Source organism: Ambystoma mexicanum, chromosome 6q, assembly GCF_040938575.1.
Source record: "Ambystoma mexicanum isolate Mex_15411 chromosome 6q, UKY_AmexF1_1, whole genome shotgun sequence".
Lineage (NCBI taxonomy): Eukaryota > Metazoa > Chordata > Amphibia > Caudata > Ambystomatidae > Ambystoma > Ambystoma mexicanum.
The window spans coordinates 158,037,701-158,109,789 of NC_090937.1; the positions used below are offsets into that span (position 1 = coordinate 158,037,701).

Below are 72,089 nucleotides of genomic sequence, written 5' to 3' on the forward strand. Positions count from 1 at the left end.
ATACGCATGTCAACTCACTTCCGGTGCTCTACCAAGTGTAAAATGTGCTCCACAACCATTCTTTTAAGGTCACCACCCTCTTAGAGATATAGTGTGAAAACTGCATGGCTGCAGTGGGTGTGGCAAAGGCCTACGCTCTTGGGTGCATGGCCTGCGGCCTACGACCTGTGGCCATGCACCCAGAGTCTAGGCCTTCGCCATACCCACCGCAACATAATGCAGCCATGCATGCGAAGCTGTGAGCAAGTACCACAATCCAGAAATGTACCACAACCACCGGCACTCCTACCCAACCTCTGCACAGTCACACACTTAATTTTATATCTGTATGCATATGGGATATATATAATGTTATAAAAGACACAGATTAGACTAAAGGTCTGATTATTAACTTGTATCTAAAGAGCATATTTAAAAGTTAACTTTTTATTTTTTGATAGAGTGAATGCTACATTTTATATTAGATTTTTTATCATGGTGTTTTATAGTTACAGAGTACTTTTCTCTCTTTAAAAACATACATATTGAGCAGTTACATAATGAAGCAACCATTACACCAGTGTACATGTGGCTTCCGTATACTGTATCAAAGCTACGCTCAGCCCATTGCCCCGTCCCATTACCATTTCCCCAATAATCTCAGTCTCCTGAACCTACCGAGAGGACATATTGAATCTTAACTCATCCAGTTTAGAACATTCAATGTAAAGTTGATTTAAAGTTTCAACCAGCTCTTTTTTACAATATCTCCAGGGTCTTAGTTGCCACAGTATGTTTCAGATATTATATTTTGTTAATGATTTTGTAAACCAATAGAACAGAAATTAAAAACAAAACAGCAGGTGACATATAAAACTAATTCCAAAGGTGCAGTCATTCCAGAATTGTTTAAGTTTGACTTTGGATGAGCTGCCTATTGTACGAAAAATAATAGTGGGTTATCAGGGTTATGTTGCTCTGCAGGATTTATCCGGAAAGTTGATGCCAGTGAAAGAATGCAAGCTTAATGAAGCTGGATGAGAACTGTTAAAATGGCCGCCAGAATGGTATCAAGTTAATATAGTGTTCCTTGTCAGATTCATCATTCTTGTAAGTGGTGTCATGGTATGTTTTTCTATTACCCAGTTTAATGGTACTCCGCGTATTGGCCTCAGAAGCATGACAGGTTAAGTCAGCCCTTCTGGAATTTGATTGCAGGCTTCCCACGATCTCTGAAATAAGGGATTTAATCACTAAGCTATTTTACTGACTTAGTATGATAGCAGGGTAAGGTGAACAGCAGTGTTCTCTAATATTTGAACAAGGAAGGTATGGAGAGATAACTAAAGAGGACATTGCAGTACTCAAGATAAGCAGATAAACAGACATGCAGAAATATCACTGACAGACCAGGCGATATATTAGGCAGGAATTGAAACAGAGAAAATTATCAGGCTTAATTCATAAAAACCTAACTTCTTACTTCCATAGGCAGGATATTTAATATGATCGTTGTGCCAGTTATGGTCTTAAATGGACAGCTTTTAAGAACTGTTTGATGCTCTAATCTAAGATGAGTTTTAGGGCTGTTGTGTGTCCCGTTGATCACATACATAGCATGGGTTCAGGTACCTAGAAAATGATGCCGATCTGTTAAACCCTTGATAGGATTTTGGTGGCATCCTTATAGAGGTCAGACCCCAGTCTAGAGACTCCCAATGGTGGAACAGTTTAGGGGTGTCACCGTTAAAAGGCACCTGTGAGAGGGTGGCCACGAGGCAAGGTGTACGGTTTGGGGAGCAGAGAATCTGTGCAAGGTAACGTGGCAGGGTCTGTCAAAGAGATTTTCCACAAGTTGAGGAAGGAATCAAAGGTCATGGTAATTGAATTTAGGTGGCTAATGAAACTGGTGGGTTCCAAGCACTGGATATGGCCAACGTCTACAGTAGCATCTGGACATCATAGTCATTTTTATGCCGCGTAGGCAGAAGGTCAGTGGTAGTTGAGATGATGATGTGAGTTTATTGACAACCTGAAGTTTAATGCTTCATTTAAGCTGCAGTATCTCTGTGCTCACAATGCTGTTTCTCCATAGCATTTTAACAGCGTTGAAGAAAAGTTTACCTCTGTATAACATTGCTTTTATGAGCAGGGACCTGGGAGGGGCACAACCCTTGGAACATATGTTCCTCCGGTGGAGGATGTTACATCTGCATTAAAGTGTAGTGTTAGAATGTGAGAGGTGAAGTTGAACATCAAGTCTAGACCTTTCAGTGAGAAGTCCTGTGCAAAGGAAGAACATTGTATTACACAGCACAAACATATTCTCATCTAGTCACTTCGGCAGACTATTTAAATGTTTAATTTGTGTATCATTAGTGTGAACTGTTATGGTTACAAACCATTGATATGGGCCAGTAGAACCGAAACATGACATTTTCATTTTATACACTCATCACTGATTTTAGGACGGAAGCAGTCAGAATAAACTTTGAGAAAATTCTACCACCTGAAAGTACACAACAATGTCCTTTAGTGATAATGAAAACTGAAAAATGCCAAACCAGCTGTCTAGCAAGCTTGATTGACTTACAAAATATGCTCTGACTGTTTCTTTATTCGTTGTGCATTTCTGTAGTGTCATTACATCACAGATCCATTCACAACTTTTTTAATTGAGTATAGTTGTATTGTATTGTATTAGTTATTTATAAAGTGCTCTTCCCCCATTTGTATGGCCTCAATGCACTTTGTGGTTGGAACACAGTCAATGTGTAGGAGGTTCTAAGAGTTTAGAATAGGACTTAGGTGGCTGGCTAGGCTCCAGTAATCAGCCCAGAGGTCAGGCACGTGGGTAGGCGCTGTTGTTGTTTTAGGATAGAGCACTATTGCTGAAGATTCGATGTGTTTTGGTAGTCGCTGTATGCTAGTGGCAAAGGTGTTGAGGCACATCAGGGGTTTCAGTGTGGACGGCCATGTGCGCTGCTAGACCAGAATGGTATACACATAGCTGCATTCTGTGGTGCATGGATGGATGGCCGTGCCTGCGGCCTGTGTCCACAGACATCGTCTAAGTGATACGTACTGTATTGTATGATGTAGTTCGGCTGCATCGTTCTTTTTCTTTGTCCAGTGTGAACGGCATGGTCTTGTTATTTGTGGTCTCTCTGGTGCGAAAGTCAAGCAGCGCAGTGAGTCTCGCAAGGGGGGGAGGAGGACGATAGGGGAGAGGGGGGACAACTGTGAGGGTGAAAGTTTGTTGTTGAGTGCTTTTGCAAAAGCTGCCGGCATTTGTGAGATATTTAGTGGATAGAAGTATTGTTTTCTTCGGAGCAGTAAGGTTTATTGCGGTGTGCCTCAATGAATTCTGCTGGCTTCCCTTCTGTATTGATGGGTAGGAGTGTTGTTTTGCATGCAATTCTGTCTAGATGTGACACAAGTTAGTATTACAGTTGTGTGGATGTGACGCAATGCTAGTCTTTATAATTCTGTCTAGATGTTACACAATACTAGCCTTCACAATTCTGTCTAGATGTGACGCAATGTTAATCTTCACAATTTTGGCCAGATGTGACGCAAGCTAGTATTACAGTTGTCTAGATGTGAGGCAATGCTAGTCTTTACAAATCTGTCTAGATGTGACGCAATGCTAACCTTCACAATTCTGTCAAGATGTGACGCAAGCTAGTATTACAGGTGTCTGGATGGGACGCAATGCTAATCTTCACAATTCTGTCTAGATGTGACGCATGCTAGTATTACAGGTGTCTGGATGGGACGCAATGCTAATCTTCACAATTCTGTCTAGATGTGACGCAAGCTAAAAGTGGACATGTGAAAGTGCATATTAACTGATCGAACAAACCATTCTGAATTGCAGAATTCGCCAGACTTTATAGGGCGCGTGCACTTTACACAGTCACAAATATGCCTTGTGGACAGGCCTTACAATAAAGGGACACCTGGAGGCGGACCCTGATACATACAACAGAAACACATGTCATGTGTCGGCACAACAGATCAATGTAGGTCCTATTTGATACAAGTCCGTAGACCACCGTTTCACCTTATGACATCTAATGGTTCCTTGGGAAATTTGGAAGCATCCATTTTACAAAATGGAGGCTTAGATGATATCCTGTAAGGTCATGGGAGAAAGCTTCTGAAAATCAAAACAGACACACTTTTTTTTTTTACAATAAATCGTTTTTATAAAAAAAAATCTTTTCATTAGCACACAGAATAAAAGACCTGCATTATTCCCTTTCTATGCTTTTTCAATGGCAATCTTGCTTTCTTATTTACTGCCATTTTCTGCACATTTCTTTGAAGGCGTATGGCACTACGCTTCTCTCTTTCGATGGACATGCCACTGCGTGATCTCTGACTTTCCGCTCTTCCAGGGCAAGTGTGTTTTAGGCACGCCTCTTCTTGTGCTTCCTCAAAGGCTTGCCCTCATGGGATACCATTGGCAAGTGATGATCTCCCCTGACCTGACTGTCGAACCTTTGATTGTGTGGCCTGAATGAATGTTGGTGCCTTCCATCTCCTGAAGATGGGGAGGTATCAGTTGCTAGCGCAGTCGGTTCAACAAACATGAAGTCAGTCACACTGTCCGTAGGGAACTGCTTTAAGCCAGCTGGCGGTGTGTAGGTTTGCAAGAGACCACCCTTGCCTGCGCCTTGCAGGCCAACTTCAGTCACTCCATTTCTCATGCCTGCCGGCACAGTCACTGCAACTATTTCTTGCGTGTCTTGTGCTTGAGTGACGCCGGCTGCAGGGCTCGCGGACTGCCCCTGGTTGTTAGCGTTTGCTCCTGCTTGACCCATTGGAACAGCCTCCTGTTCATCCAGGCTGGCGCCTGCCTGGCCTGCAGGAAGTATTGCCCCTTGTAAAAGTGGTGGCAGTACTGGTAACCCTGGCAATGCGGGTAAACCAGGTAACACTGGGAATCCAGGTACTGCAGGCCCAAATGGTGGCATAATCATCCCAGTAAAGATTTGTGGCACAAGTTGCTATGTGAGAAAAACATATATGGGTTAGCAAAACTGTACACACAAGAAAACACATACAAAATGTTGCCTCTAAAATGTCTAAGGAAATGCACATATGTTTGCTTCCCATGTAACTAATATATACATCTTGACAAATGGAACATTCATGTAGGTCATATTTACCATTCTCTTCCTGATACTCCAGATACAATGTAAAGGTATACATTACAAATGAACAGGTGCACGTTGGGGATCCCTGCGCTATTTCTTTGCTAAAATATTTGTTAGGGTGCTGTTGTTTTGGTATAAGATGGCTGCTTGGAGAATGAGCCACAAAAAACCAGCCAAGTCTTTGGTTTGGAATAAACATATATTTGATGATATGATAGGTTATTTATAATGTGCTTAATACCCAGAGGTTTCTAAGCGCAGACCCGGGAATCAAACCTATATTGCTCCATGTTGTCTTGCTTTCAAGGCAAGCACGTTGCCCTTGAGCTATCCTCCCGAGTGGATACCTTAGTACACACATATTCACCAGAATCCAGATTACAGTAACTTTGCACCGTTGCAAGTGCAAGGTTTGCACAGTATTAGCAGTAGGGTAAAGTGTGCCCTATTTTTAAAAACACTGGGACACATTAAAAAACCATTGCACCTCGACAAGTGCAGTTTGGCATATTGAAAGCACCGGGGCCACTGGGGAGGCGCAAACACACTTGACCCAATTTGCAGACACTCGTGAGGGCAGAATTTAGAGGTACTTTGCTCTCTGGTCTTGGAATTCGGAAAGGGCACTTTCATAGAATATTTGCTGTACTGTAAACATAGTTACCATTTCTTCAGAACTTATCGGCATACCCTGAAAGAAAAACAGGACACATATTATGTTTATGTTTATTGAGTTTATATAGCGCTTTAAGCCAAAGCGCTTTACAGTATAACAACAGGTACAATAGTGAGAGAAACATATTTACAAACATGAAACAAGTCATTAGAACAATAGGTAGAACAATTTACTAAAATGAGGGGGAGTGTGGGGAAAGGGGAGGGGAGAGGGAGTAGGTGATGGGGGTTACAATGTCTGTTTTGTGGTCAGGGGAGTGGGAGGGAGGAGGAATGGTGAAGGGGAAAGGGAAGGGGGAGTGATCTGGTGACCTCCAATGCCCCTAAGTGGTTTCAGTGACCAATTTGAGGTCATTAGGGAAGGGGGAAGGAGGAAGGGGAAGGAAGGGGCAAGGGGTTAGAAGAGGAGAGGGGTAGGGAAGGGGAGTCGGGGTGGGAGTGAAGAAGAAGGGCTTTCAGGGAGGAGCAGAAGGATGAGTAGGTAGGGGTGGGGCGGATGGAGATCGGTAGGGAGTTCCACTGTAGGGGGGCCAAGAGTTGGAAGGAGGGTAGCGTGAGGATATGAGTTTTTAAGTATCTGGGCCCACATTACACACATTTTGCACTGGTGCAAGTATATAGCCTTTTAGTGTCGGCAGTGCAAATTCACTTTTCAGCAGTGCAAAGTCACTTTGAACCGTGCAACTAATTCCATGAATCGGGCCCTAAAAGGCTAGATACTTGCACAAGTACAACATTTGTGTTTTTATTATTTATATTACTATGGTATTTATTGAGTGCGGACCGAGCGTCGGGAAGCAGCGGAGTACTTTACAATCATAGGGGGAAGAACACAGAGAGGGAAGCAGAGACAAAAAGAAGGAGCAGCTTACACTGGCGGGGGAGGGTGGGCAATTGGCAGCAAGGGATCTACAAGCCACCAGGGGAGGAGACAGTGGGGAGCAGATCACCCAGTCTCAGGTGGAGTGGGCAGCGCATTTGTCTGGACTGTGCACATATTTGTGTTAAATTACTTGTCACTGGTGCAGAATTGCCTGTCAACTGCCAATTTATGTGATATGGCCCCAATTCTCTACAGATATTCCAATGTTATGATGTGCTACTCCCTTTTCACTGAATTGACAACTTTTTACTCAAATGTGTCACAGTCACGTGTTGCTCTAGAGCACTACTATGATTCACTCTAGAACCTCGCCGGAAATGTTCTGTTTGCAGCAATCACAACCAAACTAAATGATCATATTCCAAACGATTCTATAGCCCTTCATCGGCACATTTGCTTAAACATTCAAACACAACTTAGAATGTCAATGCAGAAAAGGCTTTAGGACTGAATTCAGAACTGGGAATACTGCCACATATTTATACTGTTACCATATGCAGGGACTGGAAGTTCAGGCCGGAACGCTTACTAACCTCTAAATCTAGAGGCAGGAAGCAGTACCAGTTGGCTACACCATGCGAAGAGATTGCTCAAGACCACCCTAGGTAACACCCACCCAGTAAAAAGCAGAGTAAAAAGACATCTCTGTTAGTGGCTCTTCAACACCACTGCTGTGCTCTTACAGGACTAGACTGTTTCCCAAGTCATTACACACAGAAATGAAAAGTGGACTAAAGAACCAAGCTTTATTTAAAAAATCTAATTGCTAAAATACAAGTATGTAGTTGCTCATTATAAAAAATATAGTATGTATGAGAAATATAACAATCTGTATTAATTAATGTTATTTGCTCTTTAAACTGGACCTCCCAAAAAGTGTATTAGTCAATAGTGACATCCTAAAATGTCTTATTTTCCTGGCAACATTGACAAAACATCTAATGCTTGGTTTAGGTGGCAATTTTTGTCCTACTGAATATGCAATGGTACCATCCTAAGTGCACAGATTGGTGGTCCCCTCCATGCAGTCAACCCTTTAAAGAATAATACCCCATTAAAGCTTTCATAAATTGCAATTTGCAGACGTTTTCATTCACACCCCCTCCTTCCCTATACATTACTACAGGAGTTTAATTTTCTTGAAGGACTATCTCACCTGTTGTCCCATCTGTGTTATGATTATTGGGAAAAGCTGCAAAAAAATATAAATGTTGGTTAATCCATAAGTAAAAGCAGTGGTTATGTAGTGCACGCTCTTGAATTCAAAGGCATTGAAAACACAATATTCAACACAAATAAAATCAGTAAATATATCATGACTACACTTTTGAGTCTGGTGAAAAATAATTCTGTGTAACACACAGGCCCATTTGACTATGCCATTGCCATATCCCGCTATTATATGCATTCAATTATTTATTATGTTGCACTTGCAGATTTTGTGATTTACACCCTTGCACGCATATTGTGGAGCATTGTTTCCAACCCCTTAGAAAACAATGGAGAGGTTTAGGGCAGTGGTCCTCAAACGTTTTTCTCTCCAGGTGTTTTGTACTATGACTCCCATGACCCCTCACCATTGACTCTGCTGGCTAGGGCTCAATTCAACTGTAGTCCAAAACATCTGTAGAGCTAAACGTTGCAGACACCTATTTTTAGGCTGTCCTATTTTGTGGAATAATACCTCTTAATATGGTGTGTGGAAAACTAAGAAGTTGTCTTATTTATGCTTGTTTGAATTCAGGTTCCATTGGACTACCCTTTTTTAGATGTCATAACTTTATCTGAACTTTCCGAATATGTCAGGAAATTATTCAAAAACCGTCCACAACTGTATTTCTTTAGACACTTGCACATCTCTTCGTGTGCTTTCTGGGGTATCCATGTTTCCACCTGCATGGCCGTTCTCAGGGATATCACTCATGCATGTTTGTCCTGGCAAGACCTCTTGGGCTTTCTGCACTGCCTTATCACAAACTTTGGAAATTTGAGGATTGTCAGAAAAGATTACCTGGAGATCCCTTTCCTGTTTAATTGTCTGTGGTAGCAGGAACTTATTTGGAGTACTAAGGAGCTCAATTTGTAAAAAATAGTAATTGCCCAAGGGGGAGGGGGGCGCCGATTATGTTTGCACTTATGTGCAAACAGGTCACCTCTGGCCAATTGTTGTCATTTTCATGGTGGAATGCAAATGAGAAGTGTAAACAGATGACAGTTGCAAATAAAACGCGGCCTACCATGTACTCATGGCAGACATCATTTACAATGATTTCCTAATCTTTGATTCCATAGGAAATCCCTGACATTTCGCCAGTATGAAAATCTCATGCTGGCATAAAACCAAGTTATTTTTTGAAGGCAGAGGGCAAACGGGGGGATGGAAACTTAACTGCAGTTCTGTCCCTGTCCTCTGCCTTCAAAAACAATGAAAATCCCCCAGGGCGTGAAGGGAGGCATTAAAACAGGCATAACACCATTACACCTCTCTTTAGCGCTTCCATTTAGGCTATGCAGGACTCAAAAATGAGTCCCTTATTGTTACTCTAAGAAATTGTGATCCAGTCTTAAGACCCTACTCCATCTGCAAGAAGAAAATGCCATGGAGCACAGCAGCATGTGTTAAGCCAGGCATAATGGTTTAATGCTGACTTTTAACATCTATTTGTGCCCTTGAGGGGCCAAAGCAATCACCCTCCTAGTAACCAGTTGATGATGGCCCAAAGGGAGGTCTCTCCAGGGTACCCTGGTTCTTGAGGTGGTGCACCATGGACCCGAGGCTTGCTGCTGGTGCCCAGCACCGTCTCTGCTCAGTCATTCAGGAATGTTCAACTAACTGTACATAAAGCAGGGGAAACACAATGGTTTAGAATTTTAGGATGTCTGCTGATTGAGAGTACTATTAAGAACTAAGAAACTTAAAAAAAAACATTTATTTACAGTCATGACAAAAGAGCAGAAGATAACATAATGCAGAACCTTCGCCCCCAAAACATTCTTACGTGATGGGGATGGGGAAACATTGGCTGATGGACCGTCATTTCACCCACATTCATCGGAAGGACCTGTGGGTATGGCATGAATCCAGGTGGTTGGTTACCCTGCAACACATACAAAACACATAAGTTAAGGACATTTAAATTAAATCACAAGGAATATACTCCATTCTTTGCATCATTCACCCACTATTTTCTTACTTTCTTCAGCCTATTTATTTAACTATACAGATGTAAAACCCCAGAAATTCCACCTTAGGGTATATGTTGATAAAGTGTCTTATTGTAGGCCTAATGACTGAAGGCCATTTGCAGATGTTTCTGCTCCTTTTCAGGAGCCTTTGCCAGGAACAGTAACCAGAATGCAACAGGCTCTAGGATAATGCATACAATTATTCATAAAGGAGGGTCATTTTCTTGATTGAAACAGGTGTGGGGACCCCAATAAGCAAACAAAGACATTGGGCCTCATTACGACCCAGGCGGTAAGTTACCGCCTGGGTCGTACCTTTACCACCATGGCGTAAACTATGTTTACGCCATGGTGGTTGGCGGACTTATCGCCCCATTCCGAGGTGAGTGGGGCGGTAAGTCCCCATTAACCCATTTACCCTTCCCCATTCCCATTTTTGCCCCATAGGGCATAATGGGAGTGGGGAAGGCGTTAATTACGCCACCGTAAATTACGGTGGCGTAATTAACAACAAGGTCCCTTAGCGCCATGGATTTTAACACCTGCTAAAAGCAGGTGTTAAAACCTCCATGGCGCTAAGGGACCTCGGAATCAGGCGGTAAGGGTCGGCGCTGTTTACGCCACCGTAAACCCCTTACCGCCTGGGTCCTAATGAGGCCCTTTGCAGGCATCCTTACCACAGTAACTGGTGCGTTGTTTGAGTTCTGCAAGAGTTTCAGCTTTGGCACAGAGGGGAAATTTCACGGGAGGGTCAGAGTTTGTGAGTTTTAACAGCAATCGCTATTTGTCCACCGAGTAGCTGCTCTGGGAGAATGTCACCAGTGTGAGAAAGAAAACTGGGTTTCTTAACATAATTATTGGGTAGGGCACTCAAATAATTGGGTGGATTGTGGGTTCAATCGTATGGAAAAAATGAGATAGTTGACATGGTGAACTTCTGATGCAACCTAAAGAGGGATCATTTGTGACTCCTGGATTCACCAAGATATCATACATATATCCCTGGACATTTCTTCAATTTTTGTTCCAGTAGGCTTTATTATAGGCTTGGCATATGTCAGCAGATATGTGTAAACAAGTGAGCACTAAGGCTAATCTGATCGCAGAGACACCAAGATCACAAATCAGTCATCGTCCTTTTGCTCCTATGTATTGATAGTACAAGAAAGGTTTGGAGATTGAGCTCCACTTATTGGAGGTGTGTTCGCTTACATGTCTTGTATTGTTGGCCCTACAGACAGGACTGGCTCAGTGGACATATATAAGAAGATACTTCTCATACTGTCCGCCCCACAGACAGGCTGCAGTCCAATAACAATGGTCATATTTGCTCAATTTATAAATAAAATGGGGGCAGCTGCCATATTAAAGCTGAAAGCCATTCCGACCATTATTTTCCAGTTCAGTTAGAAATATGTAGCCTACTAATGCAAACAGTAGAAGTCAAAATTGTGTAGACTAGTCCCCCAAATCTAGTTCTCACCATCTAAAAAGATTCAAGTGGCTGTAGAAGGTGTTTGGAAGAATGTCCCTCAAACCACATTTCGCGTTTACAGGCAGCCAAGAGTACTAATGGCTGCACTAAGCCATGACATGTAGATAATGACTGCTGCAGAGGGCAGAGATTTTTCCTTTCCAACTGGTCTACAAAATGTGAAATACAGTCTCAAAGACTCATCAAATGTCCATGTGTGGTATTTAGTCATGTCAAACATGAGTACATTCCACAGATTGGTCCACCAAAATACACGCTGCAGATGTGTAGAAACTGCAGCATCAGATTGCCAATGAAACAGTGAAACAATCTGAGCTCTGGCTGTTACAATAGATGACTGCATGGGTGTATGCACCTCTATACGTTGAGTTTGAGAAGATGCACCATATTTGGCCATTAAAGGATCCATTTCAAGGTACTGCTGAGTCTGCAATCTCAATCCCTCCAGATGTTTTTGATTAAGTCTCCCATGATCCCTCACCACTAAATATGGCAGCTAAGGCTGATAGAATTAGAATTCCATAATATCCAGAGAGACAAAGGTTGCAGACCCAACTATGGCCTTTGCAATTCTCTCCCTGAAGCATTTAGAAGATACCTCCAGAGTGGCTCAATGTGCTTCAATAGGTGAAGCAGGTCCTGCAGTATGAGTAGGAGGCCATCAATAAGGTTGCATGCCTGAAGAAAAGGATGGAGATCCACTTTCTATGAGCTACTACATCTATCGCTGCCATGGATCCCAACAATCTCTGTAGGTTTTGTACAGGACGGTGCACATATAAATTTACTTTTGTGCTCTGATTATGTGTGCCATCTGAGGAGATGCACTTCACCACATGAGCAGTAGGAAGCTTTCCTTTAATACAGCAGTGGGACTTTCGGCTGTCATTCTTCATGTACCTTACAACCCATGTGCAGATCCACCCCAAAGTTTTAATAGGAAGGATAAGTGAGGAAGGATAGCTCAGGGGCAACACGTTTGTCTTGGAAGAAAGACAACGCAGCGCATCACAGGTTTGAATTCTGATACTGTACATAGACCCCAGTCACTGGTATTAAGTGCATTATAAAAGAACAATCATAATAATAAGCAGCTTTTATGTCATCTATTCCCTGTACAGAAGTGGGCATATGGCTGTTTAGGAACGTGCATATGTAATGGATGGGATCCCACCAGAATAATTCTGAGTCCAAATAACAGAACCAACCCAGGAAGATGGCAAGTTACTGTTTTATTAACAATTATCGAAAACAGGCAGGCTACAACGAACATCAACTGATGTACTCTCAGTCTCTCAATGATCTTTACACAAAATATGTTTTTTATATAACAAATGTGTCAGAGTGACATCATACTACGTGGCAATAATGAAAATACCTATCGGGGTCGGGATTGGTTAAGGGAGACATCTAAGTATATTTTTCTATAGGGGCTAGGATTGTAATTGGTTGTCTATTATCAGGTGGACAACGTATGCCTACTTCTAAAAAACATGTAATTTCACACACATTAGATACACAGTTTATCATTGGTCTTCAAACTATAAGGTCTTTCATTATATGGACTAATACAATTGGTTGGCATGCTTGTGCCACGTATGGAACCTTCGGTTAATTTAGCAGCATGTAAGCTAAGACCGAGGTGCAGGGAGGTTGGACATGAAACTACCTCACTACCCAATTAGCCCAACATCTCTTATCGCCCTCGCCTTCTGCCATGAAATTGTCTTTGTCCTTGGCCTTGCAGAATATCCTTGTCTTTGAAAATGCACAGGAGTGAGGGCACTCGCTATCGTGTCTTGGATTTCAAGTTCAAGCTCTATTTCCATTGTTGGCTCAGGTGACGGGAGACCACAATTTGGCCCATTTTGCAGCTTTCAACTGCTCTAAATGAATTAAAGTTTGGCATCCTTTGTGTTCTATCTTGCACCTTAATGCGAGAAGGTTCATCTTCTGCATGCTCTTTCTTCTTCATAACAGATTGCTGACCTTGCTTCTTGAATCTTGACTCCAGGGCAGGCAGCCTTGCCCCTCAGTTTCATGTGCCTATTATTCTTGCTGCAACACAGTTTTCTATTCCATTTTCATGTATTCTGGCCTACTAAATTCATGATACCAATGTCCAGTTTCTACACATATGCAGTGTGTATTTTGGTGGACCAGTCTATGACGCTGTGATATCAGCACTGTACTGCAAAGAAGAAGAGCTAGGATCACGTTAACCTTTGCTGTCCTAGATGATGCGTCCCTTCTATCTGCCGGCATACACTTTTCTTCAGCTTCAGTTCCTTCCACACAAGGGCCGATACTCGATTGTCTAAATGGAGACCACACCCTAAACCGTCTATGCTGCTCATTGTGAGGATGAATCCACACAGACTATGGTGACAAACAACCATGTCTCGGGAGGATAGCTCAGGGGCAACATGCTCGCCTTGGAAGGAAGACGAAACATAGCAACACAAGTTAGATCCCTGGGTCCACGCTTAGAAACCTCTGGGTATTAAGCACGTTATAAATAACGTAACGTAATCATAACCATGGACAAGCTCCCAGACTATTGAGAGACTGAGAAGGCAGCACTATGGATTAGGCCCTCATTGGCTAGGTCAGTTTGACTGGGCAGACCCAAAAATCTACGCCCATCCTGGTTTATGAATGGTTTTGTCCTAACAGCCATATGGACATAGTACAATCTGTGAACCTGCTTATCCAGGCAGTTCTTGTACTAATACCTCTTCTGATGAGGACTGTGCTGTGTGAACATGGGTCACTGGACAGTTCTTACACTGTAAATCTGTGGGGCCAGCAGAATAAAACTTGGCAAAAAGTAGGACCCCATAGGAGTTATTTTATGGCCAATCCTATGGACTTGCTTTGCTCATGCACCCAGATCCGTGAACACCACTTGTTCTGCCATTCAGCTGGACTTGCAACATGAGCACGTGCAGTAACATGAATGGCGGGTGAAGATCATGCACTGCAGTTTTAATGGACCATGTCCACTATTCAACAGATATACACTGCACTATTGTAGGACTAGTCCAATGGGCATGCGGCCTATGGCTTGACCCTTTTTGCTGGTTGAAGCTAGAGTAAAAAGATTGATTTTACCTTCCTTTACTCTTCACGATTACACTCTGCTTTGTGAGTGTTGAAAACTGCATGCAGTGCACCCAACAGCGCTTAAGTGCTAATGTTGGCAGTCCGCTGAATGCAATTTGCATTTCTTTCAACTAACATAACCCCCCCTTTGTTTCTTCCATAACAGTATTTTTTCCTCCCACACACCCCTAATTGGTTTACACCCTTGCAACAAAGAAAACACATTTGCAACATAGTTTCCACTTCTCAGCTTGAATTAAAAAAACAGGTTTATAAACTTAGGGAACAGACAAAAAAAGCTGGGTGCAACTTACTGCTGGAAGGTCCTGTGCGTTTGCCATGAACCTCGTCATTGGTGGCATCATATTAAACACAGGATTCAACTACAAAAGAGATTGGATTACAATTAAATGCATTTAGCAGTACTAAAATGTCTAACATTAGGTGAACTTTAATGCGTGGTTGCAGGGAACACACCTGGGTGTGTGATAAGATTTTTTTTTTATAAAATGGTATCCCGTTTCTTTCCTGTCGTTCATCGATTCATGAACCCATTCTTGAGCAAATACTTAACAGGGCATGTTCAGATGAATTTGAGCACTGAGGCTTCTTTCGAATGCAAACTAGGAATCATGCTGCCACACCTTGGAGAGTGGTTCCAATAGCCCTGCCCTCTGCACCGATCTGTTAATACATGAATGTCAAAGTTCCAACTGACATGGCTTGTCAAGCAACCAATTAACATAGTTTGCAAGAGAACAGAAATAACCAAGATTGAGCAAAATCAGACTGCTATTGCTTGTCAAGCAACCAATCAACATACTATGCAAGAGAGCTGCAAGGACCAACATTGAGCAAAATCAGAATGCCATGGCTTGTCAAGCAACCAATCAACATGCTATGCAAGAGAACAGCAAGGACCAACATTCACCACAATCAGACTGGCATGGCTTGTCAAGCAACCAATCAACATGCTATGCAAGATAGCAGCAAGGACCAACATTCAGCACAGTCAGACTGGCATGGCTTGTCAAGCAGCCAATCAACATGCTATTCAAGAGAGAAGCAGGGATCGATAGTGAGCAAAATCCGACTGGTGGCTCGTCAAGCAACCAATCAAGATGCTATTCAAGAGAGCAGCAAGGACTAAATTTGAGCGAAATCAGACTGGAATGACTTGTCAAGCAACCAATCAACATGCTATTCAAGAGAGCCGCAAGGACCGATAGTGAGCAAAATCAGACTGGCATCACTCATCAAACAAACAATCAACGTGGTACGCAAGAGAGCAGCAAGGACCAACATTGGCATGGTTTCTTGAATGTGCATGAAACTATGCCACATTGTTATCGAATAGGCTTTGTTTCTGATGTCAAAAAAAAAAACATTGCAGTTTCTTTATGTTTCGGAAAATGCATGTTCTACACTGGTGGGCTTTCTTGAGCACAATACATATAAAAGTAATGCACAGTCACTTTGCATTGTATGTTTGTCTATTAATAATGGCAATTGGGTTTGGTTTCCATTGCTCTGGTTAGTTTTGGCTTGAATGGGCCGCTTACACCCGCTCTATATAGTCCAAAATATTGCTTTAGTGTTAGGAGGCAAAAGAATGTAGCAGGCAGTGCACCATTTGTTATTGTTATTTCACTTACACAACGGGTGCCAGGTCTGCTTCATCACACATCCCACTGGCAGACATAGTAGTGTACACACCTGTCTTTCCAATTGTTTTTTTTTAATGAAAATAAAATATAGTTGTAGTATGTCTTCTCTTTTCATTAGACAGTCAATGATGGGCTGCTAACATGCATGAAAAGGAAATATCAGTCTACACGTCTCTCTCCAAAGAACACAAAACCGCTGCACAGTCTAATGTTTCTGCACACCGAAGAATTGTTCCCATATACATCCACGTCACATCAGGGGATTTGCACTATGTGAATTAAGGGTCTCCCAGAGCAAGTGGCTGACAGGTGAGAACATTGCTGGACCACTGTACACTGCACCCCACACACCTGGTTGGGAGCCCTCACATTTCCAGTGAGAGAGGATCGTTGCACCCTGGTCTAGCCTGCCTCACTCACCTTCACACAGGGGTGTTGCTAGGTCTGGAAAATATCTGGGGCTAGGCTAATGTCAGGACTGTCGGGACTCGGGGCTAGGTAGCCTTTTGTTCGTAGCCCCTGCGCTCCTATCTGGGGCTACAACCAAAAGACCCAGGGCTATAGCCCCCTAGCCTCCCCCCGATCAAGTCTTCTGCCTCCAAATTCCGCATCAGGAGGGAGGGAGAGGGAGCTGGTATGCCACATTACTCTATGGTTGGAGCTTTCACAGTGTCTGTGCATGAGAGATGGGGACATCATCCATGTTTTCTCACTTGCACACACCCACAACTATACACAGCCCCCTATAAAGGCAGAAAAGCAAGGGGTCCACATGAGAAGCAGAGATCAGGGATGTTATGCTCCTCTCAAATGCTGAAGCACATTACCCGGAAATGAACGTGAGTACCTCAACCTGTCCTGTGTGAACCTAGGCATATGATAGCGTTAGATGGGATATCATTGGGAGTACTTAGACTTAGGCATTTGAAGGCAAGACCAGACATGATGTGAGCACCTGGGCATACTATGACAATATCTGACGATTGATGAGTGGACCTGGACAATGATATGAATGGTCACTAAGTAAACATATGGGCCCAGAGCTAGTAAAATGTGGAATTCTTTCGAACTATGCATGACAAAACCTGGCAAATGCAATGTGAACCTACCAACATGATGCCAGCACCCAACAACGGGGATGCCTATCTGGGCATATGAAGGCAAAAGCTAGTGTAATGTGTGAGCACTTGTGCATATCATGGCACTTGCAAGAAAATGATGGGAAGAGTCTGGGCACGTGTTAACAATACCTAGAAAATATTGTGACTACCTGGCCATATAATGCTATATCTAACAGATGATGTGTGTGTATTCGCGTATACAATGGTTACAACTAGCAAATGAAGGGAGTACCTAGGCATAGGAAGGTTAATACTTGAAAAGTGGCGCTGTTACCTGGGCATACCTGGAAAGTGGCATGCGTTACTGGGCATTTGATGCCAACATTTGGTATAAATGTTCATTACTTTCAATATTGTACTATTAGGGAATAGATGATGAATGGCAAATGTTGAGAGTATCTGAGCCTAGGGAGGCAATAATTGCCATAGAATTGCAATATACCTTATGTCTGCGTATGCACCCGCACCTTTACTGTCTCAGTGCGCATATGCGACTTTGGTAAGGGCTTTTCATTGCATAATAGGTACATGTTCACCCACATGAAAGCTTATCCCGTTGGCTGTTATAGAAATCACTGAACTGCCAAGACCTCGTATTCTACTCTCGCGCGTGATCCTGCTGCCCATCCCTCCCTGCCCTTTCTCTCCATTAAGTATCGTAATTCAAAATACAGGCGCTTTATTTCAATCCTTTCTAAGTCCTGGAAAATAAGATTTGGGTATGTTTTCCCTTTCGTGATGATTGATCTACCATCAGTGCTCCAAATGCATTATGAGTTTCTTGCTCATTCACAGGTTCATGTTTTTTGAAGGTGTGTACTATACTTTTACGCCCACCTGCGCGACATTGAACCACACGAGAATCTCTTGAAGAAATCTACAACCAAGAGTCAGGAGATGACAATACACCAAACCCTCCCTCTTGACCCTTCCCCTTATCACTCAACTAACCCATTATCTAACTGATATCTAACTTTGCTGCGTCTCATACTACTAATGCCATACCTGTGATACCTGCTGTGCCCATGTAATGAACTTGTTTTCTATCCTGCAGAATACGTTACCATACCTGTAGATTATGTTACTGTATTGTTTATCACCTGTTATGTATTTATGTACGCAACTGTAACCAAAATGCGCCCAGATACCCTAGGGTGTGATGCGCTTTATACATCAATAAACAAACACCTGCATTACAAAAAGATCGTTCAACCTAGCACTTCACTCACTCCCTTCAGATGACCCACAAGGTCTACTGCACGTGACACACTCCCACCCTACCCACCCCCTATCAGCAACCTCCACCTCAATCCATGCTTCGCAACCCAGGGCTGTTCTTATGGGCTACCTGTGCCCATCCATCTGCATCACAAACAAAACAGAGTGTTCATATGGACACACAGGTAACAAGTTCTTCCGACCTGCACCCATCACCACTACAGGTGTTTCCGCACCTGCATTTCTCGCTTTTTAATACCCCTTTTTTGCGGCTCCATGCTCAGTGAGGCCAACTTTTTTGGCAGGAGGGCAGTATATTGGACCCCTTACCTTACAGACGTACTCGCCCATTTTAGTGAACTATTGGCGTCTGAGAGTGAACATGACAATTGCATGTCTACAAAATCAAATGGAAATGTGGACTTGGTGCTAAGAAGTCATATTTTAACATTGTGTATCATTCCAGATGTTATATATGGTACTGGATAAACAAAACATGTATTTAACTGAATTTCTTGTTAGAAAAACACACAGGGAATTTACAACATAAGCCCCAAGGGGACAGGGGACGCACCTTGCTCCTTTACATAACTATGGGGCAAGTCCACTGTTATATTTCACACTATGAATGCTGCGTTTGAGATTGTAAGTACAACGCAAGCAGGACAATTGTGATATTTAAAGAAAAGGAAAAGAAAGCAAGACCAGCTTAAATTCCTTTTTTCTTTTCTTGATAAACAATAAGACAAAGCTCGCACTGTACAATGCTCCAGTTAGTGGCAGATGCTGTAGCACAAGAGAAAACTAAAGGAACACATTAATATCGCATCCTTTTTTACATTGTCCTTCCTCCTCCATTATTGAATATACCCATGTTAGTATATGCTTGAGGAGGAAAGTGGTACGTCATTAGCCACACTGTGCGCTGAGCGGCTACAGGGTATGCTGGCTGAAGTCCTACTCGGAGCATACCTTGAAACCTAACGAACTGGCAACTTTTCCAAAGTCAACCAAACTACAGTGGCAAAAAGTACCCCTGTATAATGTGTAGAGAGAAAGCTCTAGACAAATGTCGCTTGAGCCATACAATTCCTTCTCTACTCAGGAACCAGGAATAGGGCATACGGGAATGCCGAGCAATGGTACAACGCATGTCACAATTGGGTTCTTTATGGTTTTCATTAGCTTAAACGAATACAAGGTCATTGGTTGAATAAACAGACATAAGAACTCAGAAGGGAATATTCTAGAAAAGTTCTGTGTAATAGTATCAAGGAAGGGGCAACACAAATTGGTGTATTTGAGGTGCTTCCCGCACATCAGGGTGGTGACGTCTGCCACCAAATGTTTTAACACTAAACTTGCAAGTCTCCGTCTCTCCAGCGATGCCCTAATTGATAAAGCATAGCGGAAAGCTAATGAGAAACCAAGTCTTGAAAAGTCATTTAACTTCCTGTCTAACCCTATGCTACAAAAGAAAGCTTTGGCCAATACATTTTTCATAAATCTAAGCTTTTAAAAGTCCAGATCTATGCTAGAAGCCAGCATTGAAGAGATGCTCCATTAATAGTCCCTCTTGGGAGAACAGGTCCCTTGTCAGCACAGCTTTTCCTAGTCCTCATCACAGCCCGTTCTTCTCTCAACACATCATCTTCCCGGGCTTACATACAGCCTCTGGATTGCAGCGCAATCTTCGTAGGTCTCTCTATGTCCTCTGGCTCTCGGTTCATCTGTCTTTGATCTCTTCATGGCCTCTGCTTCTCAGCTGAACTCTCTTAGCTCTTCACAACCTCTGATGCTGAGCACAACACCCAGACTGACAATAATCTCACCCTCCTGGCAGGGGTTCTTCTTCTCATGCTTCTTCAGAAGGTGTTCAGTTGGGAGGACCTCCCTCTTGCTTCACTTCCTTTGATGCACCCTCAGCCTACCACTACTCTTCATGGCGTGGTTTCTGCCAATGTATCTGCCGGAGCATTGGCTGAACTATGGACATCAGGCAAGCTCCGTTCTTCCAGGCAGCAGTCTCCCTGAGTATTGAGGGCTTGGTAAGTAGCATGTCTGCTTCCTCCCTGCCTTCACCATTCTATGGTCGTCTCCAGCTTTCTTCATAGTACAGGGAGCAGGGTATCTAGGGTGATTGATTGTGCTTAAAGATGGACATTCCCAATGGCTCCAGTTATAACCATTCAAAGATCATTAGTAAAAACTTTTTAGTCTTTTGTTAATGCTATGCATGTTTCCAATTATTGGCTGTCTGATCACACTAAATGGTTTTGAACAAATTCAAAGACCTTCAAAGATGTTAAAAGTGTGTTGGGGCCCTGGTGAAATCGGAAGTATCTCTAAATGCAATTAACCACAAAAAATACTATCAAAAATACCAAAAACTAATTTCCACTGAAATTCAGTAAACGGGCATGTTGCGTGCACATATTAATTATGAACAGCTTGACATCCCGTCTGGACTTTGCCAGTCAGGGGGTCAATGAGCCCAGCCCTACTGGATAACACTGTCAAAACGGCCTAATTCTATATCTTGCAGATTTTATTTATTATTTATTTATTCAATATTTATAATGCGTGTATACAGCAAATGGGGTTTCAAGGTACATATTAGACCAAACTGGGCAAACACAACCCTGCCCAAACCATTTATTTGGTTTGCACTGCGAATTGACACTTGACATCACATTGTGCCTTAAAATCACACACCGTTACAAAATAAATCATTCTTCAACATATAATAAATACATCGACCCGTTTTTATACAAACGTTTCATTAAGAAGTGCATTTCATCAATGACAATGTATTTCCTGTGTGGCAGCTGCCACATAGAAAATTGACATGATTAAAGTACACCTCGATTTTAAGACCAGAGATGAATTTAGGCTAAAACTGGCTTTTTGTAACGTTAATTAGAAATGTCAGTTTCCTCAATCAATCTAGGCTTTAATTAGGTTGACGGGGGTGCATGTGTTCATGATCATTCCTTCAAAACTAGATACTGGGCCTCATTACGACTTTGGCGGTAGCCATGCCCTTGCTGCCACCAAAACCGGGTCCGGGTTCCCTGAATGGGGAATTACTGGGCCATTCCAAGTTTGGGGGGCCCGGTAATTCCTCCTTCAGGGAACGCGGGCCTGGACCTTCCCCATTCCCATTCGAGCCCCCTTAGGGCTCAATGAGAATGGGTGCAAGGAGCTAACAACGTGCCGATTACGACCAGTCCATTGTTAGCTCCCTGGTCCCCTGGCGGGACCCGGTTTTACCAAGCGTCCTTATCGGGTCTCGCGAGGGAACCTCGTAATCAGGCGGAATGGGTTTAACGGGTCCACATCCATTTGCAGCACCCGTTATCCCATTCTGCCAGGGTCGTAATGAGGCCCACTGTATTCTAGCCCTTGGAATTAAGGATCAACTATTAAAACTGACAGTAGCTTTATGATGTACAAGCATTTGAACATTTTGCTATCACTGTGGAAGCTGATCTTCTGTCATGGAAACTTGTGCTCTAGAGTAAACTAAATGCATTAGACTGCTTGACATTAAAGAGGGGGTCCTAATGATCGCCAATCACGCGATAGGAATATCTCTGCGGCAACCTTCATTATTTCAACAATGAAATGTAGATAAGATGCTGCCAGTTGCAATATTTCCCAGATCCCCAGAAATTGACCACAGGAACAGACCACCCGCCCCATAAAGTCTTTCCATGCCCACTTTGATGTAATAGGAATGCCCACTTACCGGGGACTGCTGGATCCCTGGCTGCATTGGGAATGGCGGTATCATTGGTATGTTCCCAAAAACGTTGTCAACTGCTTGAAACTGACAAGGAAGGTAAAGAGGGTTAAACAAGAGCAGATGTAACATTTCAAAAAATGTACAAAACATGAAGGGCGTGTCCCATGCTGCGGTGAAAACCATTTCTCTGTTTGGGGGCTTGGAGCACCTCCACACCCCCTCCCCCCAGCCAAATTGATGCACATCGAGGTATAACGCACAACGTATCTCTTTATGCTTCTTTGGTAAGATTAATTAAACAAATGATGTGTTATTTGAACAATATACTCCAAGGAAATAAGCAGTGCACTTTGCCTGCACAAAGCGATTCTGGGCTACAAGCAGTATACATCACGTTTGACTTAGTTGCTCATCCAAGCTCATTTTAGTCTCTATGCATTTTATTTAGGAAAACAGGTGAGCTAAACATGTGTACTCTCTGTAGACTTGTGTAAACGTTTCTTTTCATGGCTTGCGAGCTACTGCCATTGGTTGTACTTCCACAGGAAGTGATACGCTAAGAAAACCACTGCAATTTCAGGGACTTGTACTAAAAAACACTCTTTTAAGTGAAACAACTCAAACCAAAATGAGGAGAAGGATATACATGAGGTGATATAGGATGCTGCCTAATAGCGACTTTGGAAGGTAATGCAATGCAGCCATATTGCCTTGCTTTAGAAATGTGCCTGTCTCCAATCTATGTTTTGACTCTCTATCCCTTCTGCTTGACCTGGCACTCTGAAGCAGGTGTTTCAATTGCAGTATAGATCCTTACCTTACATATTGTAAACTTAAAACATGAAATCATCAAACCATACCAAATAAAATGTCCAAGGCATCAATTAAGCTGAGTTAAGTTAAGGAGACTACTTTGAATGCAGCTTTGATCTGGGACCTCAAATACCCCCTAGTTTGCGCATGTCTACCATCTGCCATCTTTGTTTTTCAGCCCCATTGGTTGAGGTGTTGCAGTACCTGCATCTCTGTAAAGCTAATAAATGCTAAATTACCGAGAGCACGCCACTCACCTTCTCCTATGCACCATATGTGGAATATCTTTAGCTGGCAATGGATAACAAGATTACACACTAAACAAAACCTATTTACAATAAATATGATAATCTTCTTCATAGCGAATTTCAATGAGGAATACCCCCATCTAGAAATGTCTCTCACTGAGGGACATTGGTAAAAAAAGACCCAAAACTGCATATGCTGAGCAGAAGCCTCATTCCCCAAAGTGCCATAGAGATTAACACATCATCACTTTTCTACACCATCATTGGGAATAAGTGGTACTTTTCTTCTTTCAAAGATTGCCTACTAATACAATGACGAGGTTTCATGGAGGATTAGTCCTGAAAACGTAGCCAAGACATACTTTCATTGTTCAAAGTCTCTGCCCCATTCCACAATGCAGTGGTGTCTATGGTCATGTACCCAAGGTGTCCAGACTGGCTGCACCAATGCAGGCCAGTCTAGTCATGCAAGAATTCTCACCATGCTGGCTTTACCCTTGCTGCTAGAAAAACAAATGGTATGCAGCAGTAACAAAATATATTCAGACTGGCTGCTCCAATGTAAGCCAGTCTGGCCATGTAGTAGCACTTATCATGATGACCAGTACATTATAACATACATAGTAAGAACATATGTCCAGTTTAGCTGTACCAATGTAGGGCAGTCTAGACACTTAATAACATGTATCATTTTCGGGAATGCTTCTACTATTATTATCCAGCTATTTGTGATTTATGAATCAATACAGTGTAGACATAAGAAAAAAGCAAACTACCTTTTGAACATTCAAGAAAATGCCAATAGAAAACTTCTTCCTAAGCGCTTTCTAGTGTTGTGAATGCTCAAAATCTGACATTTCCTCAAGCACATCTTTCCATACAAAGTCGTATCACTGATACATACACAGCAGTGCCGCTGCTCATGTTATTGAGACAATGGACAAAGCATACAATGAGTAAAGCTGTGGGCAATAACAGGGCTATTTACCTGGCTGGGCTGTTGCAGTGGCGGTTGCTGTACTGTCAGATCCGGTACGAGCTGTGCTGGAGGTAGGCCACGGGCAGGGTGAACCTGTTGCTGTATTAATGGCACACATTTATCATAGTGTATAGGACCATCAGATTTAACTTGCCACATTTACTGTACGGTGCCTTTTTAAAATATGCATTAGGGCTACAGTGAACAATTTGGGGCTGCATTCAACATCATATCGTGATTTTGAATGCTGAATTTTCATTGGCTGCCATTGCAAGCTCCTTAGTTCTGAGGATAGGATCAATCTAAGCAAGTCGAGTTTAATTAGAGTCTTAAGCTGAACTCCTATTTTTAGACTATATAATCAGAAATCTTGTAATTATGGTGACCTCGGTTTTGAGAAAGGTTTGTGTGTCCAGGTTCCCAATTCTCAGTTTCAGCCACATTCGAAAAAAAGCGTATGGACAAATCAATTGTAACATACGCATGCGCATTGCTAACTACTAACTAAATGCACAAACAAAACACGTGAAGGTAGTTTATTGCCTATAAAGTGTAACCAGATTCTGTATTTAGGGGGTGTCACCGTTTTACACTTACATGATGTCATGGTTGTGTGTTTTCAAGTTCTAACTTAATAATAACTTTGGAACTTTTGTAGATGTTGAGGTTCACCTTTTCCAACTTGCCAAATTATAAAGTCAACTGAACATGAGCACAGAATGTAAATGTTATCTCTCTGTTCAAATAAGTGGTCACTGCATCCGTGAAATTACATATTCAGGGTTTCATACCCAAAAATCTGAAGATAGTAAGTTTAATCTCCAGTGGTTTCACTGTGAAGGTAAAATAAATATAGGTGTGAGGGTATGCAGGGGGAGCAGAAAGATGATTAGTGGGAGAAAGGAAGGGTGTGGGAGGGAACCCCAAAAATAAAAGAAAATACATGCCCGATGAAATTACTAGTATGAAACTTATAACTTTCAAATGTTTGGTGAAATCACAGATAACCATGCAATCATGAACTTTTACATCATGCATGCCTGGAGGCAGGTTAAACACTCTGCAGAAGCATATGTAGAGGTTATGCCTTGACAAAAGATACCCCTTAATGATATTGGATACCTTATTGTCAAGCTTGTTCCATTCTTTCTCACCCTCAATGCCAATTCACTGTCATGGACCAACCCAACAGAGGCAACTGAGGTGGTATTTATGTAATTGACAGTATTAATATTGTTATGGGAAGGCCCTATCTCTGATCCATCGTAGAATCTATTAAACAGTGGCAGAACATGTACAATCATAAACGAATGGGAAAAACATGTGGTTAACTCAAATGTTAAAGTGATTTATAAGCAGCTAATGAAGCACACCAAACTAGGGGTCCTCTGGACGGCAGTGGCACAGATGTGCTGGCCGGTACCCCAATCCAAAACCAGGTGGCTGCGCATGAAAGGATTTCTTTACTGAAAAGAATAAATCAGGATGTCTATAAATAATGTTGGTCATGTCTCAATGCACAGTTACTTTTCAAGACCATGTAAACTGCATGGACATCATTTGGGGGTTGCTAGGGGTCGTAGCTGCGATCCCTGGTGATTCCCCTGTGACCCCTGCTACTTTCTCTGTGACCCCTGGAACACAGGTCGGATTGCCTGTTCAGAATTAGGCATTTCCAGAAATGAATATGCTTTTCAATGTTACGATTTCCTCCAGGAGACTTAAAGTTTTACATTTTGATCCTTTCTTGTTGAGCTGCTCCATGCACTTGTATCTGCTCAGCAAGAAACACAATTCCATGACCCATGCTTCTGAGGTGAAGAAGAGGTTGGTTTTCTACAGACAAGGTTGCCTGGTAACAAGTTTTAAATGAAAAAAACTCGGGTCCTCACCCGTGTTTCTGTCACAGGCACGGCCTGCCACTCTCTGGATCCTGCTTCTGACTGAGATACTGGATCCACAGAGATACACTTGCAAACTGAAGTTAAGCAATGCTCAAAACATAATAAGATTCTATATATACATAATTCTGAGGCTTGTGGAATCTGCTTAGATCATATTCTATACATAGGTCAACATCTAGTGGAATCTGCAGAGTATTACATTTGTTGTTTTCGAAACTCAAAAAGGGACGTCGACAGGGTGTGCCTGTAAAACTATCCCTAGTGTGACGTCCACTGTACCCATGGTGCTTCACTCGTCGAGGTCCCTCAGATTGTTTTTTTCAGCCATCATTTTTCGGTCGCTTATAATGGAGTTCCTTTTGGCTATCGCCTTAACTTACAAAAAATAAATAATGAAACCTAGTATATTCTTTCTGTCCTTTGTTAGCCATTCTCCCGCAAGACCTCTGGCAACCGCATCAAGGATGAACTACTTCAATCGTTGACTACTTTGGTTCATTCGTTAGTCTCCCTCAAAGAATGCATATTCCCTTCTCTACCCACTTATTTCGCCAGGCTGCCTTCCCCATACACAATGGAGAATACACCTTTCATGTTTTGCCCATCCTGTAACCGTAAATTCCCTTGCAAAGACTTGCACCGGGTCATTACGAGGGACAGTGCAAATCGTACAAGCTGTTAAAGCTGTTCAAGCCCAAAACCCTTAAGGACCACAAAACAAAGCGCTGGGTCCACCATGTCATGTAGGCTGAGGCCACCATGGAAGTTGAGGGAGCATCCAGTGACTGCAGCATCGACGTCTACTGTGACAAAAAGCAGGCCTGCAGTTCTGCTATGGGGATGACACCCAGTGGCAGTAGCACGACCAAAGCACACCACGCAAAACACACCTCCCATGGCTGAAAGTTGACCCTAACACCGACCGGAAAGTCACACACGGTGTCAAGGGGGAGGTCCGACAGTTCCCTGTCCTCTGGGCCATCGCGCTCACGATCGCCTCACGACAAGCACCCAAAACCAACAGACAGGTCAGTTTCTGATGCTTTGTCAAAAAGCACAAAGTCCTCACACGCTGACTTCCAAGCGGCGAAAAACGCATCAACGGCCCTCCATGCGTGCCAAAAAAAATGAATGTAAAAAAATACGTGAAAGGCCCAAACGACACAAAGCTAAAAAATTAGTGAGCTCATTAAGAAACATGTCCCAGACCAAGTATTGAAGAGTTGGACCGCAATGAACCACAAGCCTTCAAAAACACAGGGTAAGGGCTCTAATTTAGGCACTATGACGTTTGGGGAGGGCAGAAAACCAGCACCAGAACCAACATCCACCCCACCTACCACCCCAGTTTTCCCAAGTTCATCTCAATAGTCAGCAGAGATGATTGATAAGGTCATGAGACGGATGGCGTTCTTAGCCAATTTCTTTGATGACCACCCAGAGGTCTTAGTAAACCGTCACGGTGCCCCACAGAGCGGACCAGCTACTACTCAGAGTTGGGTGGCCAGTTACACAGCCCCCCACAAAGAGAGGCTGCACAGACACCACACAAGCTCCCATCTCACAGCAGGATTTAGGGCAGTTTGTTTATTGTGACACCATGCAAGACTTCCAGGACATTGAAACCTACACTGACCCAGAAGATCAAGGGGACATAGGTGATGGCAACTAATTTTACAATGATGATGACGATGACTACGTCATACAGTCACCAGATCACTCAGACACACTGGTGGCAGACTCACCAGTGGACAATCAAAGTCAATACAATGCCCTGCTCCTAAAAGCAGCAGAACACTTTAAAATTGATACACAAGAGACACAGGTGGACAAGGACTTTGTTGAGAACATACTGGGAGATAACAAGTCTGCTACCCAATTCATTCCCCTATTTCAATCAATACAGAGGAAAATCCAACCCTCTCTAGTTATTCCAAATTTAACACAGGCAGTTAACCCGCACATTGAGAAGGGGACAGTTAAAACCAGACTCCTCAGTGATTACAACTACTTGGAAGAGAGCAGGAACACCTCTAGCTTCTTCCGAAGCCCCTCTGGATACGTAGAGTAAAAAGATGTATACTTTTGGGAGGAAGGTGGCCTCTTCAGGAGTTTACCATACTAGAATCACTAATAATACCACCTTATTCGTTAGCTACAACTGTCACAAGTGGGATGAGATGGCCGAGCAAATAGCTTCAGTCCCAGAGCCCCTGAAAATGCAACTGTCACTCTCCATCGCAGATGGTAAACGAATTGCAAACTGCATCCCCAAGAACAATTTAGATGCAGCAGACAATGTAGGGAGAATAATAGCAGAGGGCACATTGATCAAATGCCATGCGTGGCAATGCCAGTCTGGCTTCAAGCTCTAGACTCAGGCTACCCTTCTTAATATGCCCATAGAGCCAAACATGTTCTTCAGCAAAGCAGTGGAAGACGCTCTAAAGAAAGCATTGAAAGAATACGACACCCTAAAATCTTTAGGGCAACTAACCAATAAACCGCCCAGCCAAAGAGGGGGCTACAATTTTCGCTGCTTCAGAGGTCAAACTTCACAACGGGGATCAGTTTACAACCAGAGTCAAAGCAGAGAAGGTCTTGCATCAGGGTAAGATCCTCCTCCTCCAGAGGTGGCTTAATGCCCCCCAAACAATGACCACCTGTTACAGGGTCCCTCCCATGCTACTCCAGTTAGAGGCCCCATTTCATACTTTACCCACCTATGTGACGGAATCAACTCAGACAAGTGGGTACTTTCAACCATGGTGGGAGATTATTGTGTAGAACTGCTACAGCAACACGCCAACCTTCCACCAAGACAAAGGAACACCTCCAAGGAAGAACAGCGTATCCTGCTGGAAGAGGTGACTGCGCTGTTCTTAATGGACACCATAGAAATCATCCCGGCGAACCAGGTAAACAAGGATATTTATTCAATGTAATTCCTTGTGCCAAAAAAGGTCCTCATGATGCACCCTGTCTTAGATCTGCGCCCTACAAACACCAATATCAAGCCACAGAAATTACGCATGACAACGCTACAGGACGCAATCCCACTTCTAAAGCGGGGGGCCTACATGGCAACCTTGGATATGAAAGATGCATACTTCCAAAGTTCCAAGCGCACGGAAGATTATTGCGTTTCAAAATAGCGAACCAGCACTACCAATTTAAGGTGCTGCCTTTCGGCATAGCATCCGCTTCAAGGGCATTCACCAAGGTTCTGGTTGTGGTGGTGGTGCACCTGCGCAGGGAATCAATCCCTGTATAACCTTATCTGGAAGACTGGCTAATCACAGGAGAAAATCCCCAAATTTGCAAGCAAAATACCCAAAGAACGAACAATCTACTTTTTCAATTAGGTTTCTCAATCAACGAGCAAAAGTCAAGCCTTGTACCAGACAAGACCAAACAGTTCCTAGGAGCTGTCATAAAAACAGAGGAGGGTCTAGTCTTTCTGTCGAAAGAAAGAGCACAAAACATACTGCTGCAAATACCTCAGTATCTAGCTGGTCGCCAGATAACCATACGCAAAGTAATACGCTTGCTCAGGATAATGGCATCAAGCATTTACATTGTCTCACATGCACAATTAGTTGGCAAAACTGGTCTCAGGCAAGTGGTTAGTGGGACGATATAGTGGTCATTTTGCCACCCTTAGTAGAAGCTCTACCCTTGTGGACAAAGGAAAACCAATTGAAGGGAAAACCCTTCCAGGACCAGGCAGTGCAAGCGCTTGGCACAACAGATGCATCACTCACCAGGTGGAGGGCTCATTACCTACATCTCAAAACACATGGTCTTTGGACTCAAATCACAGCACAGAACCACATCAACCTTCTGGAAATTCTAGCAGTGCTCAAAGCATTACAAGCCTTCCAAGCACACCTGACAAATCAAACAGTACAAATACTTACAGACAGCACCACTGCAATGTTTTATATAAACAAGCAGGGAGGCAGACATTCTCCAAGTGTGTCCAGGATAGCACAAAAAATATGGAAGTGAGCACTTAAGTGGGGCATGTTCCTAATATCACAACATGTTCCAGGGGAACTCAATTCTCTAGCGGACTCACTAAGCACAGATTCTCTACCAGAAGAGCACGAGTGGTAACTCGACAAAGATATCATAGACTAGTTTCACACAATGGGGCTTCCCCCTGTTGGACTTGCTCGCAACAAGAGAAAACAAACAATGCCCAACTTCACATCCAGGTTTCCCCAACACGACTCCCAGGGGAACGCCCTGTGGATGAACTGGTCAGGGAAATTTGCCTACACTTTACCCCCAACTCCACTAATGAGCAAAGTGGTGAACAAGATTCACTAGGAACAAATGACATTAATCCTAGTTGCTCCCATGTGGGCGAGACAACCTTGGTTTCCACATCTGCACAAATTGGCGCTGTGCAACCCTATCATACTCCCGTGCTCATTCAGCATGCTCACACAAGACGTGCGGACGTCATTACACCCTTAACCTCAGTCTATGAGCTTGGCAGCTTGGCTCTGGAAGTAATAGAGTTTGGCCATTTGAATCTACCTCAAAGGTCTATGGAAATCCTCAAAGAGGCACGTAAACCAAACACTAGACACTTTATTTTAACAAGTGGAAGAGATTTGTAATTTGGTGCAATTCAAAACAAATTAACCTAATAGAATGTACCCCATCAGACATTCTTCATTACGTGCTTCACTCACTGGACTCAGGGCTAGTATTTAACTCAATGAAAGTTCACCTAGCGGCTCTATCCGCGTACAGCACTTTGCAAAGTCAGGTGTCCTGGTGGAAAATCACGGTCATTAAGGCATTCATGGAGGGAGTACAAAGACTCCACCCTCCTATTTCAAACCGACCACCAGGTTGGGACCTTAATGTAGTACTTGCAAAGCTCATGGGACCCCCCCTTTAAGCCTATGCATGAATCCAGCCTTAAACACCTCACGTATAAAACAGCTTTTCTGGTGGCTATTACAACCATAACGAGTGTCAGTGAACTGCAAGCCTTGTCAGTGAAAAACCCTTTATTTTTTATCCACAAAGACGAATTGGTATTAAGAACACACCCTAGGTTTTCACCTAAGTTCATTGCAAAGTTCCATGTATATCAAGCCACCCAACTACTAGCTTTTATTCAAAATCCATCAGGCTCAGCTGAGAAAAACTACATACACTAGATGTAAGGAGGGCAGTCCTTTACTATGTAAACAAGACCTGACCGCTAAGGAAAACAGACCAGCTGTTTGTCTCCGTAGCTCCGGGCAGGGAACGAGACCGCATTTCCAAAAACACCATCTCCAGGTGGATAGTCAGATGCATACAACTCTGCTACTCTCTGTCAAATGAAACACTGCCTTTTATAGCAAGAGCTCACTCCACCAGGGGTACAGGAGCTACTTTGGCTTTTATCACAAATGTTCCGCTGGGTGCCATTTGCAGAGTAGCTGCATGGAGCTCTATCCACACTTTTACTCAGCACGACTGCATTGACACTCACGCTAAAGTAGATTCTCAGGTGGGACAAGTGGTGCTAAAACATCTATTTTCCGCTGTACCTTCTCACAACCCACCACCTTCTCCAAACACTGCTCACTAATCTATGCATAGCATGTGATCTAAGCAGATTCCACAAGCCTCAAAAGTAATACATTACTCACCGTAATTGTATTTCTGATGCTTGTATCTGCTTAGATTCACATGCGCCCACCCTGTCTCCCCTTGGAGTAATGATAATGATGTGTTATTTGAATAGCGCCTTAATCCAAAACGCTTTACAGAGCACATATTTACATACAATAACACCCAACTGAAATTGGTACTCATTTATCGACCTCGGAAAGATGAAAGGGTGAGTTGGCCTTGCTGGGATTCAAACCTGCGACCTGCAGATCACGCTCAGATTGCAGCAGAGCGCTCAACCTGCTGAGCTATCTAACCGGCTACAGTAGAAGGTGCATAGATGTTTACAGGGCCTTATCTGATACATAATCTGCTTTACTACACCTGTACTCACGCTACATTTCATGCAACCTCATGTCAGAAACAAAATAATTTGAGGGACCTCGACGCTTGAAGCACCATGGGTACAGTGGACATCACAGTAGGGATAGTTTTACAGGCACGCCCTGTCAACGTCCCTTTTCAAGTTTCGAAAACAACTGTAATACTCTGCAGCTTCCACTAGATGTTGGCCTATGCGTAGCATGTGAATCTAAGCAGATACAAGCATTAGAAATGTGATTACGGGGAGTAATGTGCATAGCATGTGAATCTAAGCAAATACAAGCATTAGAAATGTGATTACGGGGAGTAATGTGCATAGCATGTGATTCTAAGGAAATACAAGCATTAGAAATGTTATTACGGGGAGTAATGTGCATAGCATGTGATTCTAAGCAAATACAAGCATTAGAAATGTGATTACGGGGAGTAATGTATCCCATATATCCACGAATATTATTCAAATTGTGTGTATGTGTGTTTACATAAAGTGGGCCTGATTTACAAAGCGTTTTTCAATGGTATTTGTCCTTTTAAACACAGGTTTGTTAATCAGGCCCTGTGTGTTCTTGTGTTCGTGCATTTCCTAGTGCCTGTAGGTTTGAGAGCATGTGCTGCCCCCTGTATCACCCTTCTTTGTGCATTGCTAAACAAGAGCTGTAAAACATATATCAATGCAGAAGTGTTGCCCAATGTACTTGCAAGCAATAATGCATTACATCAACACCATGTAAAACCTGCTACATTCACTCCCAAAGGCTACAAAATATGCAGCAGAATATGTACGCAACAGCTGAGCACATTACAAACATCTTCCTCATATCTCAACCAGTCTTTGCTCATAATGTGATATTGTGTGTAAATAACTTCTAACCACTTGCATATGTTCATAACTGCATGCAGAAACTGTGCTTATTGGTGAATACGTGTTCTTGTTCATCGCACAGCTTATAGGCATTTTCAAGTGCTTTCAATAAACGTGTCACTTTAATATCATCCGATAAGATAACTCAGCGGGCTGAGCACTGACTGCTGCTGGTTCGAGTCCCGGCAAAGCAAAGACAACTCAGCCTTTCATTCTTCCAAGGTAGATAAATGAGTACAGCAGTAGTGTGATATTGTATGTATATATTTTCTATGTTAAGTGCTATATAAATAAAACATCATCATCATTAATATTACGTCACACTTTTGTAATGGATGTTTTTATGCTCTTCTGCTGTGTTTCTCTTACAAACACTAGAGATTTACAAGATTGGAAAAAATACAATGACCTTTATCCAGGAACCCGTTTTAAATATCCCTGCAAAGTCTCTTTGCAAACGGATTTCGTCCCTGCAATAGGAAATTTGCCACATCCCCTAGAACAGTCTCAGGCGGCAAGGCTTAATAAGCCAAAGGGAAACAATTTAAAACAAAATGCCCCGAAAGATGTAGGAACTCCATAAAAAAAACACAAGAATGGGGTGGGGGGTTGCTTGGGAAGTTACAAAGCGAGTTTTGTATTACAATTCATAACATCACCACTTTACAGGGTGGTAAAAGGAGGCAAGCAACATGCCAAAGTCCACTAGCTGCCCCTTCTGCATGGAGGTAAATGGGTGGGGGGCCGGCAATATGCCCATGTTCTATAAAAGCACCCCTCTGCAAAGAGGTTAAGGAAGGAAGAAAGTACACTCACTGACATCCTAATACAGAACCCATTTGCAAACAGGTAAAGGGAAGCTGGCACTGTGCCCATTTGCACTTTGTTGGGAGGTCAAGGCAGGCAGCACAACAAAATTCCCATACAACACCCCTCGGCCGGGTGATAAAGGGAAATATGTGCAGCATTTAACTACCATAGCCGCACAACTCTGCCGGGAAGTAAAGCGGAGTGCGCACTGCACCTAAAGGCATTAATAGCACCCTCTGCAGGAAGATAAAGCAAGGTGCATACTGCACCTAAAGGCAGCAACAGCTCCCCCTGCAGGAACCTAATAGAAGTCTGGAACCAGGCCAGCACACTGAGGGGCTAGGATCACACTGGATCCTGCTAAGGATTGGGAAAAGGATCTTAGAAGGAAATGCCAGGTGCTGCCAGCTTTACTGTCTGCCACCTCTAACATTAAGCACTTCCGCATACAGTTGAGGTGATGGAAATGGATATTTGGAGGGTATGTAATAGACCGATATTACACGGTGTGCACGTGGATGCCTAGGGCAAGCCTGGCATATATCCCTGTGGGCACCTTCAGCATGAAAGCATGTTCTGTGAGGTAACATGTTTTGTTAGACCCATTTTGTATGAAGGTGTGTTTTGCCATGCACTGATGGGAGGTATATAGCTGAGACTTCTGGTTTTCTTTGTGCACAGTCAGTGTAAGGATTTGATTTGCATAGCAGTGCCAACCTCTGTTTCTGAAATGGTCCTCATGATTTTTCTTTGGGCGTGGGCAGCATGAAAGTGTCTTGCAGGATGCACCACTGTTTGTGTGCTGTTAGCAACCTTTCATCTATTTGAGTTTTTCGGTTTTCCCCTTCTGAACTGACCATAGATTGGGTTTCCCTTTAGCCAATTTTTCTGGGTGTGTGCCTTGGAATGCACCTTTGCACCCTTCTGTGCTTTTTTGCGCAGAGCAATTTCGGGAGGGCTTTTATACACCTAAAATTGGAGGATTTGCAAGCCAAGACAGTCTTATTATTTAGTTTTGGAGCTTGTGTGACACTGGTCTGAGGGGGCTGCCTGAGGACAGAATTGCCTTGGCTCTGATTGTTGAGGATATCCCGCGATGGGGTTATGATGTTGTTTTTGTTGTTACAAGGAACTGAGGGAATTTTGCTTGAGGCTTTTCCTATTTCGCTCTCAATTCAGTCCATGCAGTGGACACACATAAGTGCAGCATTGCACATAAACCATCTTCCAAACTGGTGCCTCACAGTGTATTGCAAATCGCTGGCAGTCCCACATTTGTGGCTGTTTGTGGGGCACTTTTGGTTTCTTGCCCAGGCTATCCCAATGCAGTACTGGCCCTGGTCAAAGCTTGCAGAGGCAAAGTAATAATGAAATTAAAGTGGGTTATTAGACCCCACTTTATTTTCGGATATCACCATATGTGGTTTTGGCTTTCTCTAATGGGCTATATCAGAACAGAGCTTCTATCTAGCTGAGCTATCTAATTGCAACACAGTATATTGTTTAATCAATTGTGCAGTTAAAAAGAAACATGTATTATGATATCTCCTGTTCCCTCCAGTCCTTTCTAAAACAAAATATAACACTATTATTATCGGGTTTACTAGTGGGCCATGACATATCCCTCCTTCTTCTACACACTGGAATAATAGGTGTTATATTAATAAGAAACAATCCCCAGAGTCAATGCATTACCCAGTGCTGTGGTATGCATATCTAAAACGATAAAGCTGGTGAGATAACTCACTGGGTTATGTGCTCTCTACTGGGATATATGTGTATTCTGCAGGTCACAGGTTTCAATCCTAGAAGGGTCTACTCAACCTTTCATCCTTTTGCCTTTTGAGGTCAACAAATGAGTATTACTCTTAGTTTCCAGGTAAAAAATAAATGTATACAAGAGTGTTTTATATAAAGTGCTTTGACAAAAGTGCTTTATTTAAGTAATTAGTTATTATAAGTGCCTACGTGTTAGCATTAATAAATTCAAGCATATGATCAGAATAATGTCATAGTGCATAATTACGAGTTGGGTGCAAAGGGATACTGGGCACTGTTAAGGACATCGGTGCCGGTAATCCCTTTGCGCCCTACTACGAGTTCGCGTAGTGGGTCCCTTCCTTAACGCCTGGTTTTACCCGGCGTTAAGGACGGGACCCCTTAAGGGACTTTAGAGCTAATAACGGTACTGCAATTTGCGGTATTGTTATTAGCGCCTTCCCATTGAGCCTTATGGGGGCTCAAATGGGAATGGGGAATGGCTTTTTCAATGGGGACTTACCGGTCCCGCAAAGGTCAGAATAGACCGGTAACTCCCCATTGAACCAGGGCGGACTCGGTACCTGTATTGGAGTTAGTCATGGCGCAAATAGAGCCATGATTACCTCCATACTCGGAATGAGGCCCATAAACCTAAATTAGTATTGCTTTAAAAAGTGTTTTTTGCTTCCTGGAGATACGTGTGAATCTTATTTTATACTGGCAAGTCTGAAGCTGAATGAGAGATGGTTGCCATTCCCTGGGGAGTTTGAGGCCTAATATCACCAATGGTAAAAGAAAATACCAGTCTTTGGTGATTTTGGATCATTTGAGGCTGATCTTTGCAAATGATGGAATCAATTACACAAGGGGCTGCACATATGATACATTATACAATGCATAAAACCCATTGAATGGCATTACTGGGGACTTTTGAGGCTACACTTCACACATGAGGGCATCAATTAGACATGTGAGGCTCTCCGTTATAGTGACCACATGAAGTGTATGAGGCATTAACTGACATTGGGTGGCATTACTGGACAGTAGAGGATGCATTCGGTGTGATAGAAGCAACTGGATACATAGAGCTGTAACTAAAATATGTTGATCGTACTAGGCTGTAAGGCTCTACATTTAGCATACTTTATTATGGCAGGACCTGGGAATTTGGGCCACATGATTACTAGACCTGACATGTGCAGCTATAATTGGTATGAGATGGCAGTAAATGGCCCTATGAGGCTGCAATGGCATATGCATGCCAGTGTCCCTGGTTTATGTTGGATCTACTGGGTCTACCACTGTCAGAACATTGCCCCCTTTATGGCATATCAAGGTAGAACTCTAGTTAAAATGATGTTGGTATATAAAAAGAGTTTTGCCTGCTTTAGTACCGGTTTGCTAGTTTATCAAATGTAAGTATATATTATTTTATTTATTCACCCTTCAGTCACGTAAGGTGATGTCATTGGGGTTAAATGTCAGGTGATGTCTTTCATGTGATGTCATCAGGGTCAAAGGTCATATGGCATCACTTCTGGTGATGTCATCAGATGTGTGATGTCACTTCTGCCACCCCTGGTATTTTGGTGAATTGACTTCCCTGCTAACCTGATGGAGGCATGCCCCACCTCTCAAATGGCTGCCATGGTACTAAATAAGGTAATAATCAATGTCTTGCCTTTTATGAACAAGAAGAAGGAACCCAAATTCACAAAGACATTGGCTTAGTAGTGGGAATGGCATGCTATTTACCATTGAAACCTAGTCATAAGATGTAGACACATGACACAAGAGCTGCATACAGGAAAGTCCCACATTATGAATTATTAAAGAATCAAATGCAAAACGAGGTTATTGAACTGCATGGGTTATGTGTAAAGCTACTGCTTAATAGACTTTTTTAAACCTATTTTTCCACCCTTGTATGTAGCACAGTCTTGATCTTCTTTTTTGTCTATGCACATTTCTCGATGTTAGTTCATATGTATGGCTTAACTGATTGGCATTGTTAATATTATTTTAAACACTGGGAGAGTTTTTACAAAAATGTGAAAAAATATCAATAGTCCTGTGGTCTCTTGCTTTCCTTCATAGGAAGGTTTATGTGATTTTTGAAGACTTTTAAAACTTGTTTTAATACTGTACCATACTGTGGGAACAGGAAAAGTGACTATAACAATCACTGCCGCACAGGGAGGCACATGCCCTCCCTTGAAACAACATTCATTATAGGTTTAAAAGTGCTATTACATTTATTTTACACCCACAGTCAGACTCCAGCCACTAGTGGCCATGATGGGATGGGAGCCTCCATATTGCATTCTTTAAAGCACAATCTGCCCTTATAGTGTTGTCCACAATGGATTGGGGAGTACAACAAGTGGAGCACAGGAAACAAGTGGGCTCTTAGGGGCAATAAATACAGCAGAAAAGGGTGGTCGGTCACTGTGGAGGAGGCAGGGGAATAACTCTTACAGTCATTATCCTCCATACTTCTCTTCCCTTTATATGATAGGTCTGGCTTTTATAACACATCCAGTGCCATGACTTAAGGCTCCACCATGATGCCATGGGCCAATCATAATCCCTTTCTGCATTATGAAGCAGCTGATTGACATGGGAGTCCACCTTCAAGAGGTCTCGAAAAGAGCCACAGTTCCCTGTAACCCGGCCCAAAATTTCTGGGGCCAGTTTCATAGAGCCTTCTCCACCCTCCTAAAAATACTGCATACTTGGATAGAGCGAGCTGCAGAAACAATATGAGCCAGCCCATATTTTGATTAAATAGAGCAGCATTGCATTTTGGGAGAAGGCATGCAAGGTTAAATAATCAAGCAGAGGATTGCAAGAATGAAAGATATGTATTGTATTACTTTCCTCTGATAGAAAAAGGGAATCAAACCTTATCAGCGGTGAACATATCACAAAAAATCATGAGAATAGATTAAACTTGCACTTCTAATTGCTCAATGGAAATATTTGTGATTAAGGGCCTGATTCATAGAAAAGTGTGCATTGATCCCGCAAGGTCCCTGGATTGAAAATGACTTTGGCCATCGCTGCGAGCAAAGGATTATGTGCGTGATACACGTATTCAAGGAATTTTAACCGCAAAGTAACTCTATGCGCAAGTAGCGGCTGGTACGCCCATGACACACCCTCACGCAAAGCGAATCCAGCCACATATAGCAACCTATGCACCCTCCTCGTCTGTGAAGAAATGCACACCAGCAATATTGCGTGTGAACCCCGCAATCAAGGCAGCACCCCGGCGACACTGTGTGGGGTCACCATACTATTCACAGTGCCCCATCAATATGCGCACCATTTATCGTAACTGTAGTCAGTCGGTTGCAATCTGCTACTCTGCATAGGCACACCCCTAACTGCGATCGACACCCCAACTGCGTGCATGCACCCCTAAATTCACAATCGGACCTTACCTTTGCACAGTAATTCATATGCGATTGGGGCCTTGTGCCTGATCTGACCTGGTGTGTGATCGGAAGCTTTGCGTGCTGATTCCCCCAACGTCATGTTGCACGGTCAGATCCATGAATACGGTTGGTTTTGCATAGTGCTGGGAGTGCGATTTCTCGCGATGGCCGTCCCTTGACAAGCCCACACAATGCTTTGTTCTTCCACTTTCTGTGTGGAGAATGCAGAATATTCATGTCCCCCCCCCTATTTAAAATTCTGCGCAGGCCCGGCCCACACACCGTGTGGAGTCTCGCGCAAAGCACTTGACTGCATATCGGACCTGCACGTAGTCCCTGCAAAGGTCCGGAACAGTCCTTCAAAGCCGATTCCATGAATCGACGGAGGGGGTTTTGCCAACGGAACGGCGCACAAAGTCCCTATTTTCCATGCAAAAAAATCCATGAATCGGGCCCTTAGTCTTTCCAATTTATTCCTCACTTAATAACCGTTTACATTCACATTTTCTAAATTAAGTGTTAAGCAGCAGCAGCATTCAGAAAATAGAAAGGCTGTATAGTATTGCAATCTTACCTGTGTTTGCTGTTGCTCTGGGTTGTTTCCTAACATGTTATACAATTGCATCAGTTGCAACATCTGTGAGATGAAATATAAGAGCATGATTTGCACACGTTGAACTTTCAAAACAAACGAAAAGGACCAGTATCAGTTCAGAATTCTGCGTCTGATGAGATTGGATTTTTATTAACACGTAGCAATTTTACTTTTCTATTTTTTGTTTGTGTATTATTGTATTCTTGGATATTGGATTTTGCTATGTGAGGAGTCAGTGTTGAGTGGAAAAAGGTTGAAGCTACATTGATGGGCTGCTATTTTACTCTGCATTGTGAGAAATTTAGAAATATGTTTGCCCACAGTTTGCCCTTACTGCTTGCTCACATAACACTATATGTGTTGAAGATTTTTTGTAGATGCTCATGTTGTACAAGTACATGCCATCTTGAAGATGCACAGATCATCTCCAAAAGTCTGTGATCACCTCCAAATGTGGTCTTTGCTAAAATGGTCACAGCCCTGTTGTATAGATCTCTCAAGCTTTTTTGGGAAGAGTCAGATACACACCTTCACAAATGACTGCAATTTGTTCCATTTTGTATGAGGATGAAATTATTTTGATGGTAACCTTATTATAGTGTGGTGGTCGCTGCACTATGTTTAAGTATCTAGCTCTATAGGAAACCTGAAAATCGAATTGCTAATAACTTTTGACTTGCAAGACAGATTTGGCCGATATTTTGTAAACAACACATTTGTCATGTCCCGCTTTCCCCTGCATCCCCCTCCCCCACACAGACTGAACATTTTGGGAAAAATGTGTTAAAAACATGAACAAGTTATTAAAGTAAAAAACGCTGTTTTCTGCCTACTCCTATTCATTTCGCCATAGAGAAAAAGTCAAACTTTCTGCACAGCCACGAAGCGTGAACTCGATTTTTGGGAGGGTTCTGGCATTATTTTGTCCATTAGTTGTTAAAATATTTGATGGAAAAGGGGTCGCCCCCTTCTTCAAAATTATAGCTATATATGTGTCCCACAATGCATCTGCTAGGCTTTTCAGAAATGAAAAAGCTGCAATTTCTTTTTGCTCAATGTGAGCGATTAGTGCAGTAATTACTGAGGTGATGCGAAAAGAGAAAGTGGAAATAAAGCTATTTGGAGGAGGAAAAAGGATGAAATGGCACCAGGCTAGAAGTGGGGAGCAGGAAAGAGGGCACCATGCAAAGTTGGGGAGTTGGAGGTTGCCTAGGGAGGCAGTTGCCGTTGAAACATTTTTGCATTATTGGGGTAATAACCTGGTAATTGAAATCACTGCGGTAATGGTGGTGTGGTTATTGTTACGGTAAATGAACTACATTTATCTGCAGTAATTTTTGTAAAATGATTGCCTTAATTACAGTGATAATAGTTAGAGTAATGGAAACCGGGGAAAAAATGTACGGTGGGACATCTATTGTGATGATGTCTAATAGACAGGGAAATAGGTCTTTGTGCTAGTGGCCCCAGCTAGTGGGCCCCAAAGAAATCTACTGGTGCAACATGTACATCGGCCATGGCCAAACGCTGTGTCTAGTGGGCCACAAGGAAACCTATAGGTCGATGGCTGTTGCTACTGTCCATGCCCGAAAGCCATGGCTACTGGGCCCTAAAGAAATCCTATTGGTGCAACAGGCACAGTGGCCACGGCCGAAGGACATGTTTAGTGGGACATAAATAAACCTATTGGTATCATGAGCAGTGACCATGACCAAAGGCCATGGCTAGTGGGCCCCAAGGAAATCTATAGGTGGAACAAGAGAGGGGATTCACAGTGACACACAAAATGGCATTATGGGGAACATGGCATTATGGGCGACATCAATGGTAACGTGCCGAGTTAAGCTGGTCATGACTTCCCACATCCGCTGAATTTCAAGGGTTTTATTGCACTTAATCTGCGCAATTTATCCTCACCTTATTTAAGTTTTTTCAGTGAATAAAGATGTAGCACTCATAAAATCCCCTCTCCTTGATATGGCTTAGTCGGTCATTACACATCTGATATGGACCGTAGTGGAGTATCAGGCCAGGCTGATAATAAGTCAGTAACTATTTCTTGAATTAAATGTAAAGATTAAAACAGAATATTTGCATGTAAAGTTATAATTTAGGCTGTTGTCATTGTTATAAGGTATAACCCAAATCACACGAAGGAAAATAATGCAGGAAATGCTTGCAGTGTGCATAGCAGGATGGTTAATTGCATTGGGAACATGTCTGTGGCCTTGTTAAAGACAATTAGGTGAACTAAACATGATTTGAAGTAGATCATGAATGGACATGAATGGACATGAATCAACTTGAATTAAACGTTTCAGTGTTGTGTATCAGAAAACTAAGTAGTTATCACGTTATGCCATCAAGTGCTGATACTGTAAGCGGGTGAACCAATTAATAATTTTAATTGATGATACAGTTTGAACAGTGCCATATAGTCAATGTTGTTAGCAGTAGTTACCTCGCCACTGTTGCTTGCCGAAAGGAGTCTCTCTGCTTGTCTAAACTGAAAGGAAACAAAAACAGGCATCTTAAAGATTACCTAATAGTATGCTGAGAGTTTGGAAGGAATATTAGTAAGGTGATACTTGAAACGGATATGATTAGTAAATTGCATATAGTGTCGCAAAGCATGCAATCATCAAAATGTCAATTACGCCGATATGCTTTCCGATTACAAATTACAATTAACGTTTAACACTTATGCAGTGGTAGTTGTAAATGGTCTTATCCAATACACATATACAAACATGCACAGATGTACACACACGCATGCGCACACACACACACACACTCACAAACAGGCTGTCACTGGCTTCTGTGGGAATAAGGATAAGCATTGTGGTGGGGGTCCCATCCTCATCACCTGCTAGAACAGGATCTCTGTCGCTCTTTACATCACCTCCCCGTCACTTTTTCCCCATGCCCTACCGTCGCTCCGAGAGTCGCTTGGCACCACTCCTCGGTTAAGCTCGGGTGCCCTAAGACCGCTATGGTCATGTTGTGCGCAGTATAAATACTGAATAACATACCCTGCGTCCATCATTGCCTCCCTCGGCTCACTTCTATAACAATACCTTCCTTTTTTACATATTGCTTCTTGTCACAGTTTTGCCATTTCTTACTGATGTAAATGATACTTGCTATTAATGCTGAGCTTAATTCTATTCTTTAAATGGCCCTCTGAATGATGAAAGGCTGAGCTGGCCCTGCTGGACGGGGAACATGGATGCGCTGGCTGGATAGAGAACTCTCTGGATAGCCCCAAAGATCTCAGTAGATCCTGGCCACATAGGATTAAATCGCCTGTCTGTTATCAGCCAACACAATGTTGTCTTCTGCTACACACTAGTCTCTTGCATGTAAAGTAACTGCTGAGTAAGAACATTCTGACACCCTCTGAACCCGGTTATGCTGTCATTCTACTGGACAATTTGGTCCTCTAACATCCCCCCTAGTTGTTTCTCATTTTGGAGAAATATGCAGAAACAGGACTTTCAGTTGATTTTCCTCACCTCGAGCTAGCTCATAGTATTTTGCTATTATGTGCAGTAATCCTAGTTTTATTTCTCTGTTATTAATGTATGGAGATGGCCGCCTGAAAACAGGAATGAATGATCAACTCACACCAGCAATGGGAGGACAGGTTGTGATGTGGGTAAGCGATATCCTTGATTCTCCTACTGTTGCTTTAAGACTTAACGACAGACAAGGAAGTGTGCTCTGGAGTCTCCCTTTTTGTGTAATTGTTTGACATAAACATGGAGGTTGTTGTTTTGCACGAGATTGAAGAAATTGCATTCTAACATTCAGGGACATCATTTGGGGGTTTTCAGGGGTCACACCTAGGACCCCTTAATTTCCTTGCTACCCCTTAAAAAAGTACGTATTTATTTATTTTAAATGTAAGCTCCTCGGCTGTGGCCAGCGCCATGTGGCTCTTTGTTTCTGGAGAGGCTGGCTTTCTTGCTCAGGCCTCTTACAAAAAACAGGGGCTTTTAAAAGTTTAACACTTTCAGCAGTGACCCTAAATAAGAAAGAATAGGAATAACAAATAATTTGTCTTTCTGGAATTCTATACAATAATTGTTAGACTCATTAAATGTTTATTTCTGGCACACTTCAGGGGTTGAGTCACTGATTTAGTATGTTCTTAAATACCTCAAGTTAGCCTTTCATCCTTCTGAGGTCGATAAATGAGTACCAAACCAGGTTGGGTGATATTGTATGTGTATTTGTTCTGTATAAAGCGCTTAAGTGTAAGGGCTATATAATAACACATCATTATCGTTTGGACTTGGACGTCTGCTTGCATTCACAGTAATTTGGTAATATGGGAATATAGACACACTTATTTTAACAATACATATGGTGATCCATTCTTGTATGAAAAGTATATCACATTATAGTTATATCGTACCCATATTTTTTTGTAGTGTACTTAGCAACAATGCTACTTCCTGTTTTGCCCAGGGGTGAAGGTTCGTGTTCCATCGCTTCCCGTAATGTCACTTTGGGGTGGGGTCAAATGACATCACTTCCTGTGATTTCATCAGAGGTGAAGGGTCGTTTGATGTCACTTCTACTACCCCTGGCATTTGAAGTCCCTGCTAACATTCAGATAGTATAGAGATGGATCAGAGAACTTTTTATAGTGTAACATAGAAGCTCACTTTCTCTGTGATTTTATTTTCTACAGTGTAAGGGAGCAAAGATTTATGAGTCAACTGGGGGAAAACTGGAGGTTTGACTCTGAAAAGCTGATGGACTCATCCAAGTGCTAATGACCTAACACTGACACTTATTGGGGGGCATGGGAATTGCCAGATCCACTGCTTAAACCTGAGACATTGGGTCTCATTAGACAAGTAGGAAAAACAGGAAAATATGAAACATTTCCGAATACTTCTGTTTTAGAGCACCCCATGGTTATCCATTGGACACTCATAAACCAAAAAACTGCCTGTACATGAGTGGAGAGACTGTAAAGATGCAGGCAGCACTACCCCATGCAATCCTATGAGATTTCAAAGTTGGGAGCAACACAAAGCCCGTGTAATTAGGAAGTGAATTATCATTGTCAATCGATGTAACAGGAATTCAGTTTGGTGGTATTAGTAAAGCTGTATCCTCCATGTGGGCCCTGCACATATGCAAATACTACGCATGCAGATCCACGGAGATGCATACACATGCAAACACAAACATGCAGATATGCAGACAGAGGTAGCTATGTGTAGACACGCAAACACATAGACAATCACAGATCAACGTAAGCACACAAATATGCACCCACACACACACACACACACAGTTTAAGCAATTGCACACAAGCGGGCATGCACACAAACACACACATACACGCATACGGATGCACGCACGTGCAAAGGAAATATGCACCCACATTCACACAGGCTCTGATGCCAGCTTGGCTTGTTAAAGAATGTGCCACCACTTTACATGAATAGCCCATGAGAGCTTGCGAAGCACAATACACACATTTCATGTGTACTATTTGCAACTGAACTGCACTGCTTACAGAGAGAAGGGAAATATAACGGAGGCTTGGCTGCCACGTAAATTAAAGAAGAAGTAACATTGAAGTAAGACTTCTTATTATGCGTAGCAAACCGCCATTTTCTGAAAGCAAGACAAAAGAGGCCCCGGTGAGTAATGGGAGAGATGTCACGCGCATGCCAATCCGTTTGCCTAATAATTGTTGCCCAGTGGGAAAAGTGTGGCAAATCTGTTTTACACAATTTTTGGTTCTTGCGTGATAGTTAACGCAGCAGACAGGATTTCCTACAAATGTATCCCCGTCCTTCTCACACAAGGATTTCCACACGACGAAAAAGAAACGTGTGCGCAGAACGAGGAACAAAGTAAATAGATTTGTGTCCACTTTGTAAATTGTAAAGATGGGCTTTTGTCGATTTTGCTCCATTTTTTGTGTAGCATAAACAACATATAGTATTGCATCTGTTTGCTCACGTTAGTTCTCAAAGGCATTTTTTGTGTGACATGGAGCAAAGCATGTTTGCACGGTTCCCTATCACACAAACAGTGATAATGCTGCAGTGGTGATTGGCTCTACTGTAAGCACCTCTCTGCCTTTTAGGTAATTCTGGACTTTGGGAAATGCACGCTTTGCCCCAAAATGAACCCATTTAGGATAACAGCTAAAAAGCCATGTAACAGGACTCAGTCTGGGTACACACGGGAGTTCAATGGCGTAAACACCTTGTACATTTCTCCTTTGGGCCTTTACATTCTACTTAGCAGTGATGTTGGGCGTGGCCATTTCTTCTCTGCTGAGTAATGCATGGGGTGCAGAGCGCGTTCTAACGCTGGCAGCGAAGGGTCGCCTTATTATCAGCACCAGCCATCTTTGCCAGAGGCCAGGAAAGGCTTGGCACCCACTGCAGATGTATAACATGCCATGGGCCCTCGACCCAAAGGCCTTGCATTGCGTTTTCTACAGCATAACACCGGGTTCGGGCTGGGGTGTACAACTGTCTCCGGCACCAATGAAAAAGTGGCCCGCGCTTGCGAATGGCAATTCGTTCCTTTTGTGACAGACTGTTTGAGTAGTACCCAAGGGGCAGTTTTTTGATAAAATGTACTGCAAATTGTGTATTTTAAAGAACAATTATTCAGTTAACAATAGTCAAAACGACTGGCTTCATGGTGAAGTAACTTATCAAACCGGCCAAAAAACTGGCCCATTCTAGCATTTTGTATTTTTGGTTCGGGTATTGCCCCTGTATGTTGGGTCGAGACTAAAAACACTATGATATGATATGATATAGCATTTGTAACACGCCTACACACATGTGTTTCAAGGCATGATGAGGCAAGGAAGGGGGAAAAGAGGGAGGACAGAGACAACGATCTTCTTGGCCAAGTGACATTGAGATTGCGCAAGTGCAGGGGAGGGGAAAAGTGCCAGGGGAAAGGGGAGGGTACAGTGCTGTACATGGGATCAAAACAATAACAAGAAGTGCGGCCAGCAGGTGGCAGGTGCAAGGGTAAGTGCAGACAGCAGGTGTCCAAAAGTGCAGGTAGGGGGACTTTAGGGTTACAGATACAGACCCGAGTGCAAGGGTTGCCAGGAGGCAGTGCGCGTGTGCAACTGGGCGGGAAGGGACCTGGGCCCGAAATCAGAGGGTAGCCAGGTGACCAGTGCAGTATCAGACAGGAAATCAGCAGGGGAGAGGAAGAGAGAAGGCAGAAGCAAAGAGGAAGGTCTCGAGGTGCTTCTGGAACCGGAGATGGTTCTCCTCAAGTTTCAGAGAGGCAAGTTTCTATCTACTGTAGAATTCCACTTCGCTGCATTGAACGGCATGTACAGATTCCAGTATCGAGGGACGTAAAACCATTTGCATACTTACTGGAAAACCAACACTTGTTCCCAGGAGACAAAGGAGGAGAATTGTGGCCTTCATGTTTCAAATTGCTACCTGCATCAAACAGCAACACAGCGTTACTTCACACCTGGCAGGAAACCTATCACTTACAGGCTAACAGTTATCATTACATTGGTCGATTACCTTCCAGTCGTGCTAAGAATCCAAACGCTAAACCAATGCCACCGGTCCCAGACGTTCCTGTTGTGGAGCAAGCCGTGAATTGAGGTGTCACTGATATTGTCCCACAATTTAAACCGAAGTTCTTCCGAAGCACTGACCAATCAGAGCACAGAATTCACTGTGAAGTCACTGGGTGTCATAATCAACCACCATCCAATTAGCCTGCTAATGGGTGCAGACAGCAGTATACCACAGGGCGTCTGTCTCTTTTAATAGGAGGTAGTTAGAGAAATCTGTACTAATTTCAACACACAAGTCATGACCTAAACAAAACTGCAAGTCCAGCGCATGCACAGGCAGGAGAGCGTGTTATCACACAAAAAAAGCACCTGACGCTTGCCAAACTATTTTTAGCAGTGTTTCAGTGTTCTTGAAGGGGTGTGGCAAACAAGTGCAATTGCCTTTAATTAGAAAAAAAATGTATAGATGAAATGTGTTAACAGAGAAGATTAGTACAGGAAGGAAAGTTTTGAAGATAGGCTTTCCTTTGCAGAGGAAAACATTGAAGTGTTAATGTATTCACTTTTATAGGTATTTCTTTTGTTTGAGGGCTAGTGGCCTTTAAGTATTGCATTGGATTCAATGACACAACTCAAACACAGCAAGAGAGAATGTATGTTAGCTTGCATTGTTTGCAGCCAGCATGGGCAGTTTAATTTGCGTGAATTTAAATTACCCCAATTTCCACCTATTATGCTGGTCTGAACTTTCTCAATTTGCGTTGTGGTTGTGCAAGGTGAACCAGAGGAGTTAGGCGCGGTTGGAGTTCATGATCAGTCTTGTGGGAAGAGGTAGTGGAGGCTTGCCTGAAGTAGGCTGATTGGGAAGGATTTTGACTTGGGCTTAGATTAGGGTAATTTCAGGTGATGCAGAAATAGGAGGATTTGGTCATGGCAGCCAGGAGATTATCATTCATGGGCTGTAACTGAGTATGCCATTATTTAGTCACGATTTGGGAGGAGAGAATCCCTGTGACCACCGGGCATGACATACAAACACGTGATATTTGTCGTCAGTGACCATTAGGGAGAAGAACATCACAGAGATGGCTGGAAAACCATGCCTTAATGGATGCCTCAACAAAAGTGCCTTCTTGATTAGGAAGGGGGCAGTCAGGCAAGTTTGGGTGCATCTATGTGATGTTGGAGTGATTTTGCCCCAGTGGTGGAAGTGTATGAGGCGTGATCCCCCACAAACCCCAATGCCACGCCCCCAGCAATCCAAACCCCCAAACACACCTGCTGTTTAAGGGAACGTTCATAGCAGTGCACTCAAGTGCAGGTTTCAACTTCTTCCTACACGTTTCTTTTAAAACTAAACCATCCCAGAACAGGTTCTTTTTAAAATAAAAGTAAAGGAACAGTAACACTGTTTTTTTTAAAGTAGTGGAGCAGCGCTCCCAACTTCTCCCGCTCACTTCCGCCACTACTTCTCCCATGACTCCGGAGCACGGGCAAGCTTTATGAGAATTCCAGTAGGCAGGAAGAAGTTGGATTCTGTGTGCCCTCTCACTTGGTAATCCGGAATTGTATTTCAGATAAGCACTTGGGAAGTAACAACGGGTGGATGGGATTCTAGAGGAGATCGAAGTGAAAGGAAACTGCACCAAAGCAGCAATCTACATGAGCATACCACTCCGAATTAGCACTAGGGCAAACTTTGCCCTGATTAAAAAATGCGTTCAAAATGTAGCTTTTTTTGCACAAGGGCAATATTTGCCCTGGTGCTCATAAAATGCCAAGCTGCACTTGTCACTGCGAAAAGGTTTTCTAATGTGTCGCAGTGTTTTTCTAAATAGCCGTGCAAACTTGCACTTGCACCAGTGCAAAGTTTCTGTAATCTGGCCCATGATGTGCTGTTTTTAGATGCACTAGTTTTGGGCAGGTCACCTTGTTCACAAAGGTGAGCTGTGCATGTTAATGGGGCTGGACAACAGCATACATGATGTGCTGGCCAGCTCCCTTGCATATATTAATTTCAGGATAGTGCACCCAACACTAATGTATAACAGACTCCCCAGCACCCACGTGGGTGCTAGTATTGCATTTCACGGTGATAGGTCCTTAAGGAGCCTGTCATTGTGAAATGTCAACGAAACCTAAAGCATTTACATTGCTGTGTAAGGGATACCAATGAGTGGGGCAGTAGTGGTTCATACGGCAGTTGTTCCTCTTAAGAAAAACTACCTAATAGTCTTTTTTTGACCCTGTAATGAACTGCACTTTGCTCTGAATCTGTTTCAAACAGCTCCAGGGAAATATGTTTAATTTCTGCACATTTCGAAGTGCACCCTTTTTCTGAATTCACAATGTGCACTGAAATACAAATAATAGCCCCCTCCCCTGCTTTGCACAATTTTGCACAGAGGGGGGAGGATCAGATGCACACATTGTGCGACCCTTTGAGAATAAGGGGCACATTTTTCTGGCCCATCCCTTCCTTTGTGACCAGAAAAGGTTTGAGAATATGCCCCTTAGCGCCCAAGCCGGCTGCACTACGAAAATTGGCTTCCTAACCCATGCGACCTGCCACACGTCTGGCTTGATTTAGAAAAACACCATGGGCCCGATTCATGGAATTTTTGCACTGTTCAAAGTGACTTTGCACTGCTGAAAAGTGACCTCGCACTACCAACACAAACCCTGATGCATGGAACTGTGCAAAGTCTATTTTTGGAGTGCAAAGTCAGTGCAAGTGGTCATTTTGTGCACTGCAGAAATACACTTTGCACAGTTCCGTGAATCAGGGTTTGTGTTGGTAGTGCTAGGTCACTTTTCAGCAGTGCAAAGTCACTTTGAACCTGGCAAATATTCAATGAATCTGCCATATGTACATTTTTAAAGTAAATGCTTGCTTCAGTTATTTTGCCCACTATTAGTGGTATCTTCTTCTGAAATTACTAACACCTTTCTGTCTGTCTGAGCACATTTAACAGACTTGGCAGATGTGATAGGAATAGAAGGGTGAAATACCTTCAAGTAGGGGGCAAGGCAGACATTCAAAGAACCATTGTATTGGTTTGCTCTCCTTCCCACTGCTCCGGGAATGTGCAGCACCTAAGGGACATCAGTAAAATAGGAATGGCCTCATGTAGAACAACATGAGGTCAAGGAATCAGATGCTTTTGCTCCACCGACATAACCAGGTTGCCAAAGCAGCTGCTTCAACATCTGGAGCCTTGACATCCTCATCTCAATGCAGCACTAAGGGCCTCATTAGCGCCATGGCTGCCTCCAAAATCGTGTCCGGGTCCTGTCTGGTGGAGAGGGGAATTACCGAGACATTCCACCCTAGACGGACCCGGTAAGTCCCCGTTCCAAATGCCATTCCCCGTTCCCATTTGAGCCCCCATAGGGTTCAAAGGGAAGGTGCTAATAACGGGCCCACTAATTGCAGGCCCGTTATTAGCTCCAAGGTCCCTTAACGGGTCCTGTAAAGAACGTGTGGTCAGACCACACATCCTTTATGGTTCCTGCTAAGGGACCTTGGAATTGGGCGGTAAGGGATTACGTCTCCTAGTCACATTGCCTGCACTTGATTGCATTCAGGGACCTTGCTAATCAGGCCAGGACTGTTGAGCTATTCCTACCTGTGCCCTCCGCCCACTGGTGGCCCCCCATGGAACGGGATGGGTGGAATGTCCTTATGTCACCCTATTGTTATCCAGCATTACCCAGATGTCCGAACCTCTTTATACCTTCAAATCATACATCTGGTCATATTTATAACTGGTTTGAGAGCTGCTGTCCTCCACGTTGCATGTTATTATAATTATATATAATTGTTCTTTTACAACACACTTAATACCAAGGAGTAGTTCCTAAGCGCAGGATTGGGATTCAAACCTGTGTTTTGCACTGCATTGTCTTGTTTCCAAGACAAACGCATTGCCCCTGAGCTATCCTTTCTCCGGTGTTAAGCTTTCCTCAGTCACATTGAAGGGTGTTTTCCATGTGATGTTCAATGGCACTGGCAGCAATTACATGACTTAGTGCATCCCCCTGCCTCATATCCCTCTCGCACGTCGAGCTCAAGGTACACTGAGAGTTGTGCACATTTAACAGGTCACAGCAGTGGCTTTCTCTTATTCCCGATTCATTCATTCATTCACTCATTTTGTCATTTGTTATAGTGCCTTTCAACATAATTATGGTCCCAACGTGCTTTTAGTAGAACGACTTCAGAGGGACAGGAGTCCAAAAATGTGGGAGAATGTGGAGGTGCTATTATGCGTCTGTGCATTTCGGTCATTAAATTTATGCGAGGCTGGCCAAGACCCTGCTAGACACCCATGTCTAAATGTGTTTAAGGAGATAGAGAGTTATGTGGGAAGCTACAGTTCGATTTTTTGTCATTAAAAGTAGCTTCATTCTTATGCAGAGGTGATGTGAAATAGTGTTTGTGTTATATGTGAGTGCAGCGTGTGTGGAATGAGCCTGTGCCTTCCACTAGGTTACGAAGGTGTGCTGTGCGGCAGGAGAAAATGGGTTAGCTGTACACAATGCCTACATCCTAGGTTCCATCTATGTACCTTACAAATTGGGCTTAATGCAAGATATGGCTGACCAACACAAAAGGGCCAAAAGCAAGGTATGGCCACTTTACACAACTAGGCCAAGTGTGAGACATGGCTGAATAGCAGAAATGGACTAGGAGAAAGGTAAGTCTACCTTACACAATTAGGCTAAAAGCAAAATATGTCTACCTTACGCAACTAGGCTAAATGCGAGATGTGGCCGTCTAACACAAACGGGCTACAAGCAAGGTAAGGCTACCTTACACAATTAGGCTAAATGTGAGATATGGCTGACTGATATCAATGGGCTAAAAGCAAGGCAAGGCTACCTTTCATAATTAGGTTAAATGTGACATATGACTGGCTAACACAAATGTGCTAAAGCAAGGTAAGGCTACATTACGCGATTAGGCTAAATGTGAGATATGGCTGACAAATGCAAATGTGCTAAAAGCAAGGTAGAGCTACCTTACACAATTAGGTTAAATGCAATATATTGCTGACTAACAAAAATGGGCTAAAAGCAAGGTAAAGCTATCTTACACAATTAGGTTAAATGCAATATATTGCTGACTAACACAAATGGGCTAAAAGCAAGGTAAAGCTACTTTACACAATAAGGCTAGATGCAACATATGACTACGTTACATAATTGGGCTGAAATGCGAGATATGGCTGACTAACAGAAATGAGCTAAAAGCAAGGCAAGGTAACTTTCATAATTAGGCTTAATGTGACATATGGCTGGCTAACACAAATGTGCTAAAGCAAGGTAAGGCTACATTACACAATTAGGTTACATGGGATATACATCTGACTAACACAAATGGGCTAAAATCAAGGTAAAGCTACCTTACAAAATAAGGCTAGATGCGAGTTATGGCTATGTTACATAATTGGGCTAAAATGGGAGATATGGCTGACTAACACAAATGAGCTAAAAGGAAGGTAAGGCCACCTTATGCATTTAGGCTAAATGCAAAATATGGCTACCTACACTATTGGGCTAAAATGTGAGCTATGGTTAAGACAAATGGGCCAAAAGCAAAGTAAGGCTACCTTACACAATTAGGCTAAATGCAAGATATTGCTGACTAACACAATGGTGATGCATCCTGTGTGTGCTTGCTTGTGTACGGTTGTATTCTTGTATGGAAGTACATGGTTGAAAGTTATCAAAAAATAAAAGAAATAAAGCTTTAAAAAATGCACTTAGTTGAGGTCACCACTTGAAAAGACATTGTGAAACTGTGATGAAATGACTAGTGCTGTAAAGAGTACAGGGATGGTTAAAAAGACACATTCTGGTCGGTTTATCTTCTTCACCCTTTGTGATAACCTACGCCGAGGGCAGGTTTAATTAAGCAATCAAAAATGCAATCCACAAATTAAATACAAGCAAAAACTCACCACTGTAAAAAGAACACAGAAAATGCAGAACCGGGCTAGAAAAGCAATCTAGCTACTTGAGCAAGGGTGATCAGGCAAGCAATTGCTGCAATGTCACTGTTCAAAGGATATGTCTTTCAAGAAAAGAATTGAAAAGGGAGCTATCATCCCAAAAGGAGACATAACCTCTTGATAATGCCTTATTCTTGATCTTAGATCTTTCAACAGTATAGAACTGGCTTTGTCTGCGCTTTCCTTGCAGCCGAAGCGGGTTAAGATGGAATGAGTCATGTTTATCCAGGCAGCAAGTCAGCATCAAGACGGGGCTCTGCATGGTTCAAGTTGGTAATTAAGGTGATGTGGTTTAAGGGTCCAACAGGTTCGGATCACCTATTGAGTCAATTTGAATTAATGCTGCTACATTCGTCTAGTCGGCATGTGACATGATTGCTTCTAGCAGTTCAAATGGGTGTTTGAGTTGGGCCGAGGATAGAGGAGAGAGTCTGTTGATTGAATGCAGTGCTTGAAAGTGGCATTATTCAAAGTCTCCCATGGCAGTCAGACATTGTGTGAGTAGAGCGGTGAGGTGGGCTACAGGTGCGAGGTGGCCTCCGGCCATGCATCCAACACTCAAGTAGCTGGCCACAATCACAACAGCATAATACAGCCATGCACCTAACAATCTGCACACTGGCCACAACCCACACACATAAACCAGCCAACTCAGACCCTGCCCACTTCTGTACATGTACTATTGCAGTACTTGCAACCAGTCGGCAGACTCTCAGGTGTAATAAGCCAGCCGCCTGAACCCTGTGCACTTCTCTACACATACTATTACATACCATAACACAGCCTATACAAACATCCTCATGTCATCTCCATTCCACTCCCCTACCCTAATGAAGCTTGCCTGCAGTCACCAGATAAGCTGCTCGCCTGACAGTTCACATACTATTACATTACTTACACCCACTGCACAAACTATCATACACCCAAGAATCTCATGGCAGTCCAATAAGCCACCTCCCACACCACCTGTCCACCTTTGTACACATACTATTACACTACTTGCAAACAGTGCACACACTCTGGGTGCAACCAAGACTCTAGTAGTTGACCACAATCAACACAGCATAATACAGCCATACACCCAATAATCTGCCCATTGCCAAAAACCCTCAGGACAGTCCAATAAGCCACTTACCACACACCCTGTCCACTTCTGTACAAAGACTATTACAGTATTTGCAACCAATCAACACACTCTTGGATGCAATAAGCCAGCCACCTCAGGCTCTGTGCACTTCTCTACACATACTATTACAGTACTTCAACCAGTGGGCCTATGGCCATGCTCCCAAGAGTCCAAGAGCTTGCCACAACCAGCACAGCATAATACAGCCTATACAAACATCCTCATATCATCTCCATTCCACTCCCCTGCCCTAATGAAGCCTTCCTGCAGTCACCAGATAAGATGCTCGCCTGACAGTTCTGCTTAAACTATCATACACCCCAGGATCTCGGGGCAGTACAATAAGCCACCTGGCACACACCCTGTCCACTTCTGTACACATACTATTACACAACTTGCAGCCAGTGGACATGCTCTTCTGCCTGAGAACCTGTGCACTTCCCTACACATACTATTGCAGTACTTCAACCAGTGTGCAGACTCTTGGGCACCTAAGACTCTAGTAGCTGGCCACAATCACAGCACCATAATACAGCCATGCACCCAACAATCTGCATACTGGCCACGACCCACACACATAAACCAGCCACCTCAAACCCTGTCCACTTCTGTACATGGACTAAATATAACAAACTAAGAAACAGATTACCCCACTCTATGCCTATAAATGTAGGATTAGGTGATGTTCTTTACTACAACATAACAGACAACATTTTCTCCTCCAACTTGAAACTAGACATTGGTTATAGCACAACAAGTCAAAAACACAGTTAAAGAACCACATTTCTAAGGAACCACTGTACAATATTTCCTTATCAAAATTTTTTATTCAATATCAAAAAAAATTATATATATTTATATGGAAATAAAAACAATACATGATTTTCCAACACACTTTGTACAACAAAATTAAAACACAACTTTGTCTGTGATGGTTTTTTTTGTCATAAATATAACGAACTACGTCGAGTTGTAGCTGTTAGATGTTAGACTTCAGTTGTTCTTTAGTCTTATAAAAGTAGTCAACATGTTTCGGCCCTTGGGTAAAGTTGGGCACTATCTCTAGTGCTTGTAGAACCCTTGATTTAATGGCCTTCTTCAGGACAAATAATTTCTTCAGTATGATATTGTTATTTTTGTCTACCCCAGGTACAAGTATGCGCATATCTAAAAAGACAAAACATTTAAAAATGGCATGTTATCTTTAAATAGTGGTTCCAGATCATCTATATAGCCCTATGGGTTTCTCATATTTCTTAGACGAATAGACACTCATTTTCATTACTAGTTCGTTATTTAACCAAAAGTTCGGAGCAGTGCGCCTGTTTTATTCTATACACAGAAATTCCACACTCCAGAGGAGGAGAGCATTGTCCAAAGTTATTACACAATACATATTTCACCGTAACACTATTATTACATGCATATCATTGTAAAAACACGGAAAAACAAAGAACATCATTCAATCCTTACTTATATTCAATATAGGCGTGAGTAAGCGTCGGCTCAAAAGTAGCCGGTGCCAATCATAAATTCAAGAAATTGCTGTTCACCAAAGGCCAGACAATTTCTTTTCCTATTCGGTATGTGTTGTTCCACCCACAATTTAATGTCTTTTATAACCTCCATCTAGTAAGAACCTAGACAAGAGGGAGAAAGAGGGCACAGTGATATATATTGCTGTTACTAGCCTCATACTCCATATGTTTGTCAAGAGGAATCTAACTCATCACATGTTAGTTCATTGCCTTCATTTTATTTTTATTTTAGCCAACAACATCTCTGTGTGTGCTATAGAGGTCTGGAGAACCAGCCTTAAAATCATTATATTCTATCTTCTTTGCTCCAAAACAGGGGTGTGTTAAGGGTTTAGACTACTTTATAGATGGGTGACTCAGCTTGTTTGTCTGGGAGACACTCTTACCTTTACGCACTGGAGGTTGGAGTTTAAGCATGTGTGGTTTTTCAACATCCAATCTCAGAGCATGGCAAAGAAATCCATCTTTACTTTAAAGTATTAAACACTCAACGCCTGTCAAAGAAACACGAGGAGGGTCAATCTACAATTAATTGTTGAAGCTCAGTACATAATACAACAAGAAACTTGATTGATTTACAAAAAAGGGCCATTCATCTCCGACCCGGGTGCCCTCTACTGGGGTCATGAACCCTGGTCGGCATCTCACAGTGCGTAGAATATGAGCAGGCGGCTTTCATTGTGCGCCATTCATGCATGACCAACGGCAATTAAAACAGCCTTTACACGCGAGGGTTTTCAAAAAACCAGCCGCTTGTGCGAGAAAAGAAAATACTATTCAAAGGGCAGCCACACCAGAAACTATCTAGGCATTCCTGTCAACACAGAAATACACAAAAACGTCTCTGAGGGACCCACTCAGACTCGGGAAACAAGCTACAAAATAAGCTAAAAAGTAAATTCACTCTGCAGTTAAGAACCTGCCTTACTGTTATTCGCCGAGACGTGCTGCTGCAGCATCAGTGTTACCGTGATGGGAAAAGGCACCAGCTGCAGGAAACAGGTGTGTCTGTTTATATACTCACATAATGGTCATACGTAATGGTGATCAGTTGAGGTGCTAGGTATATTAAAAGGGACCGTGTGCTTTTTGTATTTACCAAAGGCCAACATAAATATGTGCACTTTGGTTATAAAAAGCAGTCAATGGCGATATTTCGCTGGTACACATTCTTTTTGACAGGTTCTTATTATTTACTCGGACGCGACAAATGCAAAATTGCTGGCGTTTCAATTGTACTATTGCAGTACTTGCAACCAGTCGGCAGACTCTTGGGTGCAATAAGCCAGCCGACTGAACCCTGTGCACTTCTCTACACGTACTATTACATACCATAATACAGCCTATACAAACATCCTCATATCATCTCCATTCCACTCCCCTAACCTAATGAAGCCTGCCTGCAGTCACCAGATAAACTGCTCCCCTGAGGACCTACCTGCGAACTGCCATGGGGTCCGTGGATACTGCAGACACAACACTGTCTTCTTTGACCTAAACAAATACATCATATGAACCATCTATCACTCCGCCACCCTTTCCAACACCTCTTCCCAACACCAAATGCCCCAAAACATGTTTTCCAGCCGTGTCTGCCGCCGCGATATCCACGGATATCCGCGGATACAACATGATGGGCATTTCAGGAAAATGTGACGCACATCACGCTTCTCTTCAGCCAATCAGCAGGCACGTTGGCAGTCCACGGACATGACCCGGTCCCCTGGACCAATCAGAGTTCGGTCCACTGAGCGAACAGGGAAACGGGTCAGCAGGGAGGAGCCAGATATCACCATTTTTTTTTACATTCATTTTGCCTGTTTTAAAAATAAATACTGGATGGATTTTCACCAAATTTAAAAAAGCACCCTTTCAGGACCAAGACGCTACTCCTGCTGCAAATTTGGTAAAAATTCATTGAGCGGTTTGGGCTGTAGGTGTGAACACATTTTTTTTCCAATAAGTCTATGTGGGACCCCCCTATAACTTTGCCCCATTGACGAAACCTCACCAAAGTTAGCAAAATAATCCAGAGCGGGCCATATACCTTTTTTGCAAAGTGTGGTGAGGATTCATCCAGGGGGAGCAGTTATAAATCACCCAAAAAGTGCTCTTCCTATGAGTTGAGCAACTTAACCATAACTACACGGCTGCTAGCGCAGGCCGTGTAATACAAATGACAACTATCTCACTCGCTACAAGTATATCTGACAGGTTAAATAAAACAATTGTATAAATGAACATTATGTCGGAAAAAAAACATAGCTGTGTTTACAAGAACAGCCAATAAAATAATGTCCGGCCTGTAGCCGCGGCTACCACAAGTCCACAAACACACAGCATTCCATTTGCTGTAGTATACCCGTGGCTGCACAGCAAGCCATGTTTACCCGTGGGGAGGAGAGCCACAAATTGAGAGGATGCAGGGTGGCCGCAGGTAAACTTTCTGGTCACTGCTGTTGTTGGACGCAATCCTCAATAGAACAATTGCTGCCCTTTCTGTATAGCCATAGCTATACATTTTTTTTTTAAAAGATCTGAGTATGGAATATGAATGACGAAAGAGACATTAGTAATACAATGGAAGTTAAAAGATCAATAGAGTAAATTATTGATCATGAAGTTATGTAAGGTAGATGATGATAAAGAGAGCAGAGTATACATGACGATAAACTAGGTGGAGATACATTTGATGGGTACAGTTGCACAAGATACAACAGCATGGGTGAGAATATAGAGGCTAAAATACAGTGGATGGGGCATCTAAAACTAGGGTAGGGTTGGTCCTTTTTGTATTTATATTTTTTAACAATGTTCTTTTTTTTCTCCACAGTTGCACATGTAAGAAAGTCTGAAAACAAACAGCCAAAATAGATGTGACTACCAAATACCAACTGTATTCATGGCGTTTGGCCATGCCCAACGATTTTACCCCAACGTCACTATACCTATAGAAATAGCTTTTGAGAAGAAATAAAACACAGACACCCCAACATGTATAGCCGCTGGCATGCAACTACTCCTGCAGATATCCATAGTCGTTTACAGCCTCGAATATCGCGAATATCGGAAAAACGACTGAAAAATAAAATGCTTTCCTGTGCCCATAGGCCCTCACCAAGTGCCCCCCCCATCTGTGCCAGCTCCTGCAGTCCGCAAATGGCCTCCTCACCTCTGCTGCCCTTTACCTTTCCCCTCCACAACACACGCTGTTTCTTTGATGCAGTTTTTGGGAGATTTCGACTATTCAAGGCTATAGCTGAGACTACAGAAACTTTTGTGTTCCAAACTCAGCCCCTAGACTCCCTCAAATTTCCATATTTCACTTGGTTCCCTCTAGCGAACCCCTACCTCTAGCCTGATGCCATTTGCATGTTTTTCGACATGCAAATTGCTTTTTTCCTGAGTTTAATTTTCCCATATCCTCGGCTATAGCCACAGTTATCTCTCACATCGAGAGAATAACAAGATGGCAGCTTTTTTCATTAATGAAAACCATGATCCTGCAATGTATCATGGGAGATATAACTACCCCTTCTCCATCAAATATTGAAATAAATACTGCACAGATTAACCCCAAACCATGCATGGATCGCGAGTCAACGCTTTTTGCCCAAGTTGTTTTGGACCTGGTCCAAATCCATCCAGCAAGCAGTTCAGGCTGTGCGCTTTGGCAAAAATATACCTTGTTTGTCTATGGAAAAATGAATCAGAATTAGGCCGCAACTTTGGAAACATTTTTTTTTGTCTTCTTAATGACTTTCTTAGTTTTAACGTATCTTTACGAAACTTTGCAGTCTGCGGGTCCCAGGATTCCCTAACCACGTTTGAAATGTTTGTCAAATCCGTTACTCGAAACAAAAGTTATTAACAATAGAATTTTGAGGGGTTCCTGTGGGAGTCCGACTCACCTTAACTATCGCTGCCCTATAATACATATATACATATATATAAATATATAATCAGGGGAAAAACTTTGTTAAAGGGATGTTATGGTTACAAGTAAAATAGAAAAACACCAGAAATTAGCCAGTTATGGTAAGCTAAGCAAGCATAACTCGCGCCACCACCGTGCTCTGCTAAGACTAACACCCATGACATCAAAGATGACATCATAAATGTCATCACAACTTAAAACAAAAAGGTAACGATAACATCCCATTTTTTGACCAGTGCATCCTAATTTGCTACACCTTCCTAATATTATACTCACCCCCAATATAGCAGCATTTTCAGAGTGCATTCCCTTTTGCTTCGGTCATTTGGTTAAGTTACTAGAACCATACGTTGCTCCAGCCCACACACTTTTAAATATGTAAGTGTGCTAAGGTACTCACCTTTGCAGATTTCGTGTGGAGGACATGTTTGACTTGTTAGTGCAGCAGCGGTGAGCCATGCCAACATTTGCATTTGGAAGGGTGTGGCCGTAAACACAGCCTTACCTCAAGGACTGCAGTAAGACATAGCGACATGAAAGGAATTCTTTTACATTACATTTTTGCGATATGGACCATTTACGGAGCTACTCACATACACTTCATTGTCGGCTAGCTGCACAGGCCACTACCTTCTGTGTTGAGTGCAAGCAGACTCCATTGGGGATGGGGAGTGCATTGCAGATGATATCAGGATATTTCCATTTGGTGTACCACTTGGTAGAGCAAAAGAGCAAAAGAGGTGAGACATGCCACCTTTTGCGTTTGGAATGGTATGGCCATGAGCACAGCCTTGCTTCAGGGAGTGGAGCAAGACATTGCGACATGAAAGTATTTTTGCAGCATCACACTTTCTCGATATGGAGCATTAGCGCAACTACTCACATACACTGTATTGTCAGCTACCTGCACAGGCCACTACCTTCTGTGTTGAGTGCAGGCAGACTCCATTGCGGGTGGGGAATGCATTGCAGATGATAGCAGGATATGTGCATTCAGTGTACCATGTTGTGTTGTGACTCTCAAGCCCCTACTGACTTGTGTGCATGCCTAGGGCCCTTGGACGTAACAGTCAGAGCATTGGTTGGAAGTAGGTTTCAGATTGTTGCCTTATTTGGGTTGCTTTTTGTACCCATACGTAACTGCAGCATTCACTCTTGGAAGTATGCATCTCTCCTGTGGGTGGTCACCATTACAGATTGGTGGTGGAGGACATTTTAGTCTTGGTAAAGCAACCACAGGTGGTTTGAAGTGCCTGGACTTGCATATGGTGTACGGTGGTATTGGACTTTTTGCCATTCACGGACTAACATGCCACCATTTGTGTTTGGTCAGGTGTGCCCCTGATCATGCCGTTTGCTTTGGGAGTGAAGGAAGACATTGCAATATGACACGGGTTACTTAGCATCACACATTGAAAGTATGGATAATGTACAGTCCGACCCACATACATTTGCACCAGAGAAAAACATCTACGCGGTTAAGTCCTGCCATATAGAGGACAGCAGGCCATCTCACTGTTGCCTTTGTTTTGTGTACTTTTTGAGGTGGCCAACGAACATGGTTGGTGTTCCTATTGTGTGCAATTGTTATGTGTGCATCGCTTGCATTACCTTTATGGGTGGGCGTGACACACCATGACAACACTCACTTCCGTAGCTGACATTAGTTGTGGACAGTCGTTGGTCACGCCATGCACTCCAGGTACTTTTATAACGTGCATGCCCAGTGTAGCGCGACCTGTCAGGTGAGCACCTATTTACGGAAACCAACAACATAAACAGAAGGAAAAGCAGACATGCGCATACAGACCGTACGGTCAGAAAACATTTCAATACTTTAAGAACAACACTGGGAATTGTTTCACATGCTTTATTTGGTACAGAATGTTGACACGAACGTGTAGGGTGGCTGCAAGCTTTGCTCCTTTTTTGTGAATAAATTCCAGTGTGCAATGCCATCTGTGCATTTCTGTACTTCTTTTGTCAACTGGCAAAGGGGGAGAAGGATTATTTTATGGTGCTTGGTGGACTATGTGGGAGAACACATTTTCTTTGCAAGGTAGGAAAGGTACCAACTGTTGTCTCTGTAATGCCTTACATTATAAAGATTAACAAGTTGGTTCTTATTGCCGGAAGCGCAAATGGACATACAAGCCCATATTGGTCGGCCCAGATAACAACAACGGAAAACTCATGGCTTATGGTAATCTTGCAATGATTCGTCCACCATCCGTCTTTTGTAAAGTAGAAGGTTGTGACACGCACAGTAAGGTGCAAGGTATGTGAGAAGAAACAGCAATAAGAATAAAGGTAAGTAGCCATTATTAGGACAAGAGTTTGCGGGAAGGATGTCGTAAACGGGCAGCAGGTGGCTGTCCCATGGACCTTTGGGTTATGTAGTGTGTATTAATGAGTAGCGTTATATGTTCACCCACTGCCTTGCTCTGTGCTTTGTAGGTGATACTTTCCTTGTTCGGCAGAACACATGCGAAATGTCTTGCAAACTTTGCAAACAGACCCTCCTTTCATGTGTTTCCTTTTTTACAAAAGATGACTGTGCTAGCTAGTGTCGTTAGACCCACGGCACAATCTGTGTGTGTGTGTCCGAAGGAAGATGAAAAAATAAATCCTCATGGGGGTTCCCTCAGATTGCAGGAGAATGCAGGAGCTGTTTTGCTAGAAAAAGCAATGCTAAAATATCACTTGTCGACGTTTGTGTGCTGGTCGAGTGCTACGTGCACTTCTGGCCCTTATTAATTTCAGTACAATGAGGGTGTGTAGAAATGTTAACTGAGTGAAAGGGCAGAGTAAGGACAGAACAGGCAATGTAGCAATACACAAATGAGCATGAGGTGCACTGTTTCAGTGCAAGAGTTGCGTTCCCTTTCCATCTTGTGCTTTATGAATGGATGTGCCGTGGCTGGAGGAGCATGGCAACAAAACGAACAAAAATAATAGGTGCCATTTACGCTGAATGGTAGAGACTTGGCACTGTAACTCGGTGTGACTACTGCCTTTGCAAACCCCCGTACAATGCACACCGACAAAATGAGCGGTAAGGTGACTTCATATTTATGCAAACAGAACGGCAGCCTATTACCTTGTAAACCTAATACACATGTATTGTAAGGTTGTACTTACATCAATTCTGCAAATTCCATGCTTGTATTGGGTGGACGACAAATTGCTGTGTACAGTTTGTTGAATCGTTGTAGTCTAACCTTTGGGGCACATGGGCACAGCAAGTTCACTGTAAGTTATCTTTCCTTTTTCTCTACAATTGCATACAATATCTGCCCTTGGAGCTAATCGTGCTTCCCACTCAAGGCTGTTTTACAATGAGCATTTGTCATGTTGAAGGAGAGGTATGTTAGGTTTTTCTTTGCGGAGACCATGCCGGAAAGAAAAGAAGAGATCCAGGCACCAACGTGTTTTGATTTTACCATGCGTTGCCGAATGTTGGTAGTGTCGTTACGTTGAAGTTAATATCACGTACAAGGAGAGATGATGGTGCCGTACACATGCTGCAGTGAATGCACAGATGGCAACATATATAAAATGTACATGTACAGGCCGTAAGGAATATGTATATGTGCAGTGCCTTACGAGGCAACGGTGTACGATGGCAGATGGTGTGTTGCGATGGGTCGCATATGTAGGTGGCTGGGCCATTGTATACAGTTTGGTGTCTTGCAGTATGAAGATGTTTGGGGCTGTCATTCAGCAAAGAAAAGCAATTACTTCATGTCTTCTTCAAACATTGTAAGGGGGTGTGGTTTTGAAATGGTGTTTCAATTTAACATTAAGAAAGGGAAGCAGAAGTGTGAAATTGAAAGGAGTAATGTAGAGTGTGAAATAATAGGGCTGCCGAGCTATGTACCATGTGTTCCAGTTAAATTTCTGTTCAATACCTCCTATTCAAATGGTGTACATAACAATAAGAATGACCTAATGCTGTACACAGTGCCAGTGGCATCTGAGGAGGGAAATGTTGCAGCACATAGGACAGTAACGTAAGACATATGGATACATATTTCAGTTTGCATTGTTGGGATGGTGTAGATAATTGGGTAGCTTACTGTACTATAGTGTATTGATTGTGTCTACTTATTACAGGTTTAGGTGAGCAGTGTATTTAGGAAAGAGGTTACCTATTGTGTGGAAGTAATGGCATGCAATGCGAACTGCACTGGCTTAGGGATAGGTTGCTGTGCAATGTGTGCGGTAAGTGGATAGATGTTTGTATGCATGGGTGTACTGTGCTGCGGTAGTTGTGGGCACAGTGTACAATATTGAGGGTCTGGCTGCAGCCCCTACACTCTATGGGGTGTAGTGAAGCATGTAGGGCGTAGGCACAAGCAGCGTAGTTTAATATAGGTGCGCATGGTACATTGTGGCATTGCTGTGTGGATGGCAGAAATATGTGCACACATTACACTATGTACATTATACTGAAGTATGATACTAGTAATTTCATACTTACACTTTGTATTGTGGAGGGCCTGTGTATTTTTTGTGTGTATAGGATGTGAAATTGTGTAGTAATCGTTGATCATTATCTGTGGGAAAAGAGAACATAACGGGGCTGATTCATGGAACTATTTGCGCCGAAAAACAGGGTTTTGTGCGCCATTCTGCCCGCAAATCCCCATTTGTTAAACAGGGATTTGCGGGCAGAATGGCGAACAAATCCCGTTTTTCGGCGCAAATAATTCCATGAATCAGCCCCAACATGTTAGAGCGGGTATTTCATTACTTTACAATCCACTACATTTCATACATTTATTCACTTTGTGGACCCTCATAATGAGTACTTTATAAGTACTATGCTTTGAACAAGTGTACTGTGCAATGTGCACAGTTCCTGTGTTTCTTTGCATAATCATTGGGTCTGTGGGGAAAAATAAATCCATGCTAGATTAAAAATAAAACCTTCTACATTTCTTTGCTCTTATGGTGTACAATGAATAAAAGTAACATCTGCAGAGTTTATGGCAATTGTAAAGGTTTGCTATTGAAGTAGGAGGAATTACAATGGGTTACGATTTCTGGTCTGTACGTGTTGGTAGTATGGGAGCCCTTATATAGCAGTTGATGTTTTGAAAATGTTTGCCTGCTTCCTTTTTGTAGCACTGTTTCTTTATGTGTTTGGTGGGTTGTGTTGTTTTCCAAGTATTATGCATTGTACTGTTGTGGTGCAGAATTATGAGAGCAGTTACGTACCAGTTGGCGTACTGTAACTGTTCATACTGTGAAAGTGTTTGAGGATACGTTTGTAGCACAGTGGTTGTTAAAGGATGATTACGGTTGCTTTGATGCTGCAAATAACATTGTAGTATTCTGGTTGCAGTTAGATACCAGGTGGGTATTCTAAATGCTTAGAGTGTGCCGTTCCTATAGGGTATGTTTAGAAGGTCTTGCATTCCTGTTGGTACTTACACATTTTTCTACATTCGGAAGTGGTGGTGTACCATTATGGGCTTACCTACTGATAGTTGCATCTGTATTGAGTTTGTATGGGTATTTTTAGACATGTGGTGACTCATTTGCGTACTTGGTGCTGTCAGAGGTAACTGAGGATAGTTTTGAACCCTCATACGTAGTACTTTCTCTTTTAGGTATCATATGGAAAATACTGGTAGTGTCTTCTTTGTAGATGTATTGTTTGTCTGCATTTACTCATTTGGTTCAGTGGGGACAAAATTGTTGCAAACACACTTTAATGCTTTTCTTCAATACTTGCTGTATGGTACGTTGTTTCCAGTCCATAACGTGGAAGGTAAATCTATTTTTGTGCAATTACGAAGGTACTGGTGGGTGCTGGAGAGTAGGGTATTGTAGGTTTGTACATCAATGACTACATTTTGGCTTCAAGAATATTAAGTAGGCATTCGCATGATTTGCAGGTAATCTCTTCTTTGGAGTAATGGAAGTATCATTGCATTCCCACCATGAGTATTGCTTTCTAATGTATTCGGTATAGTGGCCTAGACTTGTGTCTCCTGTGTGGTAGATTATGGCTACTGTTGTGAAGGTTTTCGTGCTAAGTGATACCTCCCCATGTGTGAAGGCAGTAAGTTTGCAGTTGTTTTTGGTTCCATCTGCATTGTATCTTAAGAGTATTACAAAACATATTGACTATGGGAGTGTATATGAAGCGTGGAACGATTATCGGAATTGCATGATGTACACAATATGCTATGGTTTGCATTTTGCACCGGTTGCTGAAATGGAATGGAATCACAGTTGGGTATTGGTACATACACAAAGCGTTTGTTAGGGACTTGTTCCTGAATGACATAGTTGCAGAGACTGCATCTATGTTTCCACATGTAGGAAATTTGAAAGATTTTGTTTATGAGTATGTTTTTCCTTACCAGTATTTTAAGTAAGTACATTAAAAATTCCAGCACAGTAGTCCAATTCTTGTCTTACTCCTGAGACACTGTAAATGTTGTCAGGATTACTTCCTGCATTTCTGTGAAGGACAAGCATTTGTAAACACAACTGGTCTGAGCCATTTGAATACATGTTTTCAAGAATTGCTGGCATTTGGAATAGAACTTTCACTGTTACATTTGCATAGCAATTAACACCTGTTGCATTAGAAAATTTGAATGGACCAGGTACTTCTGTGTCTGAGCACTTTCAAGGAAGTGCAGTTGCTTTGTTTGAAGAGGCACTTGTATGTGTATGTGAAGTTGGGTATGTGTTGCTTTTTTACTCCTTTTGTCTGTGCTTTTGGTAGTTGGTGTTGTATGAGCTGATTTTAATTTCTTTGGTGGTACTGTTGTGAAATCATTCACAACTTCTGATTGAATGAGCTTTCTTTTGAAACCTTTGGGTTTGTGAGGAACAGGGTACATGTTCAAATGGGGTGTGTACAGTGCACATAGTCTATTGTACTTTATGATGCAAGGAATGTCAGCACTGACTGCACTCGCATCAACATTGACTAGATACAGTCCTTCCAGTGTACGTAGCTACAACAGTGCTACGTAACTCATGCCTTCTTTAAAGATTGTTCTGGCAATGTCAATCAATGCTTGATGTAAGATTAGGCCTTGCGATTTATGAATAGTTAGTGCATAAGCTAGGGACAGAGAAAACTGTTCTCTGCGTTCATACATGTCTTTGAAAAGAAGGAATCAAGCTGTTCTGCGGCCTATCTTTTTAACTTCTGCAAGTTTGTCAAACTGGATGTTGACAAACTGAATGCTGCTATCCTGTGGGTATGTCTGGAAGCCAACAACTGTACCAAGTGCTCCATTAACTAAACCTTGCTCTTTGTCAAGGTTACGCTTTAGCATTACTCTACAGTTAACAAATCATTTTAAAATTTCTCCAAACCAGCTGTGTTGGAGATAGAGTTTGTTTTCTAAGGTATTTAGTCGTGCTATGGCTTGTTGACACATAGGTATTGTCATACTGTGTACGTCCAGTTAGTCTGTGGCGTGAATTTCCATTAGTGGTTGCTTTTCTTTTTCCTGCATTGTTGCATTGGATTGTGCACAGCTTGCTAGAGTTGGCATTAACGACATACAGTTCATATTTGTGTGAGCTTATTGCTGCGTGACGTCAGTAGCACATGTGCTATGCCCGTATATCTCATGGCTGAGTCTAGTATTTAGGGTACACTGCGCCTCTTTTGATAGTACACCAACACTTATGTTTTTCAAAATGTTGGCATAGGTGAGGTCTGCAGACTGATGTATGTTTTGAGGTAGTTCTCTGTATTGAAAATGTGGCCAGAGATTTACATTCCTGATTCTTCCAAGACTGTTACGGCACACTTTGTGTCCTAAGGTTTTGAAGATAGGTCCAACTTTCACTGGTGTTAATTGAAGGAGATCTCTGAAAACAATACATGTTTTCCTACTAACAGTTCTTTGTAGTCTGTTTTGAGGACCTCTTGCAATCTGAGGTCTTTCAAAGCTAACATTAAGTTGGAAACCATGCTCAACTCATCTATTAGGAGCATTTTTTATTTGTTTCAAAACGCTGCGTAGTTCCATAGCAGCCTCTGCTGAAAGTTTATGTTTATGTTTTCTCATTTATATTGTGCGCCAGACCCAAGGGTATCAGGGCGCAGGAGCAACAAGGTTATTCTCAGCTTGGTTACACTGCTGTACAGTAATTACAGTGGGTACATGGGTTAAAGCAGTTGCAGTTATAACGACAGATGCAATGACAAACAATTTACAAATATACATAGGGCAGGCAGGGTGAGTTAGTGGTCATTTTCCTTTATCCACTGAATGTAGTTACGCCTAAAGTATTTGTTTTGGTGTTCCACTGGAAGGAGTAGCAATCGGTGTAAAGTCACTCCACCTATGTTGTAGGCAGCTAAACCTGTGGGGGCCATTACAACAACTGAAAGGTTGTTGTTTGTTAATTGTTGGAGGTATTTACGGATAACAAAATCTGGGGGAAATGGGAGGAACGCGACTCTCTGTAGCCTTTGACATCTTACAAGAACAAGCCCTGTGAACATAAGGGGATAGCTAATACGGGAATGTATTGAACTTTAATGATATCTTACTATTGATCTACTCTTTGAATGCACACGTTTTGATGTTGATTTTGTTTCTTTGTTTGCTTGTTAGCTGTGATTATTGGGGAAATAAATAAAATTTATTATTTAAAAAAAAAAATGTTTTCCCTGACCCAGCTTTACCACTTACATACAGCAGTACAGGTTTGGAGTTGTCACAGGTACAAGTTTTAGTTTCGTGCTGTATAGCATGTTCAATTTTTTCATTTACTTCTGTAAAAATGGTACACTGCTCATTGTTATGTTGGTATTTCAGTAAAGCCAACTCTCCTGCGCATTGCTCATACTGAAGCATGTGTCATGATCTCTGCTTCCAAAAGGTCAGGGTTTTCCCAACTCCCTTGGAAGCAGATCCATAACCCAGGTTCCGAGTGCCAACCAGTCCCAATTGGGACCTTTTGGACCCAGTCCTGGCGCCAGTGGCACCAGGCTCATAAATATGCCCAGTCCCAGCGCTGGAAGCGCCGGGCTCATAATGCTTGGGTGGACTTACCTGCAGCAGACCATGCTGCTTACTTGCCTGCCAGTTGAGCCTCTGATCCTCTTCTGTTTGGAACTACTTTTCCTGTTGGGTGGGGCAGGAGCCACTCCCTAGATTCAGAAAACTGGAACTCTTCTGGAAAGCAGGAACTCTTTTCTTACCTAGGCGTGGCTGTGGAAGGAGACACCTAAGCACTACAGGAGGCTATTTAAACCACACCCGATGGATGAATCTTGCTTTGCGTTATTCTGCATCCTCTGCAGCAGAACGCTCATCGTGTCTTCTGCATCTGATCCTGGGCCTAAGGAAAAAGGCTTACCATCCTGAATCCAGTCTTCAGCAACACCTATAAAGACAAGAAAGAACAGGTTAGCATTACGGTCTTCAGTGACAGCTCTTCACTTACCTGGTCCATCGGCTGTCACCAACGCCTCGCGCTGCATTCCGGCATCTGAAAGACAAAGGCTTACCTACTCTTCGTGCGCTCCGGAGGTCTTCACACTGCATTCCAGCAACTGAAAGACAAAACAAGGTGCGTTTAAAGACATTGGGGAACTTTAATACTCACGTGCCATTACTCCTTTCCACATCTAACCCAGTTGGTATTCCGGCACCCTGCAGCCGCTCCGAACTTGTACCTGCAAAATAAAAAGACAGTTAGTGCGCATCGTGAAGCAGGCAACAAGCGCTTACTTACGTGCTTCCAGGCGCTTCTATTCATCACACGGGCTCCATCTTCAACTCACTTCAGCCCGTCATCCGCCATCGCCGGAACCCTGCAAAACAAGAGACATCATTACTAAAGACTTTAAAGACATTAGAATTACTCGAAACTTACCGTTCGTGCAGTAAACGACGGACAGCATTCCTCTGAAGTCAAGAGGCCTGCTCCCCTTATCCAGTGAAGAAACTGGTTACAGCACCCTGCCCCGAGGCAGATGGAGAGCACAGCGTTCACTTACCTAAGGTGAGAGCGTTAACCTTTGGGGTTCTACAGGAGAAGAGAAAGGGAAGAAGAGAGAGACATTCAATAACCCAGTTCCTTAATCCCATATTTTCTATCTGCAGACATCTTACCCTTCGAGTCAGACATACAGTGCACAGAGGTCCAGCCCAAAGAGCCAGCCGTGTGTTACACATCACCTTTGAAGATACGGTATACGCCCAGTCAAGACCGGCGCCTCTACGGGAATCAGGTGAGCGTTACAGAACGCAAAGCCTACCACAAAACTCCCGTCCAGGCGCTATGGAAACCTCGGATACCGACCAGCTAGCCCAGTTACTTGGGGAACTAAGGGCAGAAGTGCATGCAGCCCGTCAGGAAACGAACGCTCTAAGAAGGGAACTGATTATTTCCAAGGAGCGAACAGATGATCTCGCTAGACAATTGCTACAGTCACAAGCCGGACAGACCCCGTTACCCGCATCTGGGGGAAATCTTCCTTCTACATCCTCTATGAATCCAGTGCAGATCAACCTACCTGGGAATGTACCTCTGGCTCCGCCCGAACGATTTTCTGGTGACCCAAAGAGGTTTGCAAAATTTATCAATCAGTGCCGGTTGCATTTCTTATGCCGGCCAGCAGCCTTTCCAACTGATCAAGCTAAAGTAGCTTTCGTGCTTTCGTACCTTAGTGGCAATGCGGCAGACTGGTCGATCCCTCTAGTAAATCAAGATGATCCGGTCCTCCATGATTTTCAAGCTTTTCAGCTCAGTATGGAAAAACTGTTCGCAAGACATTCACAGGGGCAGGCCTTGGACAATGAGCTTCTTTCGTTGCGACAAGGTAATCAAGACCTTTTGGCTTATATTGCGTCTTTCAACAGACTGATAGTGGAAACTCAATGGCCTGAGGACAAAAGGATTACGCTGTTTTATAGAGGTCTACGTGGAGAGCTCAAAGATGTGTTAGCCCAAGTAGTGAATCCCCCACAAGATTGTTTGTTTGTTTGTTTGTTTATTTATTTATTGTGCGCACCAGACCCTAGGGTAGCAGGGCGCAAGAGAACAAGGAGGTTTACAACTTAGTTAACGTTTACAGGTTACAGATTAGTTAACGTTACAGGTTACAGGCATAGTGGACATTTCGAATCTGCAGGGTAGGGCAAGTGCAAGTGCAGATAAGGCGTAGCTAAACAGTCAAATCTATGGCGATCAAACAATAAAAGCAGGTTAGTACAAACATTATAAGAAGACGTTACGTCTTATAATAGATTGTTCGGACTATATAGACTTAGTCGTTCAAATAGATCACAGACTGCAGAACAGGAAGGCCGATCGTTCCAAGTTTGATGCTCGAATATTTTCCAAACCGCCAACTCCTTCCAAAGGAGTAGACTCCGGGGAACCCATGCAAATAGGGGGTCTAAAAGGTCCTCTAACACAAAAGGAGCGGGAAAGGAGAAAACAGTTGCAATTATGCCTCTATTGCGGAAACTCAGGGCACTTTCTTCGAGACTGTCCGGTGAAACCTGCCAAGAAGGCAGTAGGAGCTGCAGTTACCAAAGTTACAAACTCTGAGCAGGGAAACGACCTCGCCCGACAAGAATAGAGGTCCTCTTGCCGAGCGTGAAAACCAGTTCTGTGACCTCGCATTTCCTGATACCTGTGGTCCTCATTAGCCCTGATAATCCGGATCGATTACATGCAATTGAAGCTTACGTCGACAGCGGTGCCATCGGCAATTATGTGGATCATGAAATGGTTTTGAGGATGAATCTAACTCTTTGTCCCAAGGCTGTAAAGGACGTCATTACTACGGTGGATGGTACGGAGATAGCCTCCGGGCCAGTAACGCATACCACTCAAGAGGTGACGCTAGTAAGTCAAGATGGACACCATGAGAAGATCGTGTTCGATGTGATCAAGGCCCCTCAGTTTCAGATTATTCTAGGAATACCTTGGTTAGAGAAACACAATCCTCTGATCGATTGGCGAGCAAGAACGGTCCAGTTTCCAGAATGTGTCTCTACTTGTCACCCTCCACCTGGTTTTGCACTGGCAGCAATTTCTTCAGAGACTCCCCAGTTACCTCCCGAATACCTAGAATACCAAGATGTTTTCCGGAAGGATCAGGCTAACTCTCTACCTCCTCATAGGTCTTATGACTGCCAGATAGACCTGATACCTGGATCTACTCCTCCTTGTAGTAGAATTTATGCCCTCACCGAGCCTGAGAACCTTCACCTTCGACAATACCTGGATCAATACCTGGCAAATGGGT

The 72,089-nt window shown here is 42.9% G+C and overlaps 1 protein-coding gene across 1 annotated transcript; it reads right to left on the reverse strand.

Moving 5' to 3' along the window:
* Positions 1–4,138: 4,138 nt before the first annotated feature.
* On the reverse strand, positions 4,139–47,298 carry AMTN (amelotin). Its single transcript, XM_069630582.1, has 11 exons — positions 47,214–47,298; positions 47,055–47,123; positions 42,125–42,169; positions 39,643–39,705; positions 24,292–24,381; positions 22,246–22,326; positions 14,803–14,871; positions 9,702–9,800; positions 7,859–7,894; positions 5,809–5,835; positions 4,139–4,994 (listed from the first exon to the last, which is right to left on the reverse strand). The coding sequence occupies exons 2-11, from the start codon at positions 47,106–47,108 to the stop codon at positions 4,395–4,397; spliced, it is 1,164 nt and encodes a 387-aa protein (XP_069486683.1). The 5' UTR covers positions 47,109–47,123; positions 47,214–47,298; the 3' UTR covers positions 4,139–4,394.
* Positions 47,299–72,089: the final 24,791 nt, after the last annotated feature.

What these genes read in the sequence shown, in the direction of transcription:
- AMTN (XM_069630582.1), bottom strand. Translation starts at nt 47,108, where the DNA reads ATGAAGGCCACAATTCTCCTCCTTTGTCTCCTGGGAACAAGTGTTGGT. An exon ending in CACTGCAACAGCCCAGCCAG is followed by an intron (nt 22,327 to 24,291) that starts GTAAATAGCCCT and finishes CTTCCTTGTCAG; the next exon opens with TTTCAAGCAGTTGACAACGT. An exon ending in TAACACAGATGGGACAACAG is followed by an intron (nt 5,836 to 7,858) that starts GTGAGATAGTCC and finishes TTTTTCTTTCAG; the next exon opens with GGTATGCCGATAAGTTCTGA.